Raw genomic sequence first — 72,089 nt, forward strand, 5'->3', positions numbered from 1 at the left:
AATTCAAATCGAGTCAAATAGAGTTGACCCAACTTTTCAAAACAAGTTAGCTTGATTCATCTAGCCTTAGGTCACACTTTCCAACCCATAATTAGTTTTAGTCAATTAAATGGATAGTTGGAAGGGCAAATGGGTAAAGAACTCTAAAGTTTTCTTATATAAAAAATTATAATGAGAAAAAATAACTAAATAAATTAATTAAAAACGTTAATAATTTTTCATGTTAGGAATTTATGGGCTGTTAAAATATGGTAAGGTAGTGGAATAAATTTAAAAATTCATACAAGTCTGAAAATTCCATTGAGGATCATGTTTTAAGATGTATTATCATGAAACATTGCAAACAACACATATAGGGTGTTTAAGGATTTTATACTTGTGTTTGGAGGTTCCTTTAATCTTTATATGGTTATGTGAATGCTCTCCAACCCACTACAAGGTGACGCCTTGGTTCATAAGCAAAGCATGGGCGAAACCAATCACGTGAGATTGTTAGGGCTCTATGAACGGGTTAGGTATTCGCATGAACATTCATTCGTATGTGAAATAGGGCAAAACTTTTAACTATGAAATTCATTCTATACTTATAGAACACAATGAACAACTGTTCATGACAAATGAATGATTGTTCAGTCTTAATCCTTATCTTATAAGATCTGTGATGTATCTGAATTTTGGGCATAAATTAAAATGAAATTCAGATAAAGATTTATCCAAATTTGTGTTACCATGAATGGATGTTTGTGGCCTATCAATGGTCATTCATGGTTAAAAAAAAGTCAAACTGAACTGATTCAATCCTATTGGATAAACCCTGTCCAATCGCAATTCAATTTCTACTCGAATACCCTAGGATTATCAATAAATAATCCAATTCCTCTAAAGTCCGAATCAACTCTTATATGCATGTGACTCATAAACTTTTTATCAAAGAGACAATGTCCAAATTCAGGTCGAATTGATTGAGTGTCAATAAACAACTCTAAGCATTGTCAACTATAAGTTATGCACAATATGATCCCTTTGTCAATTGATAACTCTCGAAGTTGAAACACGGATATGTGTCTATCTTAGTAGTTCTTCGATATGAACTGATACACATAAATAATCAAATGACTTAGACTAAGCTTCAACCCAATCCTACTTTGGCCACAATTTCGAGTAGTCATCGATGTCTTTCAATATTCTCATTTGAGATATCACCTCCTATGCTTGAGAGTGACGAATCTTTTATTGATCCACTATAGCCTCTATACAGATTTCAATATGCATAATCACCACCTTTGTGGTTACACCAGTTATGATAGTACATTGGATGATGTTAAATCATAGCAGTTCTTGTACAAGACAGTTCAATGACCTTAAGTTAAAGGATCTATGTATCTGTGAGTTAGAGGATTTATTCTATACACACTGGAGTAATCATCCATATGAAAATCCTCTTGTCAAGTCAATTCAATAAACATGCATATAACGTGCACTCATATGTTGTACCAAGTTGTCAACTAACTACTTTAACATGTGAGAATTATCACTGCTTTTCGGTAGAGTTACTCAATACTATGATAATTTTATTTCTATTACTTGTGTCCTTGGTCAAAGTAATATTAGAATTACTGATGTTTTTAGAATGACCATTTAATTTGTATAGAGGATTTTAACAATCAATTTTCTAATCTATTTATCACGATTTTACTATTTTAAGGATATTTAACACAATCAAATGTCTTCATAGCAAAGTAAACCATAATAAATCATGAATATGAGTTTTATTAAAAGCACTTGTATAACCATGGGAATTAGTTCTCTAATATTAACCCCAACATTTCATAAATTAAATTTAATAATAACAATTAGGTAGGCAATCTCCACCTCCTGGCGAAGATTTGTGCGCTTACACCCAATCAACTATTTCCCTTGTTTTTCTTAAAAAGACTAAACATCTCTGATTTTTTTTTTAATCATAATTCATTCACTTTTTAACATATATATTAAATTATAATTTTTTACATTATTCATTAAAGGATTTCACCTAAAATTTTGGCATTTCTTAGATATATTTTTCATTATTAAGGATTAGGAAATTTTTTCAAAATTAATATATATTTTTAAGATTACCAGGATTTTTTTTAAACATTTTTATATTATTTTAATTATATTATTTCTGTAAATTTAAATAAGTTTAGAAAAAAAAAATTATTAAAATGATTGTATTTAAATTTTTTCCTTTAAAGTTTTATTCAGGAAATTTAAATACAGTGTTTTATTAATTTTAATGTATATTTTTAATACCACCATATATATATATATATATAAAGGATTTTTTTCAATTTTTTGAATTATTTAATATTTTTATTTACAAAATTATCATATATTTTTTTATTTACCCAACACATTTTCATTTGAAATAGTGTATATTCACAATAATACCAATTTCATTTTTATATAATTGTAATTTATATTTTATATTTAATAATTAAGTATATAAAATTGTTTTAAATATTATTTTTAATATTTTATTTAAATAATTTATTTATCTGACTACTAATCAGTTGGTTTAATCGTCGATTGATTTAGGGTAACCTCTTTATTAGATCAATATAAGGTCTAAATATTAAAACATCAATTCAGGTTATACATACAAATGTGACTTAATATATTGAAAATAAGTAGCGCTATATGCATAAATACTGATGTGTTATTATATGATTAGATAGTTAAAAATTAAAGATAAAACAACACTTAATTATATGATGAAATATCATTATTTGTACATATACTCTTATTGACTGGGAATAAATATGATTGATAACATACTTTGTTCAGGAATATGTGTACCACAAGAGTGGATATAGATCGAATTAAATTTAAATATTTTTATAATTCGAGTTCAGTTTGAATAAAAAATCAATTTATCTCAATTTCAATTTGAGTTTGACAAACCAAAATTAAGGATAACTTAAATTTGACTCAAGTTCATGACTTAAAGCTATAGCTTGAATCTGTGGTTCATTAATAAAATAATATCGTTTTACTTAATAATAGACAAATCGACATCATTTTGATTATTGTTTAACATAATTCAAATCACGTTACGAGTTAAGTTTGAACTGAATCGAACTACTTCTTGACTCACAAGTTAAATCTAATTGAACTTACTTTAACCAAGTTCGGTTTGGTTTTAAAAAAGAATCAATCATTCTTACTCAAATTTGGCTCTAATTCAAACTAAATAAAGTCGAATCGAATTAAACTAAACCAAACTAGTTTTTTAAGTTGAACCAACTCAATTCGAATATAACCTTATGAATGAATGATTGTCCTAAGAAAAACTCCTAGGTTTTACTTAGGCGATCTAACATCTTTCGTATAATCGACTCTGTTAACTTACTAAGGATGGTAAGACCATGACAAATCTTAACCAGTTGTATGTTGGCACATTCTCATTCATCTTGGAGAGGCTGATTGCATTAAAAATGGTTATCTCTCTCATCAGCTAATTGTAACTAAGCAGTAGGAGAACGGAGGCATTAAGAACTCTAAGCTACCTTGTTATAACAAGTTATATATCTGTTACTACATTGACATCCTTCAACTAACTACCTAGCAAAATATTAATTAACTATGTTGTCTCCTGTGGTGTTATCCCATTGATCAACAAGTTGTGTGTATCCATTTGCAGAACCCTTGGCAAACTCAGTCAGTGAGCTCATTGCAACTGACATTCCGGCACAAAGTACCTTTATGGCGACTTCTGCAAGTTTCTCCATAGTCATAACATCTTCTACTTGTCCAAACTCCACCACTTCCATATTCCCACCACATTCATCTGATAACCCACTTCCAAATCTCTTTGATCCAACTGGGATCCTATGAGAATCGTCTCTTAGCTGCTGTGCATAGAGAGACCCCATCCCAGCCGCAAAAAAGTCTAATCCATCAAGCACTGGCATCTCTCGAATAGCATCCAGAAGCCTTGACCATTGGATGCAAAGTCCAAATATTGGAAGGGCTCCACTGGAGCGTGGAGGAGAAAATGATAGTTTTGACATATCTACATCACACCTCATGCAACGCAGCAGCCAGCCAGATATTGCATGCACATAGGATCGTTGAGAAGTGATCCATGACTCAAAACAGGCTCGCCAATTCTTCAGCTCTGTTTCAAGATTGGCAGCTGATCTAGCCAGCTGGTGAGGATCAGTAACTGGCAGGGATGAGTGCCTCTTTGCATTCAGTTTTGAAGGTGTGCCTGCTAGTAAGAGTTTGGCTTCATCTAAGGTTCTTTTCTGTGATTGATGACACTCTGCCATTACTTTCCACATCTTTGCTAACCTGTAATTTGTTGAAGAATTACTTCAGAACATAGAATAAACTGTCCAAAGAGAGTTTTAACTTGTAGCAACAAGTTCAATCTGCCAAATATTTCTTCATTAAAAAATTAACTCTTCCTGTTAACTCTAACCCTGTAAAATCTAAACACCCAGAGCATAAATCTGGAAAACTAAATTCATCTATTAGGAACAGAAAACTGAGTGCAATGAGAAAGCAGCAAGAGTTTTATCTATAACTGAAGGTTCTGTAGCAACTTGAATAATATTTCCTGGATTTAACCTGAATCTTTTTTTGGTCAATTGGAACCATTTATTTAAAAATAATGATCTAGAGAAATATTGATTTTTTGTTTACCAATTCTATTTTTAAAGCATTAGGCTGATAGATATGAGTTGATTTAAGAATTAAACGGACTTTGGGGAGCTAGAGAAAATGAAAACAAGGCAGCATTATAAAGAGAGCAACTGATTAAAAATTTGGCAGATGCTGAATAAGGATGTAATTGGTTTTGTACGTGTGATTGAAAAAGTTTATCATTTGTTGAACAAAGTGTGTCCAATGAGAATCTTAAACTATGATGTTCTTGTAAAGTAACAACTTATCATAATTTAGCAGTGCAGATATACTATACTATCAGGAAATAGTGTCACATACCCTTTTATCAGTTCTACAAGTTGAGGCTGCAATTCTTCATCCCTTAAAGTCTCGATCCTCTTTGAAACAGCTTCAACTGAGTGTATTGAAACCTTTATTTGGGTATGCAAATCTCTAATTGCTGACCCTGTTTTGTCCGCAGCAGAGGGGTCCTCTCCTTTCACATCTTGATTTCTAAGTTGCTGAAGTTTCTTCTCATATGCAACACGAACCTTTTCTCCTGACTGATTAAGATGGTAACAGATAAGTTTATTCTTAGTTTTTTTTTTTCATAATTAAAGTATGTGTTCCTTGCAGGCATGGCTGGAGAAATATAATTCTTATTACCGATCTTAACCATTTTTAATAGTAGATTTTATTTATTTTTTCTCATAAAATTAATCTCAGGTATTAACTCTAGATTGAAGTAAAAAGTAATACCCTGACTTCCTCATAGAGTTTCTTTTCCCAAGCATACAATCTGTCCAATGTTGATTGATGACTACCAGAAAACATACAGGAGTCCTCGGACATATCACTATTGCTTTCGTAACCTTCATCTCTTGCACTTGAAGAATTGTTTAAAAATCTTGATGAGGATGAACGAGATGAAGCTGACCGTATCAAAGCTACTGGATTCAACATTTTCATGGCTGCAACATCAAAACGTGTCAGATTGGTACCAGTAACTTTAAAAAAATAACAATGAATACCAAAGCAATGGACAAAAGGGACTACATATATATATTGTGAGAGGATTTTATAGAGTATGCCTGCATTTGTTTAACAAAACGCTAGATATGTAATATGTTCTAGCAATTTGCTCTGATTTTGTTTGCAGCAGTAGAACTCTTGGACTTCATTATAAATTTAAAGCACTAGAAATAAATTTGAACAAGATAAGGACAGAGTAAAATGCAAGTGAAAAAAAAAAATTTAAAACCTGTGAGTTCGTTGGATTTTGTCAAGTACCGGGCTTTGCTAGCCTCTAACAATTTTGAGACTTCATTCGCTGCATTGCAAACAACCTTGAATTGATCTTCAAGGTCCTTGATTACTTCTGACATGCTTGTTGGCCTTTGGTTTACATAAACGGTAAAACCTGGAGTCTCTTCCTTAGATTCTTGATCACCAACTGCCATTTCTTGTCTACTAACTTCAACTTGCCCAGCCATTTGAGCCCGTGATATATCTATGTTTGTTCTACCATGGGACTGTAACCCTCCCATTTGATGCTCTGGACCAGTTTCGTTATCTGTTTCCCCTTCCTCATCATCGTCCTCCTCATCAACATCTTCTACAATAACTTCTTCACTAGAGCAACGTTTATGAGTTTTAGATCTTTCTTCTGTTACATGTACATTATTCTCACATTCTTCTTGCTCAGTTTCATCTTCTTCCAAATCTGGAATCCCTTCTTCTTCTCGAACCTGCCTTAGTCCTCTGATCTCATCTTCAACGGTTGTTTGATCGAGACCGCTTTGGTTGGGATAGCCATAGTTGTCAAGGGACGAGAATGGGTTCCAAAAGAAATCCCATTGCGAATTTTGAGGCGAAGGAGGGATATTAGTCTATTGTTGGGCGAATTAAAGAAGAATGAAGAACTCAGCGGTGATTGCTGCACTCCAAAAAATCCATCAAATCCATATTGGTGCATTGGAGAGTAAGCTTCGACCCGGACTGTTTCTGGTGACGGAGGCCTCTCTTCAACTGAAACTGCTGGATTCCCACTTGACCTTAAGTAATTCACCTTCAAAGTTGAGTTGGACGGCAACTCAATATGCGCAGGTGGGATAGATTTTGGCGAAATTGAGATGAAACCATTACTTATTTTCTTCACAGGGGTATATGGTGGAGTTATAAATGAATCTAGCAAGAACTCTCGTGGTTCATCTCCTTCCACATATTCGCGAAGAGCAGCAGACACTCTTTTCAAGGATTGGATATATGCTATGTGTCCAGAGGCAAATCGGGTTCTCTGCTCTAATGCCTGTTTGATGAATTGCTTTCTATCTTTACAAAGTTGAACTGCCTCTTCATCGTCCAGCTTTGATGTCGAACATCCCATTTCTCACTTTTCCTTTACTTAACTCTATGAATGTTTCAACCCTGAATCAAAATGGAAATCGCAATTGTATTCTTTCGTATTTCTCACTAGAATCATAAGTAGTTTTCTGGGCTGCTCAAGCAAGTGAAAAAAGGTTCAGTTGCCTGAATAATTACAAAACATTGTCAAACATGAAAAGAAACAAGAGTACAAAGTAAACAAGAAAGAAACAGATAGATTTACAACAGGCATTCAAATTCCAAGATAAAGCTATATACAAGAAATTCATTTCAACAAAGCTGTGGCGCTTTTCTTAAATTTCAAGTCATAGAGAAGGCCGAGAACATTTTCAGACTTAACACGAGGAATACAATATGTAACAAAACGCTTTGCAGTAGTATAGCGGTGAAATATTTAAAAATATTTCAGTTACCCTTAAAAATAATAAAAAGGTCGGATGGTAGGGCAATACAAATGATTAGGGGTGAACATAAAAATCAACTAAGATGATAAAGCCAGTACAAATTCTATGTAAAAGCACTAAAAATACTGAAATATTGTGACAGAAGAGTAAACAGTGACAAGTAATGGTAACATACTGAAAAAGAAAATGTGGTCAAATTGCAGAAAGATTATTTTTAGTTACAATGTAATAATCAAAAGAAGATAAAGCTTTAAAGCAGGAAAAAGAAGCAGACCAAAATGCAGAGAGATCATATGGTGAAATCTGCAAATATAATAAACTATAAATGGCAAAGGATGAAAATAAATTTAACTCTTTCACATTGACTGAAGCAGAACATTAAATTATAAATTGAGCTTGGAGTTGCAACATTGATAAAAAAAAATTTAAAGCATTAAATACCTTTCAAAATGAAATCTTTTTTCTTACATTGATAAGATGCAAATTCTAAATATAACTTTTAAACCTCAAGTAAAATAGAAAACAAAAAAAAGTTAAAAAAGCATTAATAAAGAAATGAAGTAAAAATTGAGGATTGAAACTCAATAATGTAACCCGTTTCAGAGTATTGATAAGCTAGATTAAGCAGCAAAACAATTCAAGAAAAAGAATTAGTTGTAATGGAAAGGAAAACCATTTTAGAATGTGAAGCAGAAATTTTCTTTGACAAATTAAAGTAGGATGACACAATTTTTAAAAGCTAAAACTAAATTTAAAAAAAAAAAAAGAGAATAATTCAATTCAAAGTATTAGAAAAAAAAAAGAACTTCAATAAATGATAGGATACAAACTAAATAAATATATGAACTTTAGATGAATAAAAAAATCTTAAAAATTAGTACTTACTATATTTTAAGCTTGTATAAAATCCAAAAAAATATTCAGAATATGAAGATGAAATATTGTTCCTCAGAATAAAGTAGAATGACACAAACTCCCTATAAGTTAAAACAAAATTTAAAAAAAAAAATAGTGTGAATAACCCAGTTCACAAATAAGGGAAAAAAAGAACGAACTTCAATAGATTATAGTGTAGAAATAAGATTATAAAGAGATAAACTTGCCATTAATTTCAAAATTTAAGTCCAATTTCAGGGATTCTCTTCGCTTTCTCAAAAAACAAAAAAGAGGGGAGAGATAAACCATTCTCAGAAATTGCCAAAAAAATTAACAAGAACAAGCTTTAAATGCTAATGATATGAGATATACAAGTAATGGAAAACAAACAACTATAAACTTGATATAAAATTCAAAACTTTGAGTCCCATTTGATGAATTCTCTTTGCTTTATCAAGGAAAGAAAAAGAGAAACCATTTTTTGTACAAGAACAAGCTTTGCATGCTAATGAAATGAGATAAACAAGTAACGAAAAACGAAGATATAAACTTGACATAAAAAAAAACAAAAATGAGTCCAATTTGAGGAATTCTCTGTACTTTCAAAGAAAAGAATAGAACCGTTTTCAGATGATGGAGAAAAATGACAAAAAGAAGCTTCACAGAGCACGAGAATGTTGTTGAAAAAAACGAAACAAAAACAGTTATTTTATGGGATTAAACACTAATTACAATCAATGAGAGAGAGAAAGAAATGGAGATAAGAAGGGTACCTGGAGGTGAGAATGGGGAAAGCTTGGAAGAAAAATGGAGGTTGATCGGAGAGAGAGAGGGAGAGAAGGGAGAGAGATGTTTAGAAAAGCAACGGTCAAAACTGAGGAAGAGAAAGAGAAGCGAAAGAAAGAAGGAAAGAGAAAAAAACAAAGAAAACATAAAAAACAAAAAAAAGTAGTGGTAGGAGAACTAACGAAAGTTGAGAGAGGACAAGGAATATGACAGCTTCAAATTGTTGCCCTTACTGTTTACATATATTTCATAAATGCCATTTTAATCTATTTATGATCTTGTTGTACTTGTATGATATTTTACACAACCTCATCTTACTTTTGATTCAACTTTCTCTTTCATATATTATTGTTAAATAATTGAATAATGTGATTAAATTTAGGAGGTGTTTGGTTTTGGATATTATTTTATTATCGAAATGGAGAGATTATTTTAAAAATAGATTACTTAAAAGATTATTGGGTATAAATGATTACTATGTTTGATAAAATTTGATAAATCTAAATAATTATTATATTTGATTAAAAGTAATAAAAGAATACTGATAAATTATTTTATTTAAAAATCCTTATATATAATTATTTTTAAATATTTTTATATTATTTATTATATTAATTAAAAATAAATTTATTTTTGTCTCAAAAAATTAATAAATAATAATATAATTATAATAAAATCAAGATTATTTTGATAATTTTTTAATACCTACAATGAATATGGTAATCATATTACTATTTACATTACTTAGCTTGTCAGTATTGATAATAAAATATTACTGTAATATTTTATTACTGATAAATCAAACAAAATAATATAATTAATAAAAAATAAATTCCCAAGATAATCTATAAATTCCTAGAACTAAACAACCCCTTAGGGGCTTTTGATATTTTTAAAAGTTTTATTTTTTTAATATTTTCTATGATTTAAATATTTTATGAAAATAATAAAATTATATCAAATAAATATATGTTATATATATTATTATATAATTAAATAATTTTAAATTAAATATAAAATAATATTTCCTCAAATAATAATACGTATAAGTATATATTCAAAATAGATAGATGAAATATTACTCTTCTAAAAATATTAAGTATAAAAAAATTATCCTATAAATTTTTTATATTTAAAGTAATAATAATTCCATAATATTCATTCATTGTGGTATAATATAGTGACCTGGTCAAGATTAATAAATGAATGATAGTTTCTAGATATTAAATTATTTTCCTTATTTACGTTGATCTTCTACATTAATAAGGAATATTTACTTCATATTAATATAAAAATATATTTAACAAAATCTTGTTAATTAATTTGATGAGTAAATTCAAAGTTTCAAAATAAGTTGAGATATTCTCATTTAATTTTTTTTATTAACTGTTAACTTAAATTTTGCTAAGAGCTGATGAGTTGTTACCATTAATGTTAGGCCCGGATTCGAGCCGAGCCGAGCTCAAACTCACTTGAGCTCGAGCTTGACTTAGTTCACATATAGTTGAGCTTGAGTTCGAGCTCATGAGGGTCAAGCTCGAACTCAGTTCGAATTTGGCTTGGCTCATTTTTCGTTATTAAAACAACATCGTCTTAATATATATTGGTCAAAACGACGTTGTTTTTAATCAAAATTTTTAATTAGAAAATCTGACGAGTAGTTCGAGCTAGCCCAGTTTCGAGTTTGTCCGAGCCAAGCTCGAGCTAGCCCAGTTCGAGTCCAGCCCTAATTAATGTACCTTTTTTACTTCAATTTTAAAGCATTGGACTATAATATAAACAAATCGATGAATTTTTTTTAGAATTATATTATGCATATTTACTTTAAGTATACAAATAAATATATATTTATATGTTTTATTATATGATTGAATATTATTTTATCCATAATTTAAAATTACTCAATCATATGATGACATACATAAGTGTGTATCCATTTATATTTTTAAAATAAATATGCATAATTTTATTCTTTTTTTATATCTTCTAAAAATAGTATTTTGACAAGCTTGAAATAATTATGTAAATTTATTGTTAAAAAATACTAGCTAATTATTTATAAAATGTCAAATGCATTCAAATATACTGATGCAATGTAAAACTCTGTTTTAACCAAATCTATAGAATTCAGTACTCAAGAAATGAATACCCAATGACAAGTTATAGGGATAAAGATCATACATGTCATTTATTTACATATTAACCCAAAATGCAGATAGAAGTTTTACTACTCAAAGACAGTGAAAAAAACTCCACTTAAAGATATATCTCATCAGTGTTTATGAAATTATGTTCATATTTTATCTCGTGTCTACAAAAGAAAGCTATTATTTGCTCGTGTGTGTTTAAATGCAACAAATCAAGATTGTTGAGGTATAATATAAGTCATGACTAAAATTTATTGAAGTTTTGAAAATGCAACAAACGGACATGGAACGTTGGTCCATCTACAAATGAGTTAATCATCAAATCATTCCACTCATGAATGACCTTGTTCTCAGTTGAAGAAGGATGAAACGTCCATTCAATTTATTCTTAGTGATTGTTATCTTAGTTTGACACTTCTGATCACAAATTATTCAATCAATGGAATATGACTAGAAAAACGATTAAGTTTAAATTAAGAATTTCAAGTATAAAAGGAAGACATATATATTACATGTGTCCATTGGTTGGTCGATCTTTTCGCTCATAAGAGATAATGGACTTGATCATGGAAACATAGAAAAATGACACAATAATAATAATTGAGGGATTAATGAGAGCTAGTGTTATCGAGTAAGTTTGGGATATATCGAGACTAATGATTTACTATGTTTTTATTCAAATTGAAACAACTATGTTATTCTTAATAGAAATATAACAAAAAGATCCCAAGTGTAGGTTTCTTGCAATGTCACATGACACATTTGTAAGTATGAAATGCATTGTTGTATGAGATTTTTGTGTCTAAGTATATGGTTCAAATCTTTCGTCATATGTGAGTGTGAGATATTGGGTTTGGGTCCACCTATGAACGGTTTACCTGATCCGGTTTCATTAATTGCTAATTGATAGTTAGACTTGTATATATATGTCCAAAAACTGTCTTCCCTCAATAGATTAATGCAAAGTACAAAGAAACATATTTTTCTCTTCTTCCTAGGAACCAAAAACACACATACAAAAAATTATCTCCTAAAATTACAAAATCCAGGCAAAGTACATGAAGCAAATTGTTTCATGGAAATGATTAATTATCAAACTTCGAATTGTAATTGTCATCAACATGAATGGGTTTGAATTGGGTACGCAAATAGTTATTGTTTCAAAATATACAAAATTGGCATGTTTTATTTTCTAACAATTTCTTTTAATGAACTCTAACCTTAAATATGTCCCAATGTCTACGTTTATACTTTAATAATCATTGAATGATGCAAGCTTACCATTAGAATTGAGAAATGATACATTGACTCTAAAAAGAATTCTAAATTTGTTCTATAGAGTTTGTGGAAAAGGCATTCTTTCTCTTGGAATAGTTGTTCCTGATGTAAGTCTCTGAGTCTCTAAAAAGCTTTTCGGCTTTTTTTTTAATCACATTCAAATCTTTGGAATGATTGCTCCTTGATTAGTCAGAATTGTCTAATATTTAAAGACCTTTATTATGATCACATCCTTTAAGGAATAACTAGAGGATTTCCTTTCAGAACAGGTGTTCCAAATGTGGAATGAGCATTTTAAGCTTTGAGGTTATTCTTGAAACTTTTTGGACAAAACTGTTTGTTTGATATACGAAATAGGTTCATTCTTGGTTGGAACAACTTAGGACCTTCTAGAACAATCGACACTTTATGAAAAGAATGCTTATACTTTGACCTCGACTTGTATGGAACGAACATTATCAAATGATAGTATAGAGTTTAAGGGTACTAAAATGAAACGGACCTTATAAAGTCTCACCCAATAAAGGAGCATAAATTCATTCTCTTACTACTTCAATTGATCGACTTACTTATCACACATGGTATGAAGCATGTGCTACAATGTGTAATTTTCATAAATGTCATACACCAACACTGTATAAATCTCAGTTCAGTTGTTACACTTAGTGTTATAACACCTCTTCTAGAAGTACTGTCTTTTGGAGAAAAACATCACTAAATTACATATTTTAACTATGCATTTAATTCAAAACTAGTAATAAATTTATTAAATAGCTGAATAAAACCTCATTTATTAAAAATGGTAAAATTACTAAAATACTTTTGTTAAAACTAATCGGAAGTGTTCAAAAGATGTCAAAATATGAAAAACATAAACTAAAAACATAGTATGTGTAGTTTGATACATCTATAAAATTGGAAAGAGGCCAATGAATCAAAACTAAGTAAAAAACTAGAATAACAAAAATGCCCTTGAGCTATATGCCTTATAACCGCCACTTGTCCCACAGTTAACATGATCACTTATACTTGTATACATAAAAGTAGGAGAATGAGTGATAAGTCACTCAATAAGTAGGAGATTATACTAATGACTTTTACTAAAATGAGAAATTTTCATAATCCTGACATTACAATGATTAAGGGCACATGTAATGTTGATGAGATTATCATAGTGTTGAGCGATCCCATCAAAAGGTGATGATGTTTTTTACTTGTTGAAGTTGTTTGTTGACGGCTTAGTGTAATACATGGGTACATGTTGTAGATGTATTTGTCGAACTAACCTCACCATAATCCTGACATTACAATGATTAAGGGCACATGTAATTAGGACTGACTCCACAGTAAGAAGAGGTTGTAGCCTAATATATATAAGTCATTAATGTGTATAAACCCATATCGAGGAACTACTAAGATGACATACTTCTATGTCTCAGTCTTGAGAGATATCTTATACATGTTGAGCATACCAAAAACTAAATTTCTCTATTTACAATTTGTAGTAATGACAAGTAAAGGTTGATCAATAAAGGCTAATTAATCAAACTTCTAAAAAAAATGGATTTCTAAAAACTGAATTGAGTAATAAAAATTCAATCAAAGACAATCCAGATTCAAGGAAAATTACCACAATTGCAAATTGATCACTAATCTCTAATATATAAATTTTATTTTTTATTCAATTATTTAACTCTAGATTACCATTGCTAGACAATCTGTACCTTCCCTAAATTCGTTAATCTAAACCCAACACACAAATTAATTCTTATCAACAACTAGTTGACATTAAGCAAACCTTATGAATTTACTGATAGCATTAGGAACCAGGAAGGAGTTAAAGATGAATAAAAATCAACAAACGTTAGATTTTTTAATTCATTCGATTTCTCTTTTAAACAAGCATAAAAAATTTGGATCATAATTATTTTTGCTTAATTGCTACTCCAACTGAACATCGGAACAATTACGGATTATGGATTCAGTTTAGCTATAGACCACAAAATTCAATCAATTAATAAGCCTCTTAATTAAGTAAATCGTGCAATCATTAACATGTAAAATAAAGAAAAATAGATATTTGAATAGAAAAATAAATATGATTACGAACAAAGTCACAATTTTGATAGCCGGATGAAGTTCCCTTTGATCAAACTAAAGAACTTAGTCATACATTATGAAATGAAGAGCACGAAAGAAATGAAATTTATGTTATCTACCCCTTTTTTTTTAACCTATCCTTCTAAGAGTTATATTTATAAGTCAAAAGAAACATACTAGGGTTGTCTAACCAATTTCTAAAATTAGGGCAAATAAAATTCTAGCTAAGGCACATGCATTTCTAGCCTCCAGACCTATATTCAACTCCCCCTTGAAGTTAGACTAAGTCTTTATGTGAGCAATGCATAAATAATCCAATTCAGTTAAGGATTAGGGCTCTTAGATTCCACCAATAACTTCTAGTATAGTTTCAACTAAGAAAAGAATCTTTTAGACTCTGATTCCATCACAAGAATTGTAGCTTAGGATGTGTAGTTGAATTTAGTATTCAAACAAAAATCCTACTCTAATTAGAATATGAACCAATTTTTTGGATCTACCTTTGAAGCAATGTTTGGTAACCCAAACGAACTCAAATTTTGGCCTATAATACCATTTTGGAAAGCTCAAAATGTACTCTACAAAAATTTAAAGGCCTTTTCCTTATTCTAAAACTCTAAATTGGTTAAACACCTGTAAGAAACATAGAAGGTTAAAATCACTAAAATGCTGAAATTTTTTAATTAAAAGCTCAATTCATTCTAACCTATCTAGCCATGTCTTAGCCATAAAAATAAACATAAACTAACACAATAAGGCATAAAATACTCCCAAAAGATCAAATGCAACGGAAATACATATATAAAAATATGCACTCATGAATATCAATTGAGGATAGGATAAAATTACACGTAACTATAATATTGTAAAAACTTATTGAGATGTTCGCTGACACTGTTGTCCAGGTGACCATGACGCTTTGCTAAAGGCCAATTTTGGTTTATGTTTAAATTTAACCCAAATTCAAACACTATCATTCGATAAAGAGCTTATAGGTCATACGCATTAAGAGGCTGATATAAACTAAGAGGCAAGGATCGTTTAACGAAAATTTTGGGATCATAGGAAGAGAGAAACATAGGATGTGTTTTGATTGGAATCATTTGGTACGCATGCTGCCACATGGCAACATGTAAATACACTACATGGTTTCAGTCAAACCCAGTTAAGAGTGCAACTGAGTAAGGCCAAATAATGGATGTTAGTCAACTAGCTGAGTTAACTCATAAGTAGGGTGTTTTAGTTAAACAAGGATTCTTCAGAGCCTTTGTTTGATATAAAGTTTAGTTTGAGTTGAAATTCTAATTTCATTACGATTCCTATGCATTAAAACTTTCAATAAATTAAGAGTCTTAATTTAATAAGAACTCTTGGACACCTTATCACCTAAGTAGTTAGAATTCTAATTAACTTATGATTCATGCACACCTTATAAATAAAAGTGTTTAGTTTGAGTCAAAGCTTTTACAACAAGCCAACATGTACATCCTAAACACACATCTTCATGCCTAGAACCTTGTTGACATAACCTTCCATTGTCGTGACCTTTTTCTCACTTTGCCATGATCCAATTTTCAAGATCTAGTCAACAAAAGCCTTAGCAGTTTTCTTTCTAGATCGTCTCCTATTTGTGTTTCACATGAATACCAAGATGCTGCCTCACAAGGATTGGATAACAATCTTTACATAGCCACGTGAAGTCTTGGAGGAGCCAATAATGCAGGTACAATTTCTAAACACCCAATATGTGTTTAACATGTTCATAAATCAAGACATTAAAATAAGTATCTTGGATGAGTTTTAGGATCTTTGATAATTTTTTAAAGTTTAATTCTACTACACTGTTAGTTAACGGGGCCCTAAAACCCTATAGTGGTATCAAAGCTACCATTTAGGCATATTTTCATGAAAATATACATAAAATTTTATGTCATTGAATGTAATTAATGAATAATAAAAACCCTAAAATTGGTAAAGTTGATTTGCAATCGTGTTGCCACAAGATTTGTTGACTTTAAGAACAACGTAAAATGTGTTAAATTTATTAAGTGATTATTCCTAAATTTTTCTTGAGTTTAATTGTTGATGCAAGATTAAATTCAAGGTTGATAGCCAGTTTATCACATAAACATGATTTACACACCACTGTTGCTCACACGATGATTGGTTTGCCTTTGCATAACGACTCTTGGATTTTCTATCATTGAAAAGTTCAAAAACCGAGGCTAGAAACACCATCCTACATGACTGGAATGAAAACCAAACAAGGTGGTGCTACGCATGACAAGACTGTTCCACATCGTGGGTTAAAATGGGTGGCACCCTAAGCTCTGGCCATAGGGACGTGGTATGGGAGCCTCTGCCCTATCCCATTCATAAGGTACTTGCCTAGGCAGTTTTGCCTAGGTTGTGCATTACCGCAAGTGCACTCGCTACACCTTTAACTTGCGCATGGCTAAAAAGGTTTTCTACATAAGTTGTGATTGTTTTTGGTGTAAACCGTGTATAGTAGTCTTCCATCATGCCCTTAACATGCCTCCTGAGATGCCTACATGCCCTTCAGGATTGGGAATTAGCTCTTAGTTAGTGTTTCATTGAATTGGAACCAAAATTGAAATTTTCTTAAGTATTAGGGTTAATCAATTATTTTGAAAATTTGTAGGATGTATGTATGGATGTATGTATGCATGATGCCCAGTACGCAGCCAACGAGCCAATGTGAATGATTATTTTATTTTATTTGGGTTGTAATTCTCAAATAGGGTTGTGTTCATTGCCTTATTCCCAATTTTTTTAGACTAGGTTGTTATTTTATTTTCTTAGAATTACGTAATTAAGAAACAAACCCATGTAATTATTATAGACTAGAGGCGAAAAAGACAAGTGTGAAAATGAAGACCTGAAGACAAAACATTCACCTAGTTGACTAGTTTGACTTTTTTTAGCTTAAGAGGTTTGACATCAGTTATAGGTCTGTACTGACACATTCTAAATTTATGTTGTTGGATAGATGTGAATGGTTATATTTTTCTAGATATCACCTAATATACGACATAAAATTTGACAAGACCAATTAATTGAAAAACCTCAATTTAAATATTAAGTCTAAGATTAAATTGGTGTTTTTCAACGTGATACTCCAATTAAGTCTTTGTTCGTTGGAATTTTGTTTGCCAAAGCAAAGGGTACACTTCTACCAGGTGAAAAATTAGGAGATGTTCATATCAGGTCTAACTTAATTAATGTACTTTGTTTGTTCGCCAAAACGAAGGTAAAGTATATTAGAGGCATAAGTAGGGAATGCATTTGTTGATGCAAGGTGATATGTAGTTTACACCCTATTGATACCAAGAGTCACATTTAAGTCTACATGATTTGTTGGGCCAAAACTTAACTTGAAATCATAGGCTTTTGATGATTAATTTGAAATTGGGAGAAGGACTATTTCACCCCTAACTTTTGATGCGTTTTCAAAATGCCACCCACGGCAGATGAAAATCCACATTTCCCACCCATGCGCTGTTAATATGGATGATATATGTTTGCATAAGGGTAAAATATCTATTTTACTCTTATTAGATGAAATGACAAAAATACCCCTCAATTTAATCTGCCAAATTCGTTAAAAAATTATTATGAGAGTTTTCATTCACCCCCCTTAGGTTTTAGAAACTAACATTTCACCTTACCTAAAGTTTTTAAACTTTAAAAACTAACATTTTCACCCCCAAACCTAGGGTTTCTATATTTTTCAAAATGCAACTGCCCTCCATAACTTTCAAAACTAGCAGTTTCACCCCCATTCTTCAACTTCATCTCCCGACGTCTTCTCCAGCGTAGTCACCGGCCTCCTCCTTCTCTTGGTGCAACGACGGTGGTGCGATGAAGAGACGGAGATCTCTTCGTCACACAATGCAACGAAGAGATTTTCGTCTCTTCGTTGCACCACCGTGCGACAAAGAGATCTCTCTTCTTCACTCTACCTAGATGATGAAGGACGACGTTTCGTCGTCCTTCGTGGATCATTGTGTCATCCAGACGTGACGACGAAGGACGACGAAGCATCGTCTTTCGTCTGTTCTTCCACGAAGGGTCGTCCAAACATTACAAAGGGTAGTCCTTCATCATCCTCTGTAGTCGGAGATGGGAGATCGATCGAATGAGTAGGTCGTTGGTGGTGGCCGGAGAAGGAAGCAAACCCTAGGGGTGAAATCTAAACTTTTGAAACTTTGAGGATGGGTTAGTTATTAATTTTTAAAACCTGGAGGGGAGAAATGGTAAAATTTTAAAGTTTTAAGTTTTTAAAAGTAAAATGACAGTTTTGCCCCTGTCCCTAACTGAAAAATTGGACGGCGGTTTGGTCATGGGTAGGAAAAGTGGATTTTCATCTACCATGGTGGCATTTTGAAAACGCATCAAAAGTTGGGTGAGAAATAGTCCTTCTCCCTTTGAAATTTACCTATTTGATTATTCAAACTTGTTCTTCAAAGCAAAGAGGAAAAATTAATGTGATGAGATCTCAATCCACTAGAAAGTTCATTAAAACTTTTCGAATACAATAGTAATGGCTACGGGTTTGACAAAAATAGTGAAAGAGTTTTAAAATTAAATCTATGATTAAAATAAATATTAATTATAAATAAAATTACTAATTATCTTTATCTGTAAATTGTAGATCAAATAATCACCATAACACCCCCAACGTATTGATCAATTTTTGAAAAAGAAAATAGGCTTGATGGAAGCAACTACACTAATTAGTACAAAAATCTTCTAATCATTCTATGTTAGAAAAAGAGGTTGTATATCCTTAAAGGGTGTTTGCCCAAAGAGCTTGCTCCCGATGCCATCTAGACAGAGAAAGATATTTTCAACTAATATCTTAGTGATTCTATGGAAATTCAGTGTCTTATGTTAACTTCCATGACACTTAAGCTTCAAAAATAACATAAGGAAATGGATGTTCCATCCACACGTGCTCACCTTCAAGAGTTATATGGCACTCATGTAAGGGTTGAATGATATAAGGTGACAAGTGCTTTGTTTGATTGCAAACTCTTCGAGAAAAGATAAATTAACCCTTATGTGGTCAAGATAATTGGTTATATTAAAAGGTTGACGAGCTTGGGTTTCATCATGGACAATGAGCTTGCCATGGACCTAGTGTTGAAATCCCTCCCTAAATCATAGGCTAATTTCATTATGAATTTTAATTTATATGAGAAGGAAAAATCCTTGGAGGAGTTGTTGTACATGTTAAAGCAGGCTAAACAAGAGATACAAATAATAGCTTCGAATAACGTGCTTATGGTTAAAGCCTAAGCACCTAAAACCAAAGTTAAGGGCAAATGCAAGGCCAATAGTTTGTACACTTTGGTTTTATCTTAGGTTGAAGGAAAAATTAATAGTTTGTACACTTTGGTTTTGTATATTAAGAATTTTATTATCCACTTTTAGAATGTACGTTATTTTCACACTTGTCTTTTTCCCTAAAACCAAAGCAGGCCAATAGAAGGAAAAATTCTTGTATTATCTTACGTTGCTCACTAGGCTTATTCTAAAATTAAATAATTTTTATTATGTTTTGTCTGTTTCTAAAAACTTAATTTCTATGTCTATTTTAGACAAGAAAAGATATTCATTTTTTATTACTAGCAGTACTATAACCATTAGATTTACTAATATTTTTTATAGAACGGTTGATTTGCATAATAGTTTGTACATTCTAAAAGTGGATGATAAAATTCTCAATATGCAAAATAATAAACATTTGAAAGCAAATGAATTGAATACTACATATCTATGGCATTACAGGTTAGACCATATAAAACCAAAATGCATATCAAGATTTCTTGAACAAAGAGTCTTGTAATCATTTAACTTCCAATCTTATGATAAATGCGAATCAAGTCTATTGGGAAAAATGGCCAAAGTACCCTTCACTAGACATGGTGAAAGGGTGATTGAACTATTAGATATCATTCACAATGATAATGCATACTAGAAATGAGGAAGCCTACTTCATCACATTTACTAAATATCTCACTAGATATGGTTATGTGTTTTTGTTGAAACATAACTTTGAATGTTTTGACAAATTCAAAAAATTCAAGTCCAAGTAAAAAAACAGCTTGGGAAATAAATCAAAATCCTTTGAAATGATAAAAGAGGTGAGTACTTGAGTGATGAATTCAAAGGATATCGAAGGAACACGGGTTAATCTCTTAGCTCACCCTTCATTGTAAACCATAACATAATAGTTTATCTGAATAGAGGAATAAGACTTTAATGGAAATGATCAGGTTCATAATAAGTTTAATTGATCTACCTGTGTCTTTCTGAGGATATGCCCTAGAGACTGTAGCCTTTACACTGAACCATGTTTCATCTAAATCGGTGGATAAAACTTCATATAAGTTATGGATTAGGTAAAAGTTTAATCCAAAATACTTAAGGATTTGGGGTTGTGAAGCTTATGTCAAGAAATTGACTTTAAAAAGTTGAACAATAAGTCTAAAAATTACATCTTTGTATGGTACTTGAAGGAAACTAAAAGATATTGCTTCTACCACCTGGAGGAGTGAAAAGTCATTATTACTCGTATTAGCATGTTCCTTGAGAAAGAATTTTTTCTCAAGAGGACCAATGGGAGAAGGGTGGAACTTGATGAAGTTTCTATACCATAAGATACCGTAGATGTTAGATAGGATGATATGTCATCATAGATGGTTGATCATAAGGAAGTTACTCAACCTAAGAGGAATAACTTTAGAGCATACAAGAGCTATGTAGATTTACATGAGTACGTCACGAGCCACAAAGATTTGGTTTTCTTATGACACAACATGACTATGCATTAGTCATCTCTGATGACGAACCTAAGACTTACGATGATGCTGTCTCAAGTCCAAATTTTGATAAATGTTTAGATGTCATGAAATTTGAAATAGATGCTATATACCAAAACCAAGCATGGACTTTGGTAGATGCACTTGAAGGAATAAAACCCATAGGGTGCAAATGGGTTTTCAAAAAGAAAATTGACATGGGAGGTAATGTGTATACCTATAAAGCACGACTAGTTGTCAAAGGTTTCACACAAAAATATGACATTGACTATGATGAAATATTTTCTTTAGTCGTTATGTTTAGTTTATTAGGATTATGTTTGTTATTATTACATACCATGATATGAAATTTTTTAGATGGATGTTAAAACTACTTTCCTAAATGGCAACCTTGCAAAAGACATTTATATGGCGCAACTCGATGGTTTTGTTCTTATTAGATAGACTAATAAAGTATGCAAGCTACAAAAGTCCATTTATGAGTTTAAGCAAACTTCTAGAAGTTGGAACATTCTTTTTAATGAAGTTGTACGAGAGTTTGATTTCATCAAAAACAAAGACGAGTCGTATGTGTTTAAGAACTTTAATGGGAACATAGTTGCATTTCTAGTATTGTATGTTAATGACATTTTGATTATTAGAAATGACATACCAAACTTACAATCAGTAAAGGTTTGGTTATCTAAGTATTTCTCCATAAAAGACTTAGGAGAAGTAGTCTATATTTTTAGGATTAAAATTTACCGAGATAGAGAACATAGACTGTTTACCTATGTCAAAACACGTACATAGACAAGGTGTTAAAGAGATTCTATATAAAAGAATCCAAGAAAGGATTTTTGCCCATGTCTCATGGTATATATCTTTCAAAAAATATGTGTCTATCTTCACAATCTAAGAGAGATAGGATAAGTAGGATTCTATATGCCTTAACTATAGGATTTATCATATACGTTATGTTATGTACGAGGATTGATGTCTTACAACTTTGAGCATTTATAGTAGATATCAATTTGATCCAGGTGAAAGACATTAGATGGTTGTCAAGAATATCCTAAAGTACCTGAAAAAGACTAAGGGTGTGTTCTTGATTTATGAAGAGGATTTTGAACTCATTATTAAAGGTTACAATGATGCCAATTTTCAAATTGATAGAGATGACTTTAAATCACAATCGGGGTTTGTGTTTTATTTGAATAGTGGTGTAGTAAGTTGGAAAAGCTTCAAGTAAAGTAAAATGGTTAATTCTACAATAGAGTCCAAGTATATTGTCCTTTCAGAAGTGCCAAAAAAGGTTATATGGATGAAAAAAATCATAACAGAACTTGGAGTGGTTCTAAGCATTGCTAAGTGACAATAATGGAGTGATTACTCAAGCAAAGGAGTATGGTCTCATCCGAGGTCTAAGTACATACTCAGATGATACATAACCGATTAGCAATAATTTTGAAACCTTATAGTGGTATTAAAGCCACCATTTAGGCACTCAGTTAAGTATATAGGCAACTGTTAAGGTTACATTATCACAAAGTGATTTTGAAGATTTGTCGACGCTATTATTAACCTAACCATCTCCAAAAGAGTTAAATTTCTATTCTCTGATAAACCATATTATTACAGAGTTCTTGTAATTATTAGTTGTCATACTATTTCTTTTTCATTGCATAGCTTCTTGAATTCTTTAGACAAATATTTAAGACTTCGATCAGATCTTAAAGTTCGCATCCTTTTGTCTGATTGATTCTCAACTTCAATTATATTGTCTAAAACAATCTATTGCATCTGACTTATGGGAGATCAAACAGACAAGACCAAATCGAGTATAGTCTTCTATAAAAGTAATGAAATATAAGACATTATATCTTACTTTACATTTATAGGACCACATATACTTGAACATATAAATTTCAAAGAAAGTGAAACTCTTACAACTCTGTCAAATGGTTTTCTAATAATTTTTCCAATTAGGTAATGCTTTTATTTAGACAATTCTAATTTTATGAGAGTTCCTAATAAACCTTCATAGGCCAATCAATTCATTCTATCTTGGCCAATATGAGATAATTTAGCATGTCATATATTTGCATTCACATATATACTTTTAGGAGAAACAAATAATGAAAAACTAACATTATCATAATGAAATATGACAAATACCAAATAACCATTCAACAACAAACCAAATCCATAGAAATAACTTCATTATATTTTGATAGAACACCTAAAGAAATTCAAATTATGTCCTAGTTTAAGAAGAACAAGTACTTTGACCAAAATTGGTCAAATATTTAGAGCATATTAGATTTCATGTAGATATAGGATTCAACCACCTTACGAAACTTATTTGCTCGTGTCTATCCCTCTTACTTCAACTCTTATGTTGTTACCCACATAAATCCAACTTACGTGTTTCAAAATTCAACATAAATCTACTAAAACACATTTATCATGAGTTACTTGGTCGATGGTTTCTAAATCCATAATCCACATAGGATAATACTCAATTAATAAAATTGTACTACAAACTAAAGTTTCATTACTTTATACGAAATAAGACAATATCATTTTAGCTATGTGCATCCACAGGCAAAATAACTCTCATTGTTTCAGTTGCAAAAAATTATCTTGTTTATGTCTCTTCTTCTAGTATGTTTGCCACTTTATCATTTTAATTCCTTGTTCTTGTTCTTGTTCTTTGAGCCTTGTATGACCTTTTTTCCTTACTTGGACTTACGCCACTTACTTTTGAAACCATAAATAACTTTTGAAACTTGACTTTACAATGTATGCATGAGTACCTAGTTTAGTTGTCTTATAGGCTCTTGCCATCTAATCCAATGTGGTGAGAATTATCAACAAAAGTCCTTATATTCTTATTATGGGTCATACACTCCCACTTTCAAGAAGAGATCATTCTATTGCATGAACTTATTATTCATTTTGTTAGGTTGTCCTTGGTTGACTTTAGTTTCATAGTTATATTTGACATTATATCAAATTTAATGATTAACTGTCTTCATTTAGGGACTGCAGTTTCTTCAAACTTTTCTATCAAAACCATATGACATCTGTAGTTAAGTATTACTAGTATTCTTATATTAGCTTTTTATTTATGTAACTAGTCAAGATATCACACAAATTTTACTTATTAAATGCGTGATATGCGTGCACATCACATTCGTGCAAGGCACAATTTAAGTTCTTATCCTTTAATCAATTGCGACTATATCATAACCTAGTTTACCGGTTCCAAGGCCTTTTACTCATCTAGGATATAATGCATCTTTAAATGTTATATATCAAAATTATCCCTATTCAATTTCATCTTCATTCAAATCAACCATCATATTCTAAGATATTATGGTTAATTAGATCACAAAGACTTATCAGACATAATTTAATTAATGCAACCAAAAACATATCAATTATCGTAATTATACATTAAAATTTAAAATATCTCATATAAGACACAAAATCGTAAGTTTACTACGTTCCCAATCATTTTTCATGACTCAAATGCTTGACATTTTAAAATTCAATTTAATTATGTTAATATTAATTTTAGATAAGAATTTCACTAAATTCTATTAATCTCAAAATTTCCACATTTGACAATCTAAAGTGTGATACAAAAAATGTATCATTATTATGACTAAGATCATTCCATCAACCCGTACCATTCTTAAAGTTACTTTATCTATGATAAACTCTCTATGCAATTAACGGTAGGTCAAATACCTCGCATTTTATTAATTTTGAAAATAACAACAAAGTAGTGAATTTTCTCATGTACATAACCATGCATCACTCTTTAGCAAGTTGTAAAGTATTCACAGTCCCAAAATATTTATTGTATTTTTTCTCGAATAAGATCATTTATTACAAGGGCTAATGGTCAAGTATGAATATAATTAGATTATATATACTATTTCTTTTCCAATTAAGAAAGTATGACTTACTTTTAAGTCATAATCTTCATTTTATATACATAGTCTCAACATGCACCATTACATCATCAAATGGTCACATCTTATACTTAATGTGATAATCCTTAGTGAGTAAGCTTGTATGAATTAGAAACATATGTTTTTGAAACACCAATATGTGTTTTCATGAGCCAGAATGAGGTATCACAAGCCTTTATGTGTCGTAGAACCCATAAAACATATTCCATATGCCGATCCAAGCAACACAAAGTTGTCACGTACAGGTAATGGGTTTTACACTCCAATACATGTCAGAAATAGTATCTCACAAGCTGTCACGCATTGAAACATGGTCCCACACACCTTCACAAAATGAAATGGTATCTCATGTGCTTTCACGTGCTGAAATAATACATGCAAGCACGTTTAAGTGCTGAGAGAGGTTTTTCATAAGCCTCTATGCGTTTTCACACACCGGTGATCTACTGTTATGGTTGTTATTGACAAGTCAACTGATGACTAATCAAACTCTAATCATTGATCAGTCAATTGACCTAGGTAAATGTTGATCAGTTCAGTTTAACCCAGTTGACCATGGGTTAACCAGTTAACCAGCGGGTTTGGACAATCTATTAACCAACTGGGTTGGACAGTCTAGTTTTCCCAACTAGATTGTAACCTGAATCAGTAGCACAGAACCCTAATTTTTGGCCTTTCAATTTGCCATCTTCCAGTGGAAAATGTTAAGGCTTTTATGGCTTTCATATTGGTCATCCTACTCAAATAAATGGCAGCTACCAACGTCACTGAAATTCAATGATACAACAATGAGAAAAACATGGCTTGGGTCTCGATTTTGGCCTTTTAATCCATCAATTCAACACTGATTTTGATGCGATCTTCAATCTGAAACATGTAAAATGTATCCAACAATTATTCTAATCTGTTTCTAACATCCAATTTTATGTAATTTGACCAAATTTAATTCGTGCCCATAAATGAATTTTAATAAAATTCAATACATAAAATATATATATTCCAAAATTTGATTTCGCAGAATAGATGACATATATGCAACCAACATTTTGATACTAATATTGAAAAATATAAGCATGTCATAATCATTCTGTAATATCACAACAAACATAATGTGTATCTGATTTTGGGGTGATTCCAATGGGCTACGAGGATCAACATGAGTCATTTTCCATGACACAATTTGCTCACTATAGTTTCAGATTGCATCCTTTTGGGAGGCATGGTCTCTATGCTTTGGTTTATGGGAGAAAAAGGAAAATTCACTCTTTCATAAAAATGACGTAATTCCACTGTTTTAGGGAGGCTTTTTTCGTCATTTAAATGGGTCTCAAACTGCCAATAACTTCCCCACCAACTGCCTTTTGATAGTTAAACAAACCGTGTTGGGTCAATCCATCATGGGTGTATCCAAACCTAATAATATGATTAAATTATTTTAAATTAATAATAAAATAATATTTAATTATATAACATATTTATATAAAAAATATATATACATAATTTTATTATATGAGAATATTTTTTATCAAAAAAGATAAATAAAAGAATGTCTTTTTTTGATAGGCCAAATGACTTATTCCCTGCCTAAGATATAGTGAAAACCCAACGTGATTCTCAGTAACTTTCAAAACCTAAATACTTACTCATCCGTTAGTTTTGGTTGTTATAGCTAAAGGTAAAATTGTTATTTAAAAATTTTAATTTAAATACAAAAACTTTTTTTTTCCCTTTTAGTTTTAAAAATTAACCATTTCCCCCTAATTCAAACTTTGAAACATTGCGTTTACACCACCAAAAATTTCATTTCATCTTTTCAGTGGCCGTTCTTCCTAGTGTTTCTCTCCAACAGCATCTCCCCTCCCTCTATGGTGATTTCTCTATACAAAAACCACTAAAAATTTGATTAAAATGGTTTAATTTTATTCCACAAATTTGTGCGAAAATCGCATAGATTCGTACGCATAGATTAGCCGAATGGCATTGCATAGACAACGTCCACATCTGTACAACATAGTTTGATAGATCTATGTGTCACCAACACATAAATCGTTGTACGGAGCTGTTGATTTTTGCACAGATTTGTGTGAAAAAATCTGACCATTTTGATTAGATTTTTAGTGGTTTTTACATTGAAAAACAACCAGAAAGGAAGGAGAGATGCTATCGAAGAAGAACACTAGAAAATATGGTCGTCAAGAAGATGGAATAGAGTTTTTGGGTCAAAAATGTAATATTTCAAAGTTTGAGGGGACAATTGTTCATTCTAAAATATATATAATGGAGGTGGAAAATTAATTTTTTAAAATTAAGTTAAGGGAAAATAGTTAATTTTTAAAATAAAAAAAAAGAGAAATTAATTTTTTATTATTCTAATAAACTAGAAAAAATAATTAATTTTTAAAATTAAGAAATAAAAAGAAATTAATTTTTTTATTAAATAAAACTTTTTAAATAATAATTTTATTTTTAATTTATAATTATTAAAATAAATAAATAAATAAATATTTAATTTTTTAAAAATTAACTGACATCATTATAGATTTTCATTATACGTTAGTGGGAATAACCTTTTGGCCTTCCAGATGTTATAGGGATTCACTGTACAATCATAATTTATTCATTTATTCCACGCGTTCTGCAAATACAACTCGTACTGGACCCACCAATCACGCAATTTAATCTTCTGATTGTTACTGGGGCCCTCAATTTTATCGGCCCCACCACCGTATCGTTCTTGTATGACAATGGGCAACTGTCACAGTGAAAATACAGGAGGAGATTTTGGTAATTTAGTTAGGCAGAAAATAGGGTAAAGTTGAATTTAGAAAAAAGTAAAAAAAGAAAGCCAGTAATAAAGAAAAAGAAGGATCGTGGTCCCCGCTTAGGAATCATTTGATGCAAAAATAATGGCTGCTTTTAAGTGCCACTGTATTTTCATTTTAATTTCATATTTGCCCTTTCATAATTTTGAAATCATTTCGGGTAAGGTTTTGAAAAGTAAAATGCTCCCGAGATCATTTTTATTTTTAGTTTTTAATATTTATTTATGCTATATAAATATTAGGCCAAACGATTATTTCCTACCCAAAGTATGTGTTTTTGTCAAGTTTCCCTCTATTAACTTTAATAATGTTATTTACCCACCCGTAATCAGTTAAAATTAATGATTTTAAGGGTAGAATCGTTATTTTATCTGTATTATTAAAAATAAACTTAAATTTGATTTTATTTTCCCCCCTAAACCCTAAAAGCTAACAATTTCTCCCAACCTAAGTTTTAAAAAATTACATTTTCCCCCCTAGGGTTTTCAATTTTCTGAGTTAGTTTTCCAACGCCCTTTCTTCCTCTTCGGTGACCTCCAGGCCACTCCTTTTCCTCTCCGACGTGGCCTTCTTCCGACGGTTGTCCTGGAAACTGTCGTTGATGAAGACAACTTGTCTTTGTCAAGACCGACCAAAGACGAAGACGAGGTCTTTATCAGTCTTCGTCTCGACTCGACGATCGTGCCTAGCATAATTCCAGAAAGAGGCCGCGCGGGAGAGGAAGAGGAGTCTCTTGGAGGTCGCCGAAGAGAAAGAAACGACACGAAAAAACTAACTCTGAAAAATTGAAAACCCTAAAAGGGAAAACGCTGTTTTTTAAAACTTTGGTGAGGGAAAATTGTTAGTTTTTAAAATTTTCGGGGGGAAATGAGATAAATTTTTCAGGGGTTAGAGTTCCGTTAAATTCAACAGCCCATGGGTGGGTAAATGGTCTTATCAAAGTTTATGCGGGGAAACTTGACAAAAGCGCATACTTTGGGTGGGAAATAGTCATTTGGCCTAAATATTAATATTTATCAACCAAAATTATATAATTTATAATTAAAATAAACAAGTGATTAGGATAATTACTATTAAATTTCATACAATTAAGTAGGATTAAGCAACCTAAATTAAATTAAGTTATATACTTAACAAATGAATGAAATATAATTTAAAAGTAGAAACTTCAAAAAATAATAGAAATTTCCCCTGGTTAAAACTTATTCTATAATGGCTTGCAAGATATTACTTAATTGCTCATGCACCTTGTATTTTAGCAACCAAAACTTAATGGTAGGGTATTTTAGTATTATTAAAATTTCAGTGGGATTTTTGTTATTATATTATACTTCAAGGGGAATAATTTAATTAACTATATAGTAAATATAAAATTTTAAAAATTACAAGTCTTTATAGCACTTATGTTAAATATGTTATGAAAAGGCCAAAGGACTTACTCCCATCCAAAGTATGTCGATTTCTCAAATTTTCACTTCTTAAATTTGAAAATCTCAAACACTCACTCACTGATGGTTACAGTTAACGAAATTCTAACATTTAAAGTTTAATCTCTTTTTTCCTCTCTAAATACTACAAACTAAAAGTCCTCCGCTTAGGTCAAGTTTTAAAAAATGATATTTTCCCCCTTAGGGTTTAGTTTTAATCTCCAATACCAAATCTAGCACCAACACTAGCGATGAAGAGTCCTCCATGCATCACCACACCATGCTTTTTAAATAATTTTGCATGGTGCTATCCAACACCATGCACACCAAGTTTAACTTGGTCAAAATATAGTCAACTAGATTTTATCTTTCTCTAAGCATTAGGAATATCAACCCCTATATGTATGTGACGCATTAGCTCTTTATCAAACAGGTAGTCCTTTAATTCAAATCAAACCAAGATTAGCGTTCAACAAAGCATCATGACCACCTAGACGACAAAGTGTCATTGAACATCTCTTAAGCTTTTACTACATTATAATTACATGCAATTCAATCCTTTTGTCAGCCAATATCTTTCGAGACTAGGACATAAAAAAATATCTATCTCAGTAGTTCCTCGATATGAACTGATATACATCAATGACTAATATGGATTAGACTATAACTTCATCCTACTATGGCCATAAATTCAAGCTATTATATATGTCATTTAATATTCTCATGTGAGATATCTACTCTTGTGCTTAGAACTGACTAATCCTTTATTGATCAACTTTAGCCTCCATGTATCTTACGATATGGTCAACTACTACATTTATAGTTATCCTAATTACAACGACATGTTATAAAGTGTCAAACCATATCAATCCTTACACAAGACGGTCTGACAACCTCAAGCAAAGGATCACGTGCAAGCATCTATATGAATGTTTTCTTGTCAGGTCAGTTCGATAAACACATCTACAATGTGTACCCATATGTTGTACCAAGCTATCTATAATAGCTTTGAAACGTGAGAACTGCTGCCACTTTTAGTAGGATTGCTCAACATTATGATAATCTTATCATCATTACATATGCCTTTTATTCATTATAATGTCAGAATTTCGAATGTTTCTAGAATTACTACTTAATGCGTACATAGAGTTCTCACGATTGCTCGTCTGATCTCTTTGTCATAGTTCTACTATTCTAAGGGCATGTTATTCGTACAATCATATAAATGGATAATATATGAATTGAATAACAATAAATCCTTTATTAATTATTGATATAAAATTATATCTACAAATGTCAAATTCAATTAGCTCTAGGGCACCTATCCTAACAATCTCTTACTTGCACTATAGTCATCTAACGTCGAGCTTAGTTACATCTCTATCATGTTTTTGCTGTAATAAAGGCTTTGTTAGTGAGCAAGCCAAATTGTCATCTATATCAATTCTTGCTACCTATATGTCACCTCGTTATATAATCTCTCAAATAAAGTGATATCTTCTATGTATATGCTTGGACCTCTGATGAGATTAAGCTCCTTTGCTTGAGCAATCGCTCAATTGTTGTCGCAATGGAGTGCAATCAACTTGGTAATACTTGGAACCACTCCAAGTTCAGTTATGAACTTCTTGATGTCTACAACCTCTTTTCTCACTTTTAAAAGGGCAATATACTTAGACTCTGTTGTAGAATCAACCACTATACTTTGTTTAAAGTTTTTCCAACTAATTATACTACCATTCAAACAAAACATAAACCCTGATTGAGATTTGTAATCATCTTGATTAGTTTGAAAACTTTTGTCATTGTTACCTTTTACAGTGAGTTCAAATTCCCCTCTATAAACCAAGAATACATCTTTTGTCCTTCTCAAGTACTTTAAGATGTTCTTGATAGCCATTCAGGATGTACTTAGATTAGACTAATATCTACTATAAATGTTCAAGGCGTATGAGACATTAATTCTCATACATAGAATGATGTACATGATTGATCCTATAACCAAAGCATATAAGATCCTAGTCATTTTATCTTTTTCAGATTATGTACATAGACACATTTTTTTCAAAAGATATACACCATGGGACATAGGTAAAAATACTTTCTTGGATTTTTTTCATATTGAATCTAGTCAATACGTTATCTATGTACGTGTTTTGACTTAGGCCCAGTAGTTTATGCTCTCTATTTTGGTTAATTTTAATCCCAAGAATATAGACTACTTCTCTTAAGTCTTTCATGGAGAAACATTTGGATAACTAAGATTTTACTAATTGCAAGTTCGGTATGTCATTTCTAATACTCAAGACGTCATCAACATATAATACCAGAAATGCAATCACACTCTACTGACCTTCTTGTACACACATGATTTATCTTCATTTTTTATGAATTTGAACTCATGAACAACTTTATCAAAATGAATATTCCAGTTTTTTAAAGCTTAACTTTGTAAATGAACTTTTGTAGTTTACATAGTTTGTTTGCCTATCCAGTAAGAACAAAACCATTGAGTTGCACCATTTAGATGTCGTTTACAAGGTTTTCATTTAGAAAGACAGTCATGACATCCATTTGAAAATTTTCATAGTCATAGTTGCAGCTATAGCAAGCATAATCCTAATAGACTTAAGCATAACGATTGGCGAAAAGGTTTTATCATAGTCAATGCCATATTTTTGAGTGAAACCTTTGGCAACCAATCATTCTTTGTAGGTATGCACATTACCTTTCATGTCAGTTTTCCTTTTGAAAACCCATTTGTACCTTATGGGTTTTACCCCTTTAGATGTGTTCATTAGAGTCCATATTTGGTTCTACTACATGAAGTCTATTTCAAATTTTATGGTATCCAACTATTTATTAGAATCTAGACTTGAAACAACCTCTTTGTAAGTCATAAGTTTGTCATCATTGATGACTAGTACATCATCGTGCTGAGTCAAGAGAAAACCAAATCTTTACGGCTTGTGATGTACTTGTGTAGACTTACTTAGCTCTTATGTGTGTTGAAGTTATTCTACTTGAAGTGGAGGAACTTCCTTATCATAATCAACCATTTGTGATGACACATTGTCCTACCTAACATCTATGACATCTTTTGGTATAAGAATTTCACCGAGCTCTATCTTTCTCCTACTGGTTCTCTTGAGAATAAATTCTTTCTAAAGGAACATGTTGATATAAGCAACAAAGATCTTTTGCTCCTCTGGGTGGTAGAAGCAATATCCTTTAGTGACCTTTAGGTACCCTACAAAGACACTTTTTTAGCTTATCACTTAACTTATTTGAAGTCAATTTCTTGACATAAACTTCATAGCCCTAAATCCTCAAGTAATTTAGATTTAACTTTTGCCCAGTCCATAATTCATATAGAGTTTTATCCATAAATTTAGATAGGTCACGTTTCAGTGTAAAAGTAGTAGTTTCTAGGGCATGACCCTAAAAAGACATAGGTAGATCAATAAAGCACATCATGGATCTGATTATTTCTATCAAGGTCATGTTCCTCCATTTAGATACACCATTATATTGTAAAGTACCAAAAAGAGTGAGTTGATATACTATCCCATTTTTCTTTAGGTGTTGTCTGAATTCAACACTCAAGTGTTCACCTTTCCAATCACTTTGGAGGACTTTAATTTGCTTCTCAAGTTGTTTTTCTACTTCATTCTTGAATTCTTTAAATTTATCAAAGTATTTAGACTCGTGTTTCATAAAACACACATAGCCATATCTATTGAAGTCATCAGTAAATGTGACAAAGTAAGTTTTCCCATATCTATTATACACTGTTATAAGCCTACACATATCATTGTGAATGATCTCTAATAGTTTAGTCGTCTTTTCACTATATTTAGTGAATGGTGCTTTGGCCATCATACCTAGTAGGAATGATTCGCATTTATCATATGATTGGAAGTCAAGTGATTGTAAGACTCTTTGTTTAAGAAATCTTGATATGCGTTTTGGTACTATATGGCTTAACTTGCAATGTAATAGATATATGGTATTCAAATCATTTAATTTCAATTGTTTATTATTTGTACATTGAAAATTGCATTATCTAGTTTTCAAATAGATAAACCATTATACAATTTAGCTATTCCATAAAGAATGTTATTTAAGCTAATAGTTATAATACCACTAACAATAAAAAATAAATATCTTTTTTTATCCAAAATAGACATATAAATTAAGTTTCTAGAAATAGAAAGAACATAATGACAATGTTTTAATTCTAAAACTAGCCCAGTAGGCAACCTAAGATAATAAACACTTATGGCTAATGCAGTAACACGTACTCCATTTCCAACATATAGATTAACCTCTTTATTAGTGAGTAATCTATTCTATCGTAATTTAGAATAAATATGATAACCATATCCTATGTCAACAACCCAAGATGAACAAGCAGAATAGTTTATCTTAATGACAAACATACTTGAAGTAGAGACTTCAATTACCTTCTTTTTCTTGTTCTCTAAAAAGGTCTAGTAATGTCTCATCTAGTGACTTGTCTTGTCATAATAGAAGTAGACAACTTTTTCATTCCTACACCACTTGTAGGTTGGGTAGTAATATTAAGTTACTTCTTCGTTTTAGGTTTAGCCTTGCCCTTAACCTTGACTTTTGATGTTTAAGCTTCAACCACAAGTAGATTAGTCAAAGCTACCTTTTGTACTTCTTATTCAACTTGTTTAAGCATATACAATAACTCCTCAACGGTTTTTTCCTTTTCATTTAGGTTAAAATTCATGATGAAATTAGCCCACAATTTAGGGAGGGATTTTAACACTAGGTCAATGGCAAACTTGTTATCTATAATGAAGCCTAAGCTTGTTAACCGCTCAATGTAACTAATCGTCTTGACCACATGAGGGCCAATTTGCCCTTTCTCAGAGAGTTTGCAATCAAAAAACATACTTGACACCTCATATCATTCAACCCTTGTACAAATGTCAGATAACTCTCGAATATGTGTAAGTATGGATTGTAGGGTTGGATTCGAGCCGAGCTGAGCTCGAGCTCGCTTGAGCTCGAGCTGGCTCTGTTCATATATAGCTAAGCTTGAGTTCGAGCTCAAGCTTATGAAAACTAAGCTCGAACTCGACTCGAGTTTGGCTCGATTTGTTTTTCGTTATTAAAACGACGTTGTTTTAATACATACTGGTCAAAATGAAGTCGTTTTATATCGAAATTTTTAATTGAAAAATTTGGCGAGGAGCTCGAGCTCGAGCTCGAGCTCGATCCAGCTCAGCTAGGGCTGGCTAGTTCGAATCGAGCTCAAGCTTATACTCTGATGGGCTCGATTCGAATCTAGCCCTAATGGATTGTGCATCCATTTCCTCTTGTGGTTTTTGAAGCTTAGGTGACATGGAAGTTAGCATAAGACATTGAACTTCCACAAAGTCATCAAGATATTTATTAAAGAATATTTTTTTGCTCTTATGTGGCATCAAGACCAAGCTTAAGGGACAACAATCCCTAAAAAAATATATAACCCCTTCTCTTGATGCAGAATAATCTGAAAATTTCTATATGAATCAGTGAAGTTGATTCTACTAAGACTATTTTTTTTCGAGAATTGATCAATACGTTAGGTTTGACATAATCATTATACAATCTAACATTTACAAATAAAAGAATTAGTAATTTTATTTAATTATTCATTTTAATTATAAATTTAATAATTAAAATGCTCCTACTATTTTCCTTAAGTCCATAGCCCTCACTATTGTACTCGAAATGTTCTTGTAAACTTTCTAGTGGACCGACACTCCATCACATTAATTCTCCCTTTGCTTTGGAGAACAAATTTGAATTAATCAAATAGGTAAATTTTAAATTAATCACCAAAAGCCCACAATCTTAAGCCAAGTGTTACCTCAACAAATCATGAGACCTTAAATGTGACTCTTAGTATCAGTAGGGTGGATACTACAAATCTCCTTACTTTGACAAATGCATTCCCTACTTATGCCTTTAACATATTTCACTTTCACTTTGACAAACAAGCAAAGTACATTAGTTAAGTCGAACCCAACATGATCATCACCTAATTTTCTATCTAGAAATGTACCCCTTGCTTTAGGGAACAAAGATCCAACTAACAGAGGCTTAATTAAGACATCATGTTAGAAGACACCAATTAAATCTTAGACTTAATATTTAAATTGAGGGTTTTATTATTTAGTATCATTAGGTTTTAAAAGCTACATGTTAAGTGATATTTGCAAAATAAAACCTATACATATATTCTACAACTTAAAACAAAAACGTGTTGGCGCACAACTTATAACTAATGTCAAATCCCTCGAGCTAAGAGGAGTTTGACTAGTCAACCTAAGTGAATTTTTATTTTCAAGTCTTCGCGTTTTTTATCTTTAGTCTTCAATTATTACATGGCTTTGTTTCCTAGTTACAAAATTCTAAGAAAATAAAAACAACCTATTCTAAATGAAGAAATTGGATAAAAGGCAGGGCATGCAGATCTTATTTAGAGATTACAACACAAAAATAAAGAATTTAAAACCATCCACAAAGGTTCTTTGGCTGTACATTGGGCACGATGCATACATACATCCATAAATATACATACCAATCAAAAAATAAATTTTAGTTATTATTATCTCAACTGTTAAATTACTTTTGGTCCTAAAGCTTTGTAAAAATGCCATTCAACCCTCAAAGCTCAAGAAAATCTCAATTTAGTCCAAATTCAACAAAACAAGAATATACTAGAATTTTTAACTTTACCAAGTGTGCAAGTTTTTGGTCCAACCATGTATCTAGAATTCAGCAAAATTCCATAATACTACATGGCCAAAGTCATAGCTTGAGCATGGCTGGAATACAAGCAAGTAAAAGAAACCATACATAAAGGCACGACTAGACCAAAATTGGTCTAGCCAAAATTGGTCCAACTGTGCACCTTGTACACATATGGCTTAAAACCATGAAAGTGTCATGGTTAGACCAAATGGTCCAACCATGACATGTTTAAGTGGCATGCACCATGAGAAAGTCATGGCTAGACCAAATAAAAGGTCCAACTGCACACCACTCATGTTATGAAGGCTTGTCCACCTAGCACCTTTATGCACGATTTGGATAAGTTGTGTAAAGAGGTTTCTAAACCTAGTTTTTTGGGTTTTCCATTGATGAAAAATCTAGAAAGCTCCTGTTCTTTGCAAGCTAGTTATCAGGGTGAGGGAATATGACATGTAAATTGTACTCACACTAGCGACAACCCTTGAATCATGCTGTCAACTTGATTCGAAGGTAATTTCGTTCAACGACTTGAAACCTACGTTTTCAACTAAAATTCAAGTTGCAAATATCAACAAAGCTCAAACAAAACTTTAGATACCATCACTCAATAATTTAGCACAGTTTATGTTATACATGATACTCAACAAATCGTGCAACAACACGATTGCAAATCATCTTTACTAGTTCTAGTCTTAATTAATTTGATTACATGCAATCAATATATAAAATTAATCAAAACAAACAACAAGTATATATTTTCATTAAAATATGTTAAACGGTGGCTTTGATACCACTGTAGGGTTTTTTGTGTAGCGATAATTGGCAACACAAAGAAATTTAAAATTTTAAAATCAAAGAATCATAAAAACCCTAGTTGGGATACTAGTTTTAGAACATATATTCATGAATATACAAAACACTCATAGGGTGTTTTAGATTTATATTTGCATTGGTGGCTCCTCCAAGTCTTCAATGGTTGAAAGGTAACACCTTGGCATCCATATAAAGCACGAGCATGTAAGAGGCAATCCAAGGAAAGGGCTGCTAGGGCTACTTTTCTAAATTAAGTATGTTCTTAGGAAGAAAGAGAGAAAAACAAAAAACCTATGACTAAGGTTTTTGTTGCGTATGTGTTCCTTTTTTTTTTTTTTAATTCTAATGCACAATTTAAATATGTGCAGGTGTTCAAGTACAACAAGAATTTCATCCAAACCCAACACCTTCAACAAACATGCACGACTAGTATGTAAATACACGTAACTGACATAGTTTTAAGCTTTGCACAACTGGACAATATTTTGTCTAGCCATGCCATGTTTTTTTAATAATTTTGCATGGTGTTACCCAGTACCATGCAAATCAAGTTTAACTTAGTTAAAGTGTGGTCAATCAGATTCTTTATTTCTTTAAACATCAGGATTATCACCAAATAATCTTCTCCTCTGGATTTGTATCAACCACTATATATGTGTGGCCATAAACTCTCTATCAAACCAACAGTGTCTAAATTCGAGCTGAATTTAGATACAAACTAAGATTGGCCTCTAGTAAAGCATCATGACCATCCAAATGATAGAGTGTTAGCTGACATCTCTTAAGCTTTTACTACATCACAGTTACATGTAATTCAATCCATTAATAAGCCAATATCTCTTAAGGTTGAGACATAAAAAGGTGTCTATCTCAATAGTTCTTCAGTATGAACTGATATACATCAATGACTAACATGAATTAAACTACAATTTGTTCTCACTGTGGCCATCGATTCAAGTTGTTATAAATGTCATTTAGTATTCTTATATGAGATATCTATTTTTATGCTCAAGAGTGACAAATTCTTTATCGATCAACCACAACCATCATGTATCTTATGATATGGCCAACTACTACCTTTATAGCTATCTAAATTATAGCGGCATATTAGATAACATTAAACAATATCGATCCTTACACGAGATAGTCTAACGATCTCAAGTAAAAGAATAACACGCACTTGTGGTGTTCAAAGGATTTATTTCTTATGCATTGAAGCAACCATTCATATGAATATTCTTAAGTCAAGTTAGTCCAATGAACACGCTTACAATATACACCCATGTGTTACACTAAGCTATCTATAACAACTTTGATATATAAGAACTGTTGTCACTTTTTGTGGGAATACAAATGTTTCTACAATGGTCATTTAATGCATCAGAGGGTTCTTATAATCAGTTATCTAATCTCTTGTTCACAGTTTTACCATTCTAAGGATATGTTATTCGTAAGATCATATAAATGGGCAATATGAATTAAATAACAATAAATCTTTTATTAATTATTAACATAAAAGTACATCCGCAAATGTCAAATTTAATTGGCTCTAAGGCACTTACTTTAACAAACACATCAATCTAATTCTTTTCTCAATCTAAACAACATGTTATTAGTATATACTCAAGCACCTGATTGACTTTATCAGTTTATGGATGGTAGGATATATTGAAAGCTAATCTTGTACCTAATGAAATCTATAGACTCTACCAAAAAGTTGAAACAAACCTTGTGTCTTTGTCTAACACTATCATCTTGGATACCTTATATAGTCTCACAATATTCATCTATAAACCTTCGCATTAGTAGTAGTAGACATTTGAGATGTTGTTTAGTATGCTTTTACAAGACATTTGGGATGTTGAGATTATGAGTTTGGTATCTAATTGATGCTTGATCTTAGGATAAGTTATCTAGGATAATAGTGCCTATAGAGTTAGGGTATGAGTATGTCAAAGATTAGTTGGATGGGCATCAAGGATGTTGGAAAGTATATGAGGGTAAACCACATATGATACAGGAATTCAATTTAGCTTAAGAACACCATTTCAATTTATTATGTTTAAGGTGTTGATATGTCACTTACTTACTGAGTGTTGAAAACTCATATGCTCCTCTATTTATGATTCACAATTAAGCGAGGTGAGTAGTGGGGAATATAAGGAGCTATCAATCAAGCTTAAGGAGCTTTATAAGAAAGGGCACTATGGTCATTTATAATTTATGTTATGACTTGTTGATTGAGTTGTCATTTGAGGATACGTATTTCAATTATGCATATTTCAAAATGAGTTCAGTTTTCAAACATTATTTATATGGATGTTATGACTTATGATTAAGGTTTTATTTAGTATGTTATTGTCACCTTTATGCTAGCACAAAGTATATTATACCATGCTATGAATCAAGTTATTTTCATTGTATATGCTTTTGAGTAGAAATTTTAAGTCAATATGTCTTTTCAAGTTCATATTCCCTATAAACATGATACCATTTATGGATGCAATATTATTTCTTGTTTACTTTAATATGTTGTTGTCACATTTTTGCTCACACGGAGTATATTATATCATGTTATGAATCAAGTTATTTTTGTTGTATATGTTTTTTAGTAGAAATTTTAAGTCAATATGTCGCTTTGAGTTCTCATTCCTTCTAAGGGTATGTAACTAAAGAGTAGTGTTACATAATACCTTATCTAATAGGATATTAATGTCTCCCATAAACATGATACCATTTATGGATGCAACATTATCTCTTATTTAAATTCAATATATTGTTGTTATAGAGATTTTGCAGTTTCCAGAGGCGGAATAAAATTTTAATTAAATTATACAAACACTACACAAAATTGTAATACTTATAGGTAAGCCTAATGACATTTCAAAATTTTCTATTATTTTAAATTGAGTTAATTAATGTTTTAAGGCAACGCCCGTGTATGAAGGTATATATGGTCATGTATTATCAGCAAATTTGAATTTATTTGATAAGTTAATAATCATGGCAAGATCAGAGGTTGCCTTAGTTATGTGATGTGACACACCCCCGTGTAGAGTCTCTACACACTTGTGTATCACGTCCAATAAGTAAAAATAAAAACATGTTTAATATAATTCTCTCATAATTTTCTCACCTTAGCCACACCCAAACAAGAAAATAGTGAGAGAAGAATCTTGTAGGTATCGAAAAGAAGTCACTAATCATCCAAAATCACTATAACCATGTGATGAATTACTTGTATGTCTAAAAACAAGTAAGTTGGTCCTTCCCTTGACTAAATCAAGCATGATTTGATGAAGCTTAGCATGTAAGCTTAAACAACATTGATTCTTGATTGATTGTGATTTCTTGATAATCCTTTTTATACTTGTTTATGAATATGTAATGATGGATTACTTTGAAAATTGTTATGATCATGACGTTTGAATGTGGTTTAAAGATTTGTGATTAATATTAGTGTTAATCTATGACGATTCATCATTGTGTATATGTTGAATTGATTTAAGTATTTTTACGGTGCTTAGAAACGTTTAATGAACTTGATACATGATAGTATCATCAAAGTCTAATCGAAAAGGTAGAGTATTTGTAAGTTTTTGTGATTTTCAAATAGTGACACACGACTATATATGGCCTCATACACTCTCATGTGTCTTCAATTTAGAAAGAAAAGTCCATAATTTTTGCATGCTTGTTCTGAGGAAATTCATACATGGCCATGCAGTGTGGAACACATACCTATGTGTGACTTTCCAAAAGTGGACGTCACATTTAAAAAGAGGCACAAAGGGGTGCACCTTAGGCATACACCTATGTAGCTAATTAAAAGATTATTTTACCCTTAGTTCAAGCATAATAAAAGGGAAGAAAGAAGAAAAGGAAGAATAAGAAACTTCACTAAAAGAAATAAGCTAGATAAAACTAGATAGAGTGCCCATGGAATACTACACAAGACCTTGACCGAGTTAGATCGGGGTCAAAAATAAAAAAAAGTTAAAGAAAGTGGTTCACATCTAATTAGCCACCAACTGTGTATGTAAATGGTAAGATTTGTGAAAGCAATAGGGCTAGATTCCCATGAGATGCATCATGCATTTGGTGCTAAGGCACATAGCCACTCAGTTTATTCAGGTGTGCATAATGAGAATTGTAACTTCTCAAATATTTTTTTACGTGGTCAGTGGGATGCATCACATATGTACTCATAGTGAGGGTCATCCTAAGATGATTTAGACAATAGTTCTAATTAGCTTATATGATAAGAGAAGGGATTGCTACTAGATTACTTCCCCGTGTGACTAGGATGTCTTTACGCATTCTTTTTTGTTGTTTTGCAAGTAGAGATGAGTAATGCGACATACGAGGGAACAATGGTACAACAAGCAACTATACAAGGGCGAAGGGCATAACTACCATTTTTAGGCTTTCTTTTGTTTTATGTATTTTGAACATTTCAGTTACATTTTTTTTTTTTTAGATTTATGTATGCATGATAACTTCTAATTAAGTTCTCAGACTTTTCATGTATTGATGAATTTTCAATAAATAATGTATTTCAATAATTATTCACATTGCACCCTTTTGCACGTTTATAAATTTATGATCATGCATTAAATTATGACGTTTTAAATTAGCTAGTCCAGTCATGCACGCCTCTTCAAGTCATATTCTAGGTAGAGGTATGCATATAGAAATTAGTATTATAAAAACCCCTCTTCTAGATCATCTTCGTAGTATGATTAATCTACAAGTGTGTAATAACACATAGGGCAATAACAAGATATACCAAAGTAGGCAGCTTATTCATCTTTCTTTGATGGACATAAGTGATGCATTTAGAACCAAGCGTAAGCCTGTTCCTTGGTGTCCACAAAAAGCAACAACAATAGAGGCTTGACTATGTTCAAGGTTTGCTAAAACTATAGGACATAATTGTGGTGAGAGGGATAGAAAAATCTTTTTCTCAGTGGTCGTTAAGGTTGTTTATAAATAAAACACTGTGTTTAAAGCCATGCACACCTAGAACTCATAGGTGTCTTTAATAGACAAGGCTTTGGTAGGAATTGTCCCAACTGTACACTCGTATGTATAACTCACAAAATCGAAAATTTTTTTAACACATTTAATATGTGTATTTTTTAATTAATTTTCCCATAATTTTTTGCATTTAACCGAAAATCATGGGATTGTTGCCTTAATGATAATAAGATAAAATCTTATCATTATCTAATTTGAATTTTGAATTATATGATATGGATTTGAGTTAACCCAACTAGATAAACGCAATCCCACCAATTCTCACATGCACCTTTGCTACTTAGGATTATTACACTAAGATTCCAACGTACAATTAAATATACTTCAGGTTCATAGATTTTTCCAAAACTCTAAATTCTTTATCCAAAATCTAGACATAATCTAAATTGGATAATCCTTATGCCTCGAGAGTTTATCACTCCTTTTATGTGTGACCCATAAGTTTTCCACTAAGTTGGCAGTGATCAGATTCGTGTAAGATTTTCAACTTAGCATTTGTTCGGACACTGACCATAATTAGCCTCTAGCAAGGCATCATGGTCATTTGATTAGTGAAGGTTAACATGTGATTTTTTTTAACTTATTAGTGATACAACTACTCATACAATTTGATCCTTTTGTCATACGATATCTATTCGAGGTTGATGTATAGATTAAGTGTCTTCTTTAAGGTTCCCCAAATTATAGATTAACTTTTGTTAATGATCAAATAATATTGAATCAAGCCTCAACTCAATCCTACTGTGACCACAAATTTAATCGTTTATTGACATTAGTTAGTAGACTTTAACTGAGATATCAACTTTTATTCTCAGGAGTAATGAATCCTTTATTGATCCATTATATCTTCCATATTGATCTCGACATGACCAATCACTAACTTTCTGACAATTTTTTGATCGAACTAGTTTGGGTTGATGTCAAATATATCGATCCTTATATAAGGTAGTCTGGTGACCTTAAGTCTAAAGGTCACATGTACCTTTGTTCACTAAGAGGATATTTTTCGTAAACATTGGAGTAATTATCCATATGGAATCTTTCTAGTGGTTCGGTCTGGTGAACAAGTTTACACATACACCCATATGTTACACCAAGTCATTAATAGGTCATTCACATTGTACACATAAAGTTTTCATAATTAGGTGTCAAGCACTAATCCCCTCATCATGGTTCAACTATTCTTAGAGCATTTGTTTATGCATTTATTAATATGCTTTATGGACAAAGAATGTCATAGAAGATTATAGATATGACCTTTATTAATAAATTTGTATTGTCTTAGGGATTGGCTCTAGGGCACCAACCCCAACAATCTCTCAATTGTGTCATAGCCAACATCTATTCAAACAACACTTGATGACTGTATGTGCCCATCACTACTTCTAATGGAACAGAGCATTCATTGATACAATAACTAACCTTTCTTCTTGTTAATCATTATTGACAAGGTGAAGTTGCCAAAGTATGCAATTAAATCATTTGATGAGACCATAACTCCACGAAACATCTATTTGGTACTAATAATACCAAACCGATGATGCAAAAAGTCAAAGTTTACAATCTAATATACCATTTAAGACCTTGTATTTTAAATGTCTCATACTCAGTTTTCAACATAGATTTGATTCAATGACATTTCCTTTGAATTGATATTCATTATTTTCAACTTGATTGATGTTATATCACGGTTCTTTATTTAGTGATTTCATCCTTCATGACTTTAGGAACTATTCATATTTCTTTTTGGGAATTCAAGGATGTTTCTCGTTATAACGTCTAACGACAATTATTTGGATACAGATGATATTTCATAAAAATTGAGATATCAACTTTAAGCATATATCTTTATACTCATGATCATTCCAATAGTTGATACTAATAGAAATTTAATCATCTTTGTCTCTCAATTTATGTGTTCAATGACACAAAATCCAAAATAAGCATGTATCATTCTGATGAAAGATAATCCTTTCGAATTCTTATTTGTTGAATCCCTTTAACCTTTGTTTGTTATAAATGTTTTAACTTAAATTTAGTAATCTATACGATCTACAACTATAGATCAAGTGAGGATATGAACCACTTAGTTTAATGGTATGCAACATTTATAAGTGCATCTTGATTTTATCATCACTCATAGGTCTTAGATTTTAACGTCATAAATGACCAGTGTATTTATTAAGAGTTATGAGAATTTTAATTCTTATGAACTCATAAAACACCTTATCATTCCTACATTATTCTATATACATAAGTTGATTACTCGTTTCATTTTAAGAATGAGTAATTTATGTTGTGATGTTCAACCATCTTTCAATGGTACATCATATATTTTATGTCTATGTTTCTTATGAGCTAAAACTTGGTTAAATTCTATTATCCTTTCACTAAATCTTATAGAGAATGACGTTTAAAACAATATTTCAAAACAGATTTTAAAACCTATTTGGCATTGAAAAAGGTAATATTTTAAGTAACCTTTAGAATATCACACAAGATAGTCTATTTAACGCATAGTTCAACTAACTTAAGTTAATTGCTTAACATTAGTATTACTACCATGGTTAAATAAGTCATTGGACTTCAATCCATATGTACAACACATATGGTGTGTTGCCTATAGACATAAATGAGACATCTATGACTTACAATCTCTAAGGTATTATCTTAAAATATTTAGTCGGCATTGACACTCCCACTACACCTTAGATATCAAATTAGATCATTCGTTTTATATATTCACCTTCCTAGTTTAACCCAAGTGATTGAATACACTTATTAGCAAATTTTTTATTTTATTCTTAAATTCCTTGAATTTCTTCAAGGTATTCAAATTTGTATTTTTAAAGATTTACAAATCATATTCATTGGAATTTTTAATAAATCAGATGATATTTAAAATTTATTGTATTCAATACTAACTGTTAATTCTCATTGTTTATAGGAAATTCAACAATTGAATAATGTTCCTACTATAAATAGTGCTAGGTTGATGTAGTCACCTTTTTCTAAAAGATATAGCCAATATCCATGATAAGATAAAAATTGAATGAATCAAAATTCTAGTCATGACTTAGTCTTTCACGCCATTTGACACAAAATCATTGTTAAAATGACATTCAATAGTCATGAAATGCTCTTACAAAAGTTAGCAAGAGATTGACATAGACATTTTTGTCTTGATTAACATAACTGATATTTATTATTAAACAAAAATTTAGCATTTCAAAATACTATCAAGACTAAGTCCTTTATGCATCAAATTAATTATCCAATTGATTTATACGATTGAGAATTGTTGAAATAATCATAGTTATAACTCTTGTAAAAGTTTTATTTTTGAAAAATATTGCAATTCTTTTTCATTTGCCCCCAGACAAGAAGGAATACATTGATCCTACAACTACACTAATGTAGCATGCACGTACCACATTTCTAACTTGTAGGTTCACTATATCTTAGTTACTATACACCAATCAAATATAAGAATTTTAAATCATATGTTAAATAACGTGAGATTTTGAGAAAATGTTTAATTCTCAATCACACCAAAGTTAAAGACTTGATCTTCTTCCTTTTGTTGGCTAGTAAGATTTTGCAATGTTTGCTCTAGTGGCTAGGCTCACCACTTCAAAAAAAAAAATTACCTTACTTTTGCCAACTACACCATAATAAAGGTTTAGGGTTTCCTAAGGTACGAGCTGAGATTTAGAAATCAGCTTGGTATTAGCCTTACTTCTTTTTTTCTCTCTTTTCAAATTAGTTTCAACATGTTCGACCACTCTTATATGTACGTCAGCATACACTACCATCCTTATCAGTCCTTCTGTGAATTCTTCATTGTTGTCCTTTAAAAAGTCCATAATAAATTTAGTGTAAGGTTTTGATAAAGATGAGATAACAAGGTTGAAGGTCATGTTATTTATCATACATGAGCCTAGAGTTTTGGTCATCTTGATCAATTTAATTATATTAAATACGTTGGTTCCATTCTCTACTCTGTCATCCATTTTCTAATTGGATAACAAGCTTCATTACCTGATATTGCTCTAAACAAGCATAACCTCAAAGGATCTTATGTAAACAATCGGTTATATCTTTATTAGATAAACCATTAGTTTGCATATCAAGGGTCAATGAAAATAATAAAATGTTCCATGAAAATCTTGAATCATTTTCATGTTTTTCGAAAGCATCATATTCCTTCACTTTAGCGCCATGTTTGGGCATAATAGGTAAGTCTTGTACTACAACATACATGATTTTCCATTTTTTTAGTATAGTTCATAGACGTTGATACCAATTGAGATATCCAGCGTTTAACCCAAATTCGTTTTCAAAAACAAAAATAAAGTCATATATTGATTTTATATTTACTTATTATGGTTTTTCGTCAAATAAATGCTCTTACTTTTTTATTAAAGTTAACAGCCCTCTCTGTTGAACTCGAAAATCTTAGTAGACTTTCTAGTGGGTTGAGATCCTATTGTATTAACTCTCTCTTTCATTTTGGCAAACAAGTTTGAATTAATCAACATGTAGGTCAATCAAACCAATCACAAAAATCCACAATCATTATTTTAGAAGTTAACATGAATCAATAGTGTGATATCAATTGTGATTCACAGTTTATAATACAATGGATACTATGTATCGACTATACAATGATAATTGCATGTCCCTACTTTGTCGTTAGTACACTTTCACTTATGCTTTGCTGAAAAAGTTAAGTGTACTAGTTAAGTCAAACCCAATGAAACAATCATTCAGTCTTTCACCTAGTAGAAACAAAATTCCAATAAACATGAGCTTGTCTGGAAACATCATATTAGAAGGCATTCGTTATTTCAACTTAATATATTTAAGGGATTTATTACAGTCTTACCAATTTAGTTATTTAGCATGTGAGGTGATATTTCAAGAAATTAATCCTAACATGCATACTATAACATAAATTAAAATTGTGTTGGTCTACAACTTTAACTAATGTCAATTCCCCGAGCCATGAGGAATTGACTGGTCAACTTAGGTCCTACTCTTCAGATCTTCAACATTTATTCTTTCTTCAAATTTCATAAGTACATGGGTTCATTTCTTAGTTACAATTTTCTAATATAAGAAAAATAAATCATATTCTAATTTTACATTCATAAAAATACCTTGAGTTACATTTGAGAGGAGTTAGGTAAGAAGACAAGTACATCAGAAATTTAGAGAAGCTAGCATGCACAGGCTCTATTTAAATTATTACAAACTCCAAATAAAATAAGCATTCACATGAGATCTTTAAGTTGTATACTAGACACCATGCATATCATCCAAACATGTATACATCATAATCAAAATTAAAGTTAATTATTTTTAATTATTTTTACCTAAATGTTAATTTCTTTTAGTCAATCAAGGTTTACATAATTGTATTTTAACCCAAAAGATTGAAAAATTATAAATTAGTCCCTATTCAACAAAACTGGGTTAAAATTGGGATCTTCACCTTCCATAGGCTTGCAGGCCTTGTGCATGGCTGTTTCCGTATCATACATCTAGAATCCATGAAAATTTCAAAAGCATGAACAACTATGTGCACTGGTGAGGAATGGGTTTGTGCACAACTAAATGTTCAATAAAGCACGGTTGTGCTTGTGAATAGTATGTCTAATACCATTGAAAATGTCAACAAATGGTTGCACGCTGTCGTGAGCACAGTTGTTCCAAGTGTGTTTCCTAGTTATTGTAGTGAGGCAGTCATGAGAAAACTTCCTAAACTTGACATGCCTTCTAGGTACAAGTTAATATGACAAGAATGCCATACTCATATTAGCAACAACATATATCGAGGGCAACAATATGAAACCAATTCGACATTCAACCAAATTTTAATAACCTACAAACATCAATAATATGAATGCATTTAATGTGTATATTTTCTAATTAATATTTCCCATGATTTTTGGCATTCAACCCAAAATCATGAGATTATAATCTTAGTGATAATGGGATAAAATCCTATCATCATCCTAATTTGAATTTCAAATTAGGAGATGTAGATTTGAGTTAATCCAACTAGATAAACTCAATCTTACTAGTTCTCACATACACCCTTGGTACTTAGGAATATTACACTAAGGTCCCAAAATACAATAAAATATACTTGAGTCTATAGATCTTTTCAAGGCTCTAAAATCTTTATTTAGAATCTCGATCGAATTTAGCTTGGACAATCCTTATGCCTTTAGAGTTCATTAACTCCTTTTGTGTGTCCTATAGGCTCTCCATCAAGTCAGTAGTGACTAGATTCATGTTGGGTTTTTAACCCAATATTCATCTGGACACAAACTAAAATTAGCCTTTAGTAAGACATCATGGCTACTCGATTAGTAGAGGTTAGCATGTGACTTCGCTTAACCTGCCAATGATATAGTTATTCATACAATTCAATCATTTCATCATACAATATCTTTTTGAGGCAGAGGTATAGATTAAGCATCTCTCTCAAGGCTCCCCAAATTACATAGATTGACTTCTGTTAATGACCAAATAATATTAAATCAAACATCAACTTAATCTTTCTGTGGTAATATATTTAATTAGTCATTGATATTTGTCAGTAGGCTCTAATTAAGATATCAACTCCTATGGTCAGAAGTAATGAATCTTTTATTAACCTACCATAGCTTTTGTACAAATCCCAATGTAGCCAATCACCACCTTCTTAATAATCCTCTAATTAAACTATATTAGGTTGGTATCAAACCATATTGATCCTGTATAAAATAGTCTGATGACTTAAGTCTAAAGATCACATGTACCTCCATTCACTAAGAAGATATTTTCCATATATTCTAGAACAACTATCCATATGGAATCTTTTTATGGGTCAGTCAGATGAACAAATCTACAATGTGCACCCATTATTTACACCAAGTTGTCAATGAACAACTTTAACACATGAAAATTGTTAGCATCTTTCGTTAAGGTCATTCAACACTATGATAACTTTATCACTATAACCCGTGTCATTGGTTATGATAATATCAGAGTTGCGGTCATTTTAAAAATAGTCACTTATTGTGCACATAGGGTTTTCACGATTAGGTGTCAAGCACTAATACCTCATCATGATTTAACTATTCTTAAGGCATCTATTAATATATTTTATAGACAAAGAATGCCATAGAAAATTACATATATGACTATTATTAATAATCTTGTATCATCATGAGGATTTGTTCTAAGGCACCAAACCCAACAGTTGTCACCTTTTCACTCGCACAAAGTATATTATATCATGCTATAAATAAAGTTATTTTCGTTGTATATGTTTTTGAGTAGAAATTTTAAGTCGATATGTCGTTTTAGGTTCATATCCCCTCTAAGGGTATGTATTTAGAAAGTGGTGTTACATAACGCCTTATCTAGTAGGACATTAATGTCTACCATAAACATAATAACATTTATAGATGCAATATTATCTCTTATTTAAAATCAAATTACAAATATAATTAGAGAGGATCTTAGTCCATGAGAATTTGCATATATTTTTCCATCTAAAGAATCTTGTATATAAACAAACAAAATGAAAAGAAAAAGATAAAGGAACAAAACAATAATAAACACAACTATACAAATTACATTGTAATACTCTTGTATAATACTCATATTATTGACAACACTGCTCATATCTCGTTAAAAATTTTATTTCTCATTTATTATTTTACTTATTTTTATTTATCCTCTTAAACAATATAAAAAAACAATCACAGTTTTTTTCAAGTTTCAATTATTACTACCATATTTTATTGTGTTATGAATTGTATATGCGAGTTAGTGATGACAAATTTCATCAAACAAATGTACTTAAATCAACCTTAATCCTTACAACTTTACGTTAAGAGAGATCACCAAGTCAACCTTCATGTGAATAAATTTTAGCTCTATCTTCCTAATTGCATAATAAAATGTAACACCCAATCTCCAGATCATACTTTTAAAGGTAATTTGCTCGAATGATGTGTCACAATTACAATGAAACTTTCACAAATGCATTTGCTAAAAAAAAAAAGTAAATTTATGAAATACCTCAAATGCATATAAGTCGAATCCCAGACTCAAAATCCTTAAATTCTAAGAGTAAATTAGTGTGCATAATATAATCCAAAATAAAACTCAAAATAACATAAAATAAGATAGAAGAGTCGTCCTACACACCTCTTACACCTACCCATCTGCCCTACCATCACGTCTACCTGTAAACAAACAAGAAACACATGAGTGACAAAAACATTTAGTAAACACGTGAATATTCAAAAATTCTTGGAATGATCCTTGACAACCTGACCATCTCCTTGAATATGTGGTTTATCATCCTAGATATTTGCCTAGTGGACATCCTGCATTCTTTTTACACCTAATCTAGTATCAAGATACGTATCTTTAATGCTCTTATAACCAATACACCAATGAAATGGATGTCTCAGACACCTCGTACTCTTACCTGAATCAGAATAGATGTCTTGAGTGCTTTTTACATCCCCAAACATCGCATAGAAGGCAAAACTATCATTCTAAGGCCTTACACGAGTGCTAACTTTTTGGTAAGGCACGACCATTCCTCTTCACATGAAGGTGATGGCTACTCCAAGATGTGGGATAGTTGTTCCTCCTTTAATCCAATTTGCACATGCCCTAACATCTTAACCTAGAATAATTACCAAACTACTCATGCACAAGTCTTGAAACTTCACCTTTTTTATTACAATGGAATAATCGTCCCTTTTACATAAGGACAGTGTCCTTTGCTATTGTAACTTACAAAATCATGTCGTTTTCTATGGTGACTCATCCATCGGACTACCTAGATTCATCCTAAGACTTACTACAAGAGTTAATTCAATAAATCCACACCAATGTATCAACATACATAATAATCAACACAAAACATGATGAATTGAAAACAAGTTGGACAAGCTCAATACCCTACCATAGTTTTCTTACTTAATATCATGTGTCAATCTTTTGCATGATAACCTAAATATATTATGCATAGAACTTTAACACAACACCTAAATCATGGCATAAAATATGAAGAGAAAGGAAAGTGTGCCTACGACTCCTTTAATGTTGTTTAGGTTTTTGCATAGCAAGAATCTGGTGGTATTCCTTTTGACAGTTCTCCAATGCTCTTTAATCATCTCCTTCCTTTCTGTGGGTGAAAATTAGAGTTATGAATCGTTACCCTAATTAGAATATGATAAAGAGTTAATAGTTACTGGAAATGATGCCTAAAACAACCATTCTTACTAATAAGACAAGCGTTCCCAAGATATGTATTGCAAAAATCGCGTTAGTATGATTCAAATTTGCCAACTCATAAGGACAAGCGTCTTACAGGTTTGACTTTTCTTGGACTTTGAAATTTCAACTTAGTAAAATTCTTGGAAGACCTAGATCATGTTACAATGACTAATTTACCCCTAAAACATACCTATGGATGTTACATTTCCTCCTCTTTAAATGAATCTCTTCTTCAAAATTCACTGGAACAATTAGGTGTATCTTTTGCTCATATCTATAATCTCTCAAGTAGCCCTTAATTTATCTACCCATAATTCGCATCGAATGCCCCTTGTAAACGAAGTTGTGTTCCAACTCCACATCTTTAAGTCAAACTACCTAGAATGGATCACCCAAACACTTACGTAACAATGACATACGGAATACATTATGAATCCATCCCACTAGTAGCTTAAGCTTGTAAACCGTTTTGCCAATCCTCTCAACTACCTTATACGACCCAATATAGTGAGGTGTTAGCTTTCTTTTCATTTGAACCTGATCATTTGGCGATACGGGGCAACCTTGATAAAAAAAGTGGTCACCTATATTAAACTTCAAATCACGTTTTCTCTTATCTGTATAACTCTTTTGTCGATCCTGAGCTTGTCTCATCTTTTCTCGAATTAACCTCACCTGATCAATCATCTACTGGGTTATCTCAAGTGGTAAAGCCCTCGTTAATTCATCTTTCTCCCCTTTGTCATCCCAATGCAATGAGGATCAAAACCTTCTCCCATAGAATGCCTTATAAAAAGTCATATGAATCATCGATTAATAACTGTTATTATATATGAACTCCATCAGAGGTAGGACATAATCCAATTCACTTCATGGTCTAAACAACATGCCCTAAACATATCTTCAATTACTAGATTAATCCGCTTTATCTAAGCAATACTAAAAGATAAATGGATATCCAATGCCTTCTGTAAGCCTTGCCAAAAAGTCAAAATTAGTTGAGTGTCTCTATTTGACACAATCCTCATAGGTACCCTATAGAGTCTCACCACTTCAATAAAATAGATTTACCCTAACCAATCAGTATTTATACTATCTTTTACTAGAATAAGGTATCCTGACTTGGTCAACTGATCCACTATGACCCATAAGGCATTATATCCACCTCTGACCCTTGATAGTCCTAGTACAAAATCCATCAAAACCTCCTCCCATTTTCACTCAAGAATAGTCAAACGTTGTAATAATCTAGATGATCACTGATGCTTAACCTTAACCTACTGAAAAATCATGCATCTCAATGTAAAATCTACTACTGTCTTTTTCATGTTAGACCACCAAAAAGATTTTCTTTAATCCTGATACATCTTTGCACTCCCAGGGTGGGTAATGTAAAATACAATATTGTCTTTGTCAAAATTCAAGTCCTCAACTTGTCATCCTGAGGAACACAACTCGATCTTTAAATCTCAAAACCCCATCCAGTACCCTAAAATCTAGCTCTAATCTATTAGTAACTGATTGGATCATTTACGCACACCACTCATTAATGGTTTATTTAACCTTGACCTCATCAAGTAAGGTCGATTTAATATCCAACTCGACTAACAACCTTGTAACCACCTCAATCTGCCCATGTAGAATGTCATATTGTAACTCAAGGGATGCAATCACCTAAGACAACATTATCTTCCAACTCAATGCATCAGCCACCATATTAGCTTTACCCTAATGGTATCAAAAATCCACATTATAATCCTTAACTAACTCTAACCACCGATGTTGTCTCATATTTAACTCTCGTTGAGTAAAGAAATGCTTGAAACTCTTATGATCAGTGTACACATTGGTCGTTACCCCTTACAAATAGTGACACCAAATCTTAAGGGCAAAAATCACTATAGCTAATTCCAAGTCATAGGTCAGATATCTAACCTCATAAGCCTTTAACTAGTGGGAGGAATATGCAATCATTTTGCCTTTTTATATCAAAACAACCCTAAGTCCCTGATGTGATGCATCCATATACAAGTTATACTTCTTACCATCAATCGTTAGAGTTAAAATTGAGGCTACGTCAACCTCTATTTTAGCATTCAGAAACTATCTTTACAATCTAAAGACTACTGAAAATGAACATCCCGATGGTCAACTCAGTCAATGGTTAGGTCAATTGAGAAAAGTCTTCCATGAACCATCGGTAGTAACAAATCAACCCAAAGAATTTTTGAACCTTCTCAGTTGACCTCAATCTTTACCATGTTGTCACAACCTTAATTTACTTGGGTCTACTAATATGCCTTCAGCTAAAACAATATGCCCTAAAAAAGTCACCCGATCTAACCAAAATTCACAAGCATATAGTTGCCGGTCCCTCAATCTCTATAATATTAACCTCAGATACTATTTATATTCATCATGAGTCTTAGAATATACTAGTGTGTCATTAATGAACACTATAATGAAACTGTCTAACCAGTTTTCGAATACCTAATTCATGAGGTCTGTGAAAACTATTAAAGCATTAGTCAAACTAGAAGACATTACCATAAACTCATAATGCTTGTATCAAGTTTTGAATGCAATCTTCAATATATCTTTTTCGGTTGCCCATACTTGATGGTATCCTCACCTCATATTTATTTTTGAAAACACTAAAGTTTTCCTCACTAATCAAATAGTTCATTAATCTTTGACAACAAATATCTATTCTTTACCGTTACCTTGTTTAGCTCCTTATAGTTAATACACATGCTTATCGATCCATCTTTCTTTTTGACAAAGAGAATCAATGCGCCCTATGGCAAATGACTTGGATAGATAAACCCACAATCAAGTAGCTCTTGTAATTGCTTCTTCAATTCTTGTAACTTTGCCAAAGTCATACTTCAGTCAAGAGAGAAAAGATAAAGGAGATAAATGACTAGAAATACACTAAAGGCTTAAAGGACACACCACTAGCCAAAAGATTCCACCACTTAACTCTAGTCAAGAGAGAAAGGATAAAGACACACCCATGGCTTATATAAACCTCAAAATATTATTAAACTATTACATGGAGAAGTTAGGTCCTTATATAAACCATTGGCCAAGGGCAAATCTACCACCAATCTCTAGCCAAGGGAGAAAGGATAAAGGAGAACTTGTGCTCAAGAACACAAAACAAACAATTTCATTAATTAAGTTCTTAATATTACATAGAGAAGTTAGGTCCTTATATAAACCTCAAAATATTACTAAACTGTTACATTTTCAAATTCAAAATTCAAGACAAATAATAGTTTAAAAGATCTCCCAAAGAGGTAAGGGACAAGGAGTCATCCATGGTGTCATCTTTGTCCTTGCCGATTTGGACAATTTTTTAGCCGCCCACTTGTCTCATTGGTCTCTACCATTAATTGTTTCATTTGACTTGATTTGAGTTTCCCTATATTGAACTAGTACAAAACTAATAGGTTTTAGATAACAAAGCATATGATTAATCTATTACAAGATTAACTAAAGCATAATTAAATAAACAAGTAACTTCATTAGGCTTGGATTGAGTTCGTGAAGCTTAAAGATTTGAGGTGGATTTGTCCTCAAAACCGAGAGGTTCTCATCTTCTACATTGCTTGAAATTGATTAAAAGAGATTGGAGAAGTTGGGAGTAAGGGGTCTGTTTGGAGGAGCACTGTTTTTCCATCATATTGAAACTCTATGGTGTGATTTTCATAATAATGTATGACACACTTCAGAGTGAGTAGCCACTGCATTCCTAGGATCATGTCTGAACCTTTATAAGGCAATAAATACAAATTAACCAAGAACTTATGCCCGTGAATACCTAACTCCGTGCTTATATCGACTCATGAAGTGATCTCTGCTGCCAATATAAACCTTCAATGGTTTTGAAAATTTAATGGTTCCTCCCCTGCCAATTCTTCCTCCTCTAAGTCATCCTGTTCCTTCGGAATCTTTGGCAAGTCATGAATCAATTCTTCATCATCCGTGCCTAATAACAAATAAAAATGGCTCTTACATTTATGATTTCGATGGTATTTCTCATTGCAATTGTAACAAAGTCCCTTGTCTCTCCTTTATTGCAATTCAGCAGAAGTCATGTGCTTGGGTAAGGCTAGAGTCTAAGGAATGAGTAATCTGGTTATTCATCAGTTCAGGCTTGTTTAGGTGGTGTATTATGGTGAGGGTTAATGTAATTAACTCTTTGGGAAAAACAATTGGATCCTAAAACCAAAGGTTTGTCCTCCCCACGTGATTCTAAGAGACTTTTTTCATGCATCTTTGCCATGTAGATTGTTTCATTTAGGCTTCATGGATAAGCCATAAGAAAAGGTCGTCTCAATGCAGGTTTCAATCTTGAAATAGAGAACTAAGCAAATAAGGTTCAGTAATACTAGGAACCTTTGGAATAAGTAATTCAAGTTCTCGCTGAAATTTTGTTACAGACCCAGTTTGTCATAACTTGGATAATCTTCCCGGATAGTCTTCGTAAACAGAGTCTTCAAATCTGTAACGTAAAGCTAAAAGGAATTCAGGCCATGTCGTCAACATATTGTTTCTCTTCATCCACTGATACCACGCCACAGCACGCCCTACCATGTGAAATAAGGTAATTTGGAGTCGTAGAGGTGGAAGGGTGCCATGGAAATTGAAGAATTCCTCAGCTTGAAAAATCCAATCTAATGCGTTTGTTCCATCAAACTTAGGAAAGTCTAGTTTCATGGGATGAATTCCTCAGCTTGCATATTTCTTATTTGCCTATTATTAGTCTTCTCATGATCTGTCAAATCATTTAGAAGATGTGACAAAATCCTTAAGCCTAATTGGTTGTTTCCTAACTCAAGTTGATCTTCTTGATTAATACTCATCTGGATTTATTTCTCCTAGATCTTTGCTAGAGTCCTACACATCTTGTATGTCTTCTATTGAAGTCCATTCCATAGCTTGTTTCATTATTGATGAATGGTCTAGCCTTCACAGCATAGATGAGACAATACTTACACTTAAGATTAACAAACTATTTATCCATTAGGTGCCTATTAATATCTACAACTTGAGAAGAGTTGGAACAGTTCTCAGGTGTTACATGCAGAGTTTTTTTTATCCACTAAGCTATAATTTTATTCATAATTCTTGTTAACTAACAATAGAAATCATCCAATAGCTAAAATATAAAAGGGAAACCAACTAACTTGTGCAACTAAGTCGGTATAGTGTAATCTCTTTACTAATATTCTATTGAAAATCAATAAAATTTCTCTCAATTTTCTATCCTTGTTTGATTCTCATCATGATATCAAAGCATTGAAGATACACGTCTCAAACTAAGGATATTCTCAATACACCATCATCTATCTCAATAACAACACCAAAAACAGTTCTTGGAATTTCAAGTGGAGTAACCATCTCTCATCAAAGCCAACACTCCTTACCAATTTTCTCTTTGAATTTGCAAGTAATCTTTCCAATATTTATACATTCAAATCATCAATTCTACAAGTCATAAGTCCTCTTTCTTGTTGAAGCTCATGATCCAGAGGAACACTTTACTAGTTTGGTTGCATGTTTCGCTTCTTTTATTCAAGTTAGATATGATGAATCATATTTAATTTTACCTAAGGGTGAGCAAAAAAACCAAACCAAAATCGAAACTGTGGGTATCTAATTTTTAGTTTTAGTTCCTATCTGAAACTGACTTACTTCTGATAAATTTCAGTTCCCAATTTATGGAATAAGTCTTTTTTAGTTCCAATTCCGGTTCCACCTCATAAAGAACCAAAACCAAAACTAGAACCTCCAAGTAACCATAAAAAGTCTTCTAATTAATGTTTACTCAATTGGCCAATTGAAATATCACTCTAATTATTACTTATTTTTTCACGGTTCAATCTTTGACATTATTAAAAAATGAATTTTCTCGTTTGCATTAATTGCATACCAAACACCATGAAACAATACTATTAAAATTGCAAATGTTCTTTTATTACATCTACTTCTTTGGTTTCATACTTTTGCGGATGAATAAATCAGTCGAATCCGATGAACCCGCTTTACTTGATTTTATGAAGCAATAACTTCTACGGTTATTGTTGCAAATATTTAAAAAATGTTAAAATTTAGAAGCCTATTATTGTGCATAACTATCCAAATGAAATCAAAGCATTTTACACCATATGATATAGTATAGATTTTCGGTAGAAATCATAATCTACCCAGAACCTATAAGGGTAGTTTTAAGTTTTGGTTTTGGTTTTGGTTCCTCAAATTTTGGTAAGCAACCTAGACACGCTCACATCTAATTCCACATAATTTGCAAAAGTCAAATCCTAATTTAGCTAGTCTTGTTTAGTCATTCCTAAGTAATATGTGATGCACATACACACCAAATATCTCTCTAGTGTTAAATTTGTTGTCACACAGAGTTGTAAACGACTATATTTACAACTATATTTAACAGGGGATGTTGAGTAAAGTTTGCCACCCGCTGAATTTTGATTATCCATAGAATCGGTAACCATAGAGTCGTTACCTGTAAAGGTCTTACTCGCAAAAGTTTTTGAAGGCAAAGTTTTGTTTGTTGTGGTGAAGACTGAACAGTAAATATAATCGGATGTTGCAGTTTGTTCATGACTTTTACAATATGTTTGTAGTGTCTATTAACTCTCAAAATAAACCGTCAATATAAGAAGGAAACCAGTTAACATTGTGCAATTAAGTCCAAATATTGTAATCTCTTCACTGCTAAATCACTTTCCAATTGCCATGGTTGAGCATACATCCTTTGCCATAGACATTCACATTCTTCCTTATCACGATCGTATTAAAACCTTAGGGGTATATTTATCTTTTTACTTCATGAATGGTTATACACCATTTCTATACAATTATCTACTGTAACCTAGTTTATATGTTACAAACAGACATGCATGTCCGTAATATAAATATCTATTGGTTGTAAAAAATTTTAAGGTATCCAACATACAAACGTGCATAGTTTCATGCATGATCATTCATAATGTAAAATTGTGTAATTTTGGGCATTCTGGACAACTAATTAACATCTCTTTAGCACAAATCTATCGCTAGCATGTTTCTACTACCCTAAAAACATAAATTAAGCCTAAATTCTCAATATAATCACTTAATTTAATTATAATTTACGCCAGATTAAAAAACAACTATAAATACATATGAAATGACGGTCTTTCCCTTGAGACATACTTGTGAGTGTTATATTAAGTTAGGGGTTTGCGTATGCTCAAAGAACTGATATAAGATTTTGCTTTTTGTAAGGATTTGAAGTTTTAGTTTTTGTATAAGGTGACCTCTTTGATTATCATATCTCTTTTAAAAGTTTCACTGATTTGAATAAACTTTGCAAACATCGTAACCAATGTAAATTTTATATTTGCTCATTGAATAAATGTAACTTAGGCTGTCTTTAATAACCAAAGAGGTCACTTGTACCAAAAAGTTTTGTTCCAAAGAACAAGTCAGTGATTGCAGCTTCCATTAAGGGTAGCTGAAGCCCATATCTAATTACTTAGAAAGCCCAATAATAAAAAAGAATTGTTGGCCCACAAAATTTATAAGAAAGAAACATGTCAGAAACACCTTGTTACCAACGCAAGTAGCACAGAGATTATCTTTCAAGCTAATTCTACTTAGTTTCCAAAATTCTAATTACATATATAAATAAAAAGGATAATTTTTAATTAATTTGAAATTGTGGGGTCGAACATTAACAATGAGGTTTTGACTAGTCTTGAATTTTCCCCCAATAATTGGCAATACTCTTGCCATGTTAGTTTCTTCGTTTTTTCCTCAATTTTGAAATCTTTAACGTGGAAAAAGTGGATTTATATTATAAGATTAGAAAATAAATATATAATTGTTAACATGAGTTAATATAAAATTCAGCGGTCGGGTGAAATTTTAAGGAAAAGGGGAATGAATGTATATATTATATTATATTATATTATATTATATTATATTATGATCATGTCAAAGTTGTAATAATGTCAAATTAGGTTGGCTGAAAATGGCGCCTTGGTATGGCTTCAATTTTTAGAGAGAAGAATTGATGAATAATTGTTGTCATTAATAAAAATATAAGGCCAACAGACTATTGCCCAAGCAAGGTTTGTTGATTTTTTAAAGTTTCTCTTGTTAATTTTAAAAATATTATTTATCTATTTATAAGTGGTTAAAATTAATAGAACCTAATTTTTAAAAATTTTATCTCATTTTTCCCCTTAAAAGTTTAAAAACTAACATTTTCTTTTCCAAACTAAGTTTGAAAAAATCACATTTCCCCTCCAGGGTTTAGTTTCAAAATCCAATCACCTTTTTTAGTGCCATTGTCAACCGTCTCTCTCTCTCGATGACTCCCCATCCTCCAACGAGCTATCTCACCTCCACCTTAGCTCCTCTAGCATCCAAAAACATCATCTGAAAAAACGATCATTTTCCCAAAAGAAGACAAGACGTCTTCCCAGAGAAAGATGAGTCATTTTGTCTTCGTTTGGGAAGAGGAATCATCTTCCCAGACAACATTTTTAGACACCGGAGGGGTTGGGGTGTAGGTGAGGCAGTATATCGGAGGATGGGAAGTCGTCAGGAGGGAGAGACAGGCGACGATGACGTAGGATAAGGTGATCAGATTTTGAAACTAAACCCTAGCGGGAAAATGTGATTTTTTTCAAACTTGGTTTAGGGAAGAAAAGTTAGTTTTTAAACTTTTAAGGGGGAAATGAAATTATATTTAAGTTTATTTTTAATATTAAATATAAAATGATGATTTTGCCTTTAAAATTAACAGATTTAAATGATCATAAGTGGGTAAATGATATTTTTAAAGTTACTAAAAAAAACTTTGAAAAATCAGTATACCTTGGGTGGGAAATAGTCCTTCATCCTTAACAACTGGATATGTAAATAAATAAATAAAGTAATGAGATGTTGTCAACAACAAAGCTGATTAATTCTTATGTCAACGCCACATTATTTATGATTAACCCAAAACTGAAACACTTTTTTTTTTTGTATTTTATCCAAAAAAAAAAAGTTGATGAAATTATATATGAAGAAAATTCTGGTTAATTCATATATAATTACATTTTTATATAATTTATGTTCACTTCCTTGTTACTCTGGACGAAGCAATACAACAAGATAAGTAAGCCAATCAATTCATCAAATTCCTATTGAAATAGAAATTTTTATCTTAAAAAAATAGGCCAAAGGACTATTTCTCACCTAAAGTATGCTCTAATCTCAAGTTTTTACTCTTTAATTTTAAAAATCTCATTTATCTACCTATAGACAAAAACGAGATCTTTGTCTTCATCTCTCTTATTTCATTTGACTCTAATCAGACGTTCAGTTGAGAAGAGAGAGATTACTGAAGTGAGAGAAAGGTTCGAAAGGAAAAGACCACTGGAGTTTAAAAACTAAGCCCTAGAGAGGAAATATCATTTTTTTAAATTTTACCTTGGAGGGAAAAAAAGATTAAATTTTAATTTATTTTTAATATTACAAATAAAATAATGATTTTATTTTTAAAACTAATAGACTTAATCTCCTTAAGTGGATGTTTGAAATTTTTATAATTAAAAGGTAAAAACTTGATATTAGAAAATACTTTGGGTGGAAATAAGTGTTTTGGCCAATAAAAAAAAAAAGGGGGAGGATACAGCAGGTATCATGATAGGTTGTTCAAAAAGTACATTTAAAATAAAATTTAAAGAAAATGTTTTTAAATAAGGCTTATATAAAAACATAGAATTATAATAATCAAACACAAAAGTCAGAGCATTTCGCCCTTTAACTTAAGTGAACAGTTGTTTATATGGACGAGATGGAAAGAGGAATTTTAACTATTGCTTACTTTTAAAATTAGAAAAGTGTGTTAGCGTGAAAAGGAGATTATTACTTTTTGAATAATATTTTATTTTAATTTAAGATGCATAATAAAATTTTAAAACAAATACCTTCTATATAATATGGGGAGAAAGACCATTTTTCACCCAAGTTTTAGCTGAAATTTAAAAATACATATGTGATAATTGAAAAGTCTAAACTTCCACCTATGATCTAACTTCTGTTAACTTTTTTTATTAAGATAAGAAATAAAATGATCATTTTATTATTTATATTAAAAAATTAAAAAATTGATTACTTGCCTCCCCCCTCCTCCTCTCCCCCCCCCCCCCCCCCCCTCATCCTCAAACTTAATGTTTTTACAATTTTCACACTCAACCACCCTCATAATTTTTAAAAATAGCAATTTCACCTCCGCTCTTCAACTTCATCTTCTGGCGTCGTCTCCGACATCCTCATTCTCCTGATGCTATGGCAAATGGTGCAACGAGGAGATAAAGATCTCTTCGTCACACCATCTATCGTTGCACTAGGAGAAAGAGAAGGTCAAAAATGATGTCAAAAGATAAATTGAAGAGTGGGGGTGAAACTGTTGTTTTGAAAGTGGGAGCGACTAAGTTTGAAATATATGAAAACCCTAAGTTTGGGGGTCAAAATATTACTTTTCAAAGTTTAAAAACTTTAGATAAGGGTAAAATATTAGTTTCTAAAACCTAAGAAGAAAACTACCTCCTCCGACAATGAGATAAGGTGTTATCGCCCATTATCGATGGTGGAAGAATAACTAGAGTCGATCTTTGGAAAATGGAAGGGGATTTTGAAACCCTAGGAGAAAAAATAATTTTTTTCAAAACGTAATTATAAGAGAAAATTGCTTGTTTTTCAAATTAAAGAAAAAAATAATATAATTTTTTAAGGTTTTAGGGTATATTAATAAAATGATAATTTTATCTCTATCTCTAATATGAATTTTTAATAATAGTTTGCTTATGAATGAAATTTTAAATTTTTCAAATCTCAAAAATATAAATTTAATAACACATAAAAACTTAGATAAAAACTAATCTTTTAATCAATAAAATAATAACAAATCATATACAGAGATATTATAATTTAAACATAAATTTGTCTTTCCTTGTATTAAGATTATTTAAAAACTAACTCCAGAAAGACGAAGGTCAATATCGTCATCAAATAAAATCCGAGTGATGGCATGCTCCAGAAATCCATAGGTTTAAGCAAAATCCCGCTTGACCAGACCAGGAGCGGAGAAAAATGAGTCCTTAAACCACGCGCACAAATTTCTGTGTGGTTTTCTGAGTCGACTGTTTTTTTTTTTTTTTTTCAAAAACGGTGGATACCCTTCATATTTATTAAATAATTAAATTTAAAATATAATAACCAAATTTATAATAATTATATCAAATAAATTAAAATTTTATAAATATAATAAAGATTCAAACTCAGATTTTTCACTTAAAAAATTCTAATACTATAAGTAAATTTAGGATATAATAATCAAATTTATAATCTTTACATCAAATAAATTAAAATTTTACAAATATGATAGAGACTTAAACTCAGATATTTATCTTAAAAATTTTAATACTTCATTAATTTTGCTAACCCTTAGAGTCTAATTTTTATATACTCCTGCAAATCGTTCTTACCTCTATGTGCTTTTTTTTCTTAGAATTTTTTATAGTTTATTATTTTATTTTGTTTTATTTTTTTTTTTAATTCTTACACACCTTTATGACTTGATTTTTATTGTAGTTTAATAGGGCGTTAATGGCATTTTTATTCAGGAGGGTTTGAAGTTGTCATGAAATTATTCTCCTGTATTGTATTTCTTTTTTCATTTTTTAGGACAACTAGCTTTATAATGTTTAATCTTCTCTAACTATGGTAACCGAAATCCAGGCTAGAATAATCTTTTCAGAGTTGATTTAACTAAATTGATGCTTTTTACAAAACTCTGGGATGAAATATCATTTAAATGAATTTTATATTATTTATGTTTTTTTATTAGGGAAATTAATTAAATTGACTAAATTCAAGGGGGTTTATACTTTCAAAGATTAAATGTATATAACTAACACATTAGATTTTAAACGAAAGTACTCATGCATAAACAAGTCTTAGATTTATATTCAACAATTGAAGATATGCATAGTGAGAAAAAAAAATCACACATACTGATTTCTAGCAAGATTTTTGGTGATTTTTTCACGATTAAAATGGGAAAAAAGGTTAGTATGTTGTTCCTCATCATGTTTTGTTGTTTATTACATTGAGATTTCGCCATTTTTGCTTAGATTTTGTCATTTTCGCATATATTTCATGTGTTTCAAATAAAGGTTTTGACAGTTGAGTTCTGAGTGAAATAACTTGAATTATTTGTGATTTTCATAAAAAATTTCAATGGTCTTGTGTTAGCATAGGTTTAGAATCGATTATTTGTAAAATTGGTTTTAAAAAAGGTGATGTTGGATGATATTGTCATCTTTTGTGATTCACAGTCACTATATAGGTTACACATGGTAAATGTCGATGAAAGTAAGGGTTTTTGCATATATTTTAAGTATGTGTGATGCATGTAATCGGGTTATTGATTATTTTTTCAATATACAAGGGGTTTTGGATATTTTTTCATGTGATTCACACATAACAGGGGTTTATTGATATTTTCTAGTATACACATTTTATTCGTTATGTGTTACACATATAGTGGACTTTTTAAATATTTACCCATCTAGGGTTAATTGATGTTTTCCATTTGAGTAAGGGTAATTTACATTTTCCATATTATTTCAAAATTTGTGCTTTTTTTTTGCAATAAAGTATGAAAATATACAAATATTATGAAAATTAATTGATTTATTATTTTTTTGGTGTAGGATGTTGCTCCTTGAGGAAAAAAAAACATGAAGTACCAATTGAGCATGAGAGATTTTTAATATTGCACCACTTTGAGGCACAAGTTGGGATAGGAGGTCATCGTGACACAATGGTTAGGATTCAAGCTACATTGATGGATGAACTGAACAATTTTTTCAAAACTATTTGTTTTGGAAAGTTTATAGATTTAAAGAGTTTTGATTCAGAAAAGCATTAACACATTTCGTTTAATTTAGTGGGATAATGAAGACGAACTACAATAAGGAGTTCTAGCTTAGACTGAATAAGGTTGAAACATTTTCACATTTCATTTAATTTAGGGGGATGATAAAGATGAACTACAATAAGGAGTTTTAGCTTAGACTGAATAAGGTTGACATCTACTTGAACCTATTTGAGTTTGCCTTTGTCACGTGAGTATGATTTAGCTGTCAAATAGAGATGCAAAATTACTTTCATGTCTTAACTAGATAAAAGATTTGAGAGATATACTTTGATAGTGAGGCAAACTATAACAATTTGATGACGGTATTCAAGGTTAAGGAGTAGGGGAGGACAACACGGATGTTGTGAATATTATGTTATTATATTGTCTAGACGTTAGATTATTGGGTGAAAATAATATAATAGTGGTCAATAAAGAGGTCCTCTAACTTGTTGATCACTTGGATGGATTTAACTCTTATGCATGAGGTGTACGAGTTTGGAATATATGATGTATTAATCCATGAATGATTGCATTAGTCTTCTATTCTATAAGACAAAGTTGATCCGAAGGAAGATCACTCATGTATCTTTATAGTTTAATGGGATTTTCGCTAGCCTTCCAAGTATGTGTGTTACTATTATCATTAATTTATATTTGTGTAATAATTTACTAATAATTTGTGATTAACATTTGCAACTTTATCATTATAGGTTTGGATCAATGAGACACTTGAGAAATTAGAAGATTAGGTAGAACTAAGGTCACTCTTAGTGGATAGTAAGGTGGCGCACTAGAGAAATCTTAGATTAGAATGAGTCAAGATTATATTCAACAAGGACTTCGTAAGTACACTCTACATTAGTAGTCTATACATATGTTGTTTTATACTTCTATATGAAAGTATTAATCAATGGATAACATTGACATCTCGTTTATGGTTTCTCTATCAAAGAAAGGTTTACTTATGGGTGTTACAGGTTGTCAGTGATTATAAGAGATAATGGTGGCAGAAGGTCGTGGTAATGGTATCGACGGTATTTGTTAAATAAATTGTAAAAAGACACTTATTATTTTTATTATTGTCTTGTATTTTATCAAGTTGAATATTTTATTTTAAAATTTTAAAAAATTATTAATAAAACGAGATAAAAGTTGATAATTTATTGTTTTGCAACTTTGAAATATGAATTTTTAGTTTTAAAAAAAGACAAAAAAGAGAATTAGTTGTTTTCTCTTCAAGATTAGTTCGCATTTAAATTTTATAGAAACGTCTCACTCAAAATTAGATTAACAAAACTATAAACTATATGTATAGTAAAAAAGTAGAACAAAAAAACATTTCTTTATTTATGTGAAGTTTAATGAGTAAAAGAAAATAATAAAATTATGTGTATATATATGACTAGATGACTTTAAATTATAAATAAAGAAACACCCAATTACATGGTGATATGTCATTGTTTATATATAAAGTTGTGTTCATTATTTGTACACATAATATTGCTCAAAAGAAAATAAGCAACAAAAATCATTGGTAAATTTACAAGTAGGGACCTCAACCATCATGTGTAAAAATGATAATGACATCAACAAGCAACAAAAATAATTGATATGTAAAGGTTTCAATATCATCAACTTCAACCTCACTGTAATAGAAAGTAATTGCTTCATCATTAAAACTATGTCCTGACTCGAATACCAAACCATATTTCCACATGATCAAAATAGATCAACTTATAACATGTAAAATAACTCTTTTACCCTTATTCTTAACTGTGAGTGTTACATTAATTACATTAGTTTATCTGGAATTGTACCCAACAATAGTGATGTAGGATTTTGCCCAACAAGTTGATTACAAATAGAGAGAAATGGAAATGTCTTTACAAAGGCTAATACCAAAAATGAAGTACAATAGTTCTCTCAAATGTATAAGTTATGAACTTCAAAGAGAATTTTTTAGGAGAAGAAAAGTATAGATGATAAGACTGCATAATGCTATATTTTTACTCCTTAATACTTAGTCTTTTTATGTTTATTTTATACCTAATTATACTTATTAAGTTTACATTTTGATTTAAGTAGCATTTGGAGCAAAACGGAATTAATTTCACGATTTCTGAACAGTCTTGATGTGTCTTTGTATTTTGGGCATAATTTTCTCATCCGAGCTCCAAATGAGACGATTCAAGATGCTATGGAAAGCCAAGAAAGAGCTCTACAACTTTCATGTTTTAAGCTTTGTCTGGAAGTTGCTACACCTGCAATGGAACGTTTCCTACCTTGTCATTTTAGTGGCAAATTTGATGCATGATATTTTTAGAAGTCTTTAGGTTATGGACGAGTTTCACAGTTGTATATTGTTCTTTCCTATTTAAATTAGGATTTTATTTTATTTTTAATATTTTCCATAATTAGTGGAAATATCCTATTATTAGAAGACTCCAATTACCTATAGGAGAGCTTGGAGAGGGCTGAAAATTTGGATATTAAAATAAAAAACGTGAAGAGACAAGGGAGAACGGAACAACAACTATTTTTTTCTTTTTCTCTTCTTTGCGTGCTATTCCATGGCCCTGCATGGCTGATTTATTTGGCTTGGTCAAAGGAAACTGAAACCTCAGAATTCATAAACTGTGAGATCCAATTAGTTTTATTGTTCAATTTATGCTTTGAGTATCAATTGTTCTTCTGTGTTTGATTTATTTTAATGGTTATTTTGTTTGATTGTTGGGATGTCTACTAGTTAATTATTCATTATAACCTGCTGTTAGATTAGATATCAAATCCGTAATTGTTTAATCTTTCTAATTTATGAAGCAACTAAGGGTTAATGATTTGCTATGTTAGCAATTATTAAATTTTAAGAAGAACGCTCAACTAAATTAAATACAATCGCTTGTGCTTGTGTTGTTTGGCTTCATTGATCTCTCTAATTTTTAATGTTGCTCTCAAATTAAATCTATAGTGTTTGACTTAGGTTGTTTGATAGTTAGGGTTAATTAGATCGATTGTTTCTAATTAACTATGACTAAGGAGAGATAGGAAAGTAATTCCAACAGTGAATATTGGAAGTATGAATAAATCTATCCGTGCATCAATGATTAGTTGTTGAGGTTCTAATGGTGAATGTTGACTTAAACCAAGGCGTGTTTTCTCATTAATTTTTATAATTAATTTAATTTGTTTCTTGGTTGTTTCTTTACTTTTATTTCATTATAAACAAACCCTCACTCCTTAATCTTATTCATGTTAGTATATAAATTAGATTAGATACTTTTCGTGGGACGATCCTTTACTTGCACTATCACATTATATATTTTTAGAAGTATAGGTTTTAATTTGGTTACCTATGACAACACACTAATAGATTTTACATATATGATCTCTAACCTTTTCTAACTCAAAATGGTTTGACTTCATAGGTTTGGATGGCTAGAAAGGTTGCTATGACCGTTGAATTTGGAAAATTAGATGTTGACATCTAAAAATGACTTTTTGGTCTTGAAATGCAGATATGTATGGACATACGTTCTAAGCATATGGGTGTACCTAATCATAAAATCGACTTTTCAAATGAAGTCAATATCGAATAGATTTCCTGACAGTTAAATTTCTCATTGCATCTTACGTAAGTACTTGTGTGCAAAGATCATGTACGGTCGTACATAGTTGTATATGAATATATCTTCAAAATTATAGAGTTATGGATGATTACCATGTATGAGGGTGAGTATGTCTAAAATTTTTCCTATGCATAGATGTACATTGCTCTTATTCAAGCGTATAATCAACATTTGACTTAGCTTGACTTCATCTTTGATGTACGAGTTATTTTATCCATAAGAATCAAGTCGTGACTCCATATATATAAGGGATGTACTAACACACGTTTTATAAATGCACGGGCATACATACATTTTGCTTTAACATTAAAGGTTTTACGATGCACGACTTCTTCATATATGGGACATTCTCCTTGTGACTTCTTTAATAAGCATATGTATAGGCATAGATTCTTAGTGTACAAGCATACATGAAATATTGACCATGACCTATGTTGACTTAGCTTGCAAATGCACTATTTGATGTGTATAGGAAGGGAATGCTTATGACTAGCCTATATTCAATAATGTACGAGCATATGTCTTAGTTTGTATAGATGTATATGCCATATCTGATTGATTATGGGCATACATAAAGGAGACATGGTCATACATGACCTGAAATACTGCATTTTTCATACTGTCTAATTTGTTCATGAACTAATTTATATCGTGGACAAGTTAGATATTTTCATTTTGTTTTTGTTCTCATCAAAACACCTAAGAGTCTAATAATGTTGCGGATGTGGATCAGAGTTGGGAGTATAAGCTAGCAGAAGACATAAAGATCCAACTTATCATGGTGTAACTCCAATAAATGTTAATGCCACTATTCCTCAATCAATGCATTGAGTTCTATTACCTTTTTATGGATTTTCCTTATAAAGGTATTGGTGATGTCTTTACACTCGTAATATAAGTTTTCCATGGTTAACCAAGTCTCGATAGGATCGAGTGTTTACATGAATAATGTCAATGGAAAGCAAAGACAATAATAAATAGAGTTGTGACTATTTTAAAATGTGTTTCTTAGATGATGACCAGACTTGTCCTTGAGATCAAATGATGTCTTCTTATAAATAGGCTAGTGCACGAGCATCAAGACAAATTTTAAAAATAGTGTTTATTATGCTTGATTATAATATTTATAAGGTAAAAGAAATTATGGATTATATGATAGATAAGTTCAACATTGATATTTCATACACAAAAAGTTAGGTGTGCCAAAAATTGGGCTTTAAATGTGTTGAAAGGTTTATCAAAGGAGTCTTTTATGTAAAAATAGGTTCTTTAAAGCTAATCATCAAGGTTAGTTTTGTAATTTCATTCAAACAATGTATTGAATTTTAATAATAATAAGTTTGGCAAATCTTCATTCATTGTTACATGTGTATGATGAATACTTTTAGGTTGGTATAGCCATGATGAAGGGATCAACATGTAACTTAATTCAAAGAACCCTATAAACATGTATGATGGCCAAATCTAAAAGTGTTTCTAACATTAGGATGTTTTGAGGTTGTTGTCAATCTAGTGTAACATATGGGTACATGTTGATTGCATACTCACCAAGAGATTTCTTGATAGATGATAACCCTAATGTCTGTGGAATAAATCTTTTAATGAACAATGGTGTATGCGATACTTAGATTTGAGATCATATGAATGTTTTGTGCACCAATTAACGTAATTTGACACTAGCCTGAGCCTGCTGTAGTCCTTTTGTAAGCTTTCTCATGCATAAAAAACACCACCAATAATCATAACAAAAGCAAAATAATTTAAAAATTCACATGAAAAACATTTCCCCTTGGATCAAAAGAGTTATTATACATACAATAAGGGAGTTAAGAACCTTAATACCTATGTTTGATGGCACATTCTCTTTGAATTCATCCTGAATCTATCCTAGATTAAAAAAAAAAAAAAGCCTTATTTGTTATTCTAACAAAGCCTTACTTATCCACATAGGGACCCTATGATGATAAGAGGACACACATGTGCTAGCTTGTGTTGTGAGAATTGAGTATGTGAAGTTAAGGGAGGAGCAAAATTCTAAATGAAATTTTTTCTTCTCTCTAGAGTAAGAAACCACAAGGAGAGAGAAAGTGCCTACAATTACGAAAAGTTATGAATTTATAACATAAAACTAGTAGTCTTCTTATATACTTGACCTCATGTCTATTGGGCATTTGCTCAATTAGCACAATTCCTTAATTTATATTAATTGGACCTATATATATGTTTTAATATGTATTTCTAAAGATTCAAAACAAATTTTTTATATATCTAAATTTACCAACTTTGGGATAACCCAGGGTTATTCACTCTTTGTGTATTACACCTTAACATTTTGAGTTGTAGATGTTTTTAGTGAATAAAATTATGATTAATCTACAATTAATCATCTATTTTATCCATAGACCATAAATGGCTTTTGGCAAGATATTATAAACACCTTACATATCAGATATAATCATTAACTAATATAACCTTTCAATCGTATGATTACTGTGCAATTGAATCATTTCATTAATTTATATCTCATAAAATCGAGATATAAAACTAGTGTTTACCTTAAGTTATTTTTGATATTAATGTTTGATTAGTCTAGCAATGATTAAGTGAACATTGGATTAGCCACTGACCTTTTCCTACTTAGGACTAGATTTTTAGTATGTTGGCATAACCAAATGTTGCGATGAGATACTTGCGCTCATACAATAAAGTAATGAATCATTTGTTGATCTACCATAATCTTACTGCATTTCATGACATAACTAACCATTACTATTTTGATAACCTTTCAAAAAAGGCTACATTAGACTAGTGTCAAACTAAGCTAATTGGTGCAAAAAACATTCTAGTGATCTCAAGTTTATAGATTACATGTACCGTTGTTTATTAGAGTATCTATTCCACAAACAGTAAGGTAACCATCTAAGTAAAATCCTCTTGATGGGTTAGCCTAGTGGGCATATATTCAATATGCAACATGTGTTACACTAGGTTGACACTAACGTCGAAATGTGAGATCTATTACTACTTTTTGATAGGTTTATTCAATACTATGATAACATTACCGTAACATATCTACGTGAGATCTATTTATTCTACACCTATCACAAAGCCATTGACATATTTCATAAAAATCGCATATGATTCAAGTTATTTTGTACAAAGTTTCAATTGGTCAAAATTGAGCTCTAAATATAAAAAATCTACTACAAAGTAGCTAAATCTTAATATTATACCCTATTAAACATGATTAGGGACGATATACTACCATCTTTTTTTCTTTTTAATTTTATCACAAAAAATTGAGTGAAATTGTTGAAATTGCTTTTAAATTTTTTGAGCACATACAATTTTAGTAGGTATGCAAGGTGAGAATGAGGGATTTCATATGTTAGAAACAAATTTATAAGCTAGTTTATATATGGACAATTTCATTAAAAAGTGCAATAGGTCGGTTATCTTTGGGACAAAACATTATTTTCTACCCAAGTTTTATCTTAATCTAAAAAATATACTTACAAAAGATAAAAAATCTAAACACTCATCCATCCCTAAATTGTTATTAAATATAAGGGTAAAACTATTATTTAATAATAATATTAAAAAATATATAATTTTATCTCATTTTCCTTCTCAGGTTTTAAAAATTAACATTTCAACCTATGTCTAAACTTTGAAAAGTGATTTTCCCCCCTAAGTCCCTAAGTTTTTTTCTTCACACCTTTCTTCACCCACTAGTGATCGATGCAACGCGTTGGTGAACAACAGAGCATCGTCTATAGATCTGGATGACGAAGTGTTATCTAGATCAGGATGATTGTTGTCATTTAGAGGTGTCCTCTAAATGACTATGTCTTGTT

General features: G+C 31.2%; 1 pseudogene; it reads right to left on the minus strand.

The window, feature by feature from the left end:
- Positions 1–3,530: 3,530 nt before the first annotated feature.
- Positions 3,531–9,220, minus strand: LOC123195255 (annotated as a pseudogene).
- Between the last annotated feature and the right edge of the window lie 62,869 nt (positions 9,221–72,089).

The sequence above is a fragment of the Mangifera indica genome, chromosome 13 (assembly GCF_011075055.1).
Source record: "Mangifera indica cultivar Alphonso chromosome 13, CATAS_Mindica_2.1, whole genome shotgun sequence".
Classification (NCBI taxonomy): Eukaryota; Viridiplantae; Streptophyta; class Magnoliopsida; order Sapindales; family Anacardiaceae; genus Mangifera; species Mangifera indica.